The 67,320-nt window shown below is 32.7% G+C and overlaps 1 protein-coding gene and 1 long non-coding RNA gene across 7 annotated transcripts; one reads left to right on the top strand and one right to left on the bottom strand.

Annotated features, from left to right (window-relative positions):
* Positions 1-6,846: 6,846 nt before the first annotated feature.
* On the top strand, positions 6,847-66,516 carry LOC114344088 (uncharacterized). 5 transcript variants are annotated; one of them, XM_028294938.2, is made up of 9 exons: positions 6,847-7,024; positions 7,079-7,196; positions 7,300-7,407; positions 15,707-15,861; positions 36,693-36,941; positions 42,749-42,996; positions 47,276-47,429; positions 55,682-55,918; positions 59,534-66,516. In XM_028294938.2, the coding sequence occupies exons 1-9, from the start codon at positions 6,957-6,959 to the stop codon at positions 59,751-59,753; spliced, it is 1,557 nt and encodes a 518-aa protein (XP_028150739.1). In that variant the 5' UTR covers positions 6,847-6,956; the 3' UTR covers positions 59,754-66,516. The 5 variants fall into 5 exon arrangements, with proteins under 5 accessions (XP_028150739.1, XP_028150740.1, XP_028150742.1 ...); XM_028294939.2 differs by lacking the exon at positions 7,300-7,407 and having other exon boundaries at positions 6,850-7,024; XM_028294941.2 differs by lacking the exon at positions 36,693-36,941 and having other exon boundaries at positions 6,852-7,024.
* LOC126893460 (uncharacterized) lies at positions 23,938-26,770 on the bottom strand. Of its 2 annotated transcripts, XR_007695669.1 has the most exons (4): positions 26,312-26,768; positions 25,961-26,211; positions 24,867-25,195; positions 23,938-24,526 (listed from the first exon to the last, which is right to left on the bottom strand). It is a non-coding gene; the product is annotated as an uncharacterized LOC126893460 (long non-coding RNA). The 2 variants fall into 2 exon arrangements; XR_007701192.1 differs by having other exon boundaries at positions 23,938-25,195; positions 26,312-26,770.
* Positions 66,517-67,320: the final 804 nt, after the last annotated feature.

The raw sequence follows: 67,320 nt of genomic DNA, 5'->3' as shown, positions 1-67,320 counted from the left end.
ATTTGACAACGGTTTGTTATTTTATGAGAAAAAGTTAGCAATAGAGACAGCTTTGTGTGCGTTAAGACTGTTTTGAGTTATCATGACAGTTGGGAATTTTGTGCCTTAAAAGGCACAATAAATTATGGTATTTGTTATGGCAAATACAACTAAATTACCATGCGTAATTACAGTGACGCAGATTGTGCAGGTGATAAAGAAACTCATTGTTCCACCACTGGCTACGTTTTGGACACTGGACAAGCAAGAGACAGATCTCAGTATCTTTATCAACAACCGAATCTGAGTTTGTAGCTGCATAACAAGCAACAAAAGAATTGGTGTGGCTTCAAAACTGTCTATTAGATCTGAAAATGCAAGATTGCCTACCACTCTATATAATAGACAACCAGAGTGCAATAAAGTGGACATTTGTTATATTTTTTTTATTTAAAAGGTTTGTTTATTTATTTATTTATTGTTTATGGGTTGAACAACTTGGAAAACAAAAAAAAAAGGTGGGAGTATTGGAATACAGTTGAGTCCGCGAGTCTTTACCCGTGCGTCATCATTTAAAGCATACGAAATAAGTCGGAAATCTATTTCACGCAACAACAACTGACAGAAAGTGGCTACTGTTCCGATTACGGGTTTTATTATAAAATTTGACTTTATCAAATATATAGAATGTCAAATGTAAGTTTTGCTTCAAAATTTTTGTGCAGAATTACAGCTACATTTGAAGTAGCTTAATAAATTCTTTTATTATTATTGATTTATAAATAAATAAACAATTTATAAAAAAATTCAATAAAATATTTTATTTTTGTTATTTTATTCACTTTGACGGAAATCTAAACACAATCATTTCTTTACTGTGTGAATGACGTTAGCTTTGTATGTTTTAAATATTAATTGCCAAAATATAATTATTTACCTTAAAATTTCAAAGCCCAATATAAAATTAGGTGTGAAAACAACTGTTTGTGTAATATAAAGAAACTTCAAAACGCAAAAATTCGACAAAAACCGCAAAAAATTCAACTGACTGACAGCCACAAAAGTAAACAAAACAGAAACGTCAAACAAATTGTGCTTAAAATATGAAAACATACCGAATCGTCTTTTTTTGTACCTATCTCTTTTCAATGAACTGAGTCTAGATGGTTCATAAAAATAACATGTGTTGTTACTTAATAACAAACGGCAGCTGGTTTGTCATGAGTTTCATGTGTGGAAGAGAATGATGCTAAATAAAAAGTATGTGTTTTATCTCTTCAGGTATTAATGACGCACGGGTAAAGACTCGCGGACTCAACTGTATGTTTTGTAATGTTGTTCATAATAAGCTTTAGGTTCTTATTTGACAGATATAGAAGATAGAAATGAGGTAAAATAAGGTAAAAAATTAATGTTGTTGAATAATAAAAGAAGTTTTTATTTTAAAGTCAAATCCTAGTTCTTTCTTAAATTAAACATATAAACTCTAATAGCAACAGACATAACTAATGTCAGAACGCATCGGGGTGAACTCTGAGAGTACAACTTAGTCCTGGGTCAAATAACAACCCTTCACCAAATAGAACTTACAAGTAGTAATAGTATGATTGTAATGCATACAGCAAAGTTAAATATATCCAGAAAAGAATAATGATATGAGTAATGGAGGATTAATAATATTATTCAGATTAATAATAAGCAGAACTCTAAATAAGTTAAATAGCCACAAGCCTAGCTGACGTGAACCTAGGGCCTACTTGATATAAAAAAATCAGTTGCTTCAGCACGTAGTCACTGAAAGTTAGCATGTAAAATGGGAAACTATTACAAGAGAATAGCGCCTAGGAATATAATTTAATTCTAAGAAAATGATTTAGATCAGCGGTTCTCAATCTGTGGTACATGTACCACTGGTGGTACATTTCATTATTTGAGGTGGTACACAAAACGCAAAACAGTCAAAATAAGCACTACTATTATAGTTAATTACATTACCTATCTAGATAGGTATTTCAGTTAGGTGGTACTAAAAATAATAAAAAGTATTTGGTGGTACATGACTCAAAAAGTTTGAGAACCGCTGATTTAGATAAACTACACTATGTCGACATAGTGTTATTAGTGGATAATAATTATCGTCCTATATCTTTATTAAGCTTGTTTTCTAAAATAATCGAAAAGACTGTAAGTAGTAGAGTTGGAATATTCTTATCAAGTTTCAAACTGATCTGTAATAATCAACATGGTTTTCGTCAAGGACCAAGGATCATCTACTGAAACTAGCTTGGTAGAGTGTACTCAATTTATTAGTGATAGGATGGATGAGGGTCATTTTGTTGTATCCTTGATGTTTGACTTGAGTAAGGCATTCAATACAGTTGATCAGGTATTCGTTAGCAAGCAAAAAATTTGGTATTAGAGGTCCCCTCAATGATTGGTTTGTCTTTTCTTAAAAACAGGAAAATAATAGTGAAAATTAATGATATACTATCCAGCCCATACTACATAGATATGGGCACCCCACAAGGAAGTATTTTGACTATGATTATGTTGTGTATGTTAACACACTATATATTTTATATTATGTAATTGTAATTATTTTTTAGCTTATTACTTATTATTATATAATTATTATACATTTTTTGACACGTCCAATCTGTATCACCTGTATATTGTGTATATTTACATTTGTAAACAGTTTGTTTTGTGACAAATGACAAACTAAAAATACGACATACGTTCCACTATTCAACTAATTTTACTCTTATTTCAATTTAAGCAGCTTTTTTATTGTATTCCATCCATGCAAACATGAGATAAGCTTATTTACTTTCATTATAAATATATTTCAATAGTTAAATCTGAGTTAGTCAACCTAAAAACTCGCAAAGAAAAATATAGGATTTAATTTTGACCCTTATGTTCAGTAACAATACGGACAGCCATAATTTGTGCATAGAATCATTGTCAAATTTCCCGCGTGAAAATTACGTCACGACTTTTTCGGTCCATTATAATATCAACACCCTTTTTAAAGTCGCTATTAATTTCGATAGTCGCTGTTTCATGACGTCACTTCGTTAGTTCAACTAAAATCCACAAGGCTCGCACAATCGCATTTCAACCGTCGCCATATTGAAAGCGACTTGTTTAGTGTCGAAATTTGATTTAGAATCAGGCCCCTGATTTGTCACATTCATTCACCAATATTGAAATATATTACATTTATGAAAATGGAAAATGATTTCAGTTTAATAATTAGTAAAAGTCAGTAAATGTTCAATTTATTTCTTTAATAGTGAAAATAATTCATAATAATATAACAGTACCTACTAATTAAATCTTATTCTAATAATTCAGGGTCAATTCTCAGGTCATACCTTGTGGTATATTATAAATAAATTCTGACCTAATAGATAAAATGACCTTAATCTTAAAAAAAAGATTTCGTGGCACATTTTGGTAGTTGTATTGATTCCAAATAAGTTCATCATGTGTAGCGCCTGGATAACGTGTATTTACATTCATTATCTTATAATTACTACATATATCTAAAAATAACTTATTTACTGTACCAAAGAATACATATCTCCCATGTGAGAGATATGTATTCTTTGACTGTACCAATCAATTTTTGAAGAATGTAAAATTACCAGGAATCTAACCTAAATCTATCATAAAAATGTCTTTCGCGGCCACTAAAACTTTCTTCCACTAAAATTTCAGCTTCCCTCACAACACTCATCATATTTTCTAATATCAAATCTTCCACATTAATTTTCCCAAAATCTTATTTACAACAAAAAACAGAGTTGAGGTTAAGAAGAACGCCGTTACTAGAGAGTTATTGCCCATAGAGGTATATATTAACATAGAGGGAGCCTACCTTCCTCGCTTCCCGACGACAAGATCTCAGGGACTGGTTTGCTGCATCTCCTTCTAACACATTGTATCGAGAATCTATAATGACATTCAGTGTGAATATAGGCACGGAAGAGGAGGACAACTGTAGCAGCTTTACTATGCGTAAGAGTGAAACAGCACTAATCCAAATAAAAAAGATGGTGTCGTCACTTCGCTCTGAATGACACTCTCTCTATGCTAATATTTAACTCTATGTTATTGCCAACGTCTTTTAAGTCGACCTGTAATAAAAGATCCTTTATTTTGACATATAAGCATGCGCAGTATTGCGTCTTTTATTTTTGTCTTTTAATAAAATACAGGCCGCCTGTATTTAAGGAAAATTAGAGGACACCTTTATTTTAATAAAAGTTCCTTTATTTTGACATAACGTGTCAAAAATGTGAAGAAAGGTGTAACTTTACTTGTATTTTGAATTTATCTTGTCGCTTCTTTGGATTGATAATTTATGTATTGTGGGATTGATATTTGATTAAACTTTCATCATTAAAGTTGTATGTTGGGTTTTATTTATTAAAAACAACTCTAAGTAATATTCTGAGATATAGATTATTGATGTTTTGACCCAAACGAATATAGAAAAGAACATTTTATTGAAGCTTGAGTTATTACAAGAAGTTGTAAAAAGGAATATTACGTAAATAATTTTAAATTGTTACTAATTACAATGATAAGACTTAAAATATCAGTAACTCATTTATTAAACTCAATATATTTTACATTTTTCTATAGAAATAAATATTTATTGAAGATATAAGAGATTGAAGATATAAGATCAATACATTTTAATGAAAGTTAGGATTTGTTAAAATTCTAGATTCAAAATAGAGTTCTATTCAAGAGATATATAACAACAGGTTAACAAAATAAAACAAAGGTTCAAGTATTTATTTTTGAAAATTTAATCTTTTATAGATTAGAATCTATAAAGTTTTTAATCAAAAGTATTAATACACTTTCATTTTCATGCCATCTTCTTCTTTTGGTTCTTATCCGTTTCGAATGTTGGAAATCATATAGCAATTGTAATCTTGCTAGCTGCGATTCGAAACAGTTCCATTGATATTCTCCCTCTACCAGGTCTTCGCTTACCTTTGACTGTACCTTGCAATATGTACTGCAGCAGGGAGTAACGGTGCTGATTTATCATATATGTCCCAGATACTGCAGTTTTATGCGTTTAATGGTAAACACAATCTCCAATTCCTTCTTCATTCCTCCTTGTTCGTGATCCATTTCATGCCATCAGTATTTGTTTATTTAAACATTGCCAAAAAAATTAATAAAAACCAGCATAAAGCTTAATTCTTCTATTATCTTTTTGTATATCGGGAAGTTTATCTGACAGATTAGAGGTCTTTTCATTTTCAGATAACTAATTATGTATTGGGAAGTTTATATAACAGTATCCTTAGTATCTGTCTTTTCAGCTCCGGATAACTAGTTAACGGGAAGTTTTTCTCTGTCAGATATCTATTAGTATCTAATCTGTCAGATAAACTTCCTGATAACTAGTTATCCAGAGGTGAAAAGAAAGAAAGAGAGGGCCATAATGGATAAAAGATCAAACGCCAATAGCATGTATGTATATATTTATAAATTTATTATTTAAAACCTGCTAGTGATCATAAAATACTTATAATCAGTCACCAATATAATATTTATATTTATTTATAAATTTATTAACAAACTGCAGTCCAATAAAAATAAAATTAGTTTAAGCGCTAGCTTTAAATGTCGAACAATAATTTTAAACAAACACACACACAATTTAGTCACATTAGATTAGCTCCTGGTTGAAAATGTACTGCCACAGCTTCTATACCAATATCAACAGCACACTCATTTGCCAGTATTTCAACGTTTTCTCCATTATGTACTACTGCAATATGTAAAACTGAACAAGCTGATATTATTCTTTGAATAAAAGGTAACTTGCATCTCATTACATATGGTAAAATGGGAAATCTCTTCACAATACCAAATGTTCTTTCAATAACAATTCTTGAAGGGATTTGTGATGGATTATAAAAACACAACTTCTGTCTGAAAATTCTGGAATGGTGTCATTCGGTAGTTGTAGTTGAGGAATGGATATCCACTATTCCCTAATAATATATTCTCCAGAAATTCCCCATTACATATACCTACCCATAATGCAAAAGTATTTAAAAACTCCTAAAATAGTATTTCCAATTTATTGCACTTCCATATTATTGAACGATGAGTATTATGGGATATATTATGTTGTTCTCTAAACATCTTTAAATGACAAAATAATTAAATTTAACGTTTTACTCTTCAATTATCTTATTTTAATTTATATCGACAAATGGAATTTTATAGGTTATTTTTATATTTACAAAAATATTTCATGTCATTTGTCAAAATAAAAGATTCTTTAACTGCGTTTGCAATACCACTCTTTTAGACCCGTCCTGTATTTATCCTTTATTAAAGTATCCTGTAATAAAGGATCCTTTATTTCCCGGTGGCAATAACTCTCTACTATTATCGAACGTATGATGAAGACCACTCGTTGTCGAACGATCACTTTGAGCTTGAGCGATGATTTCGAACGAATCGTTCAAGATTCATTCCTCCAGAATTGCATTTTTTAGAAACGTTCGCTCATTACGTCACGAACGTATACGTTCAGCGAACGATCGTTCTCGAGAATTGACTCCTCTCTGGTCAGCTAATCGCTGATGGTTTCAAACCGTTTGAAACTGATTCTAGAACAAACCTAATATTAGAAAGGAGCTAACTGTGTATACAAACGACGAATGCGTTTATCCGGGATACGTTTAGACTGGTAATTTGATTTATTTAAGACAAAATAAAACAACAAAAATAAATGTTTATGATTCGTTATCCTTTATAGGATATACACATTAATAAAAATTCCCATCTCTAGCAAAGAGAAGTTTGACTTTGACAGTGATCCTGTTGTCAATTAATCATTTGACATTTCAAAAATCAATAATAAACATAAGATCATTTCAATTTAACTAAACTAGCAGAACGATAATTATCTAATTTAATTATTCACAATGGCAGAGCTGCAAAATCCTTTACCCCCTGGATGGGACAGTAAAAGAGATCCTATATCTGGAAAATAGTAAGAAAAGTACATAAGTTTAGTTGACAGAATGTTTAATTAAATGTTTTATAGCTATTACATCAACCATTATACCAAAACAACTACATGGGAGGATCCTAGAATAAGACATAGGCACTTACATACAACTACAAAACAAGCATATGCTGCAGCTGAGTATATACAACTACAGGTGATTTTTGCATGTTAATCCTTTAGATTCGCTTATTTATATATTTAACCATACTGCCTTTCTCACATGCTGCTGTTGGAATTTGTTTTTGTTGAAATTCTAGCACGGAACCCCAGAGTCACGAAGAAATTATGTGTATCCTCGCCAGACCTCCCCTATACCAGCATTTCAAATGCCAACACATATGAATCCCAAGAGTGTTCCCCTGCAGGTATTGTCCACTTGTACATAAGTGCACCTCCATTCTGAAAGTCTTGGAAAAATGATAAACAAAAACATTGCATTTATATTTAAATTAATAGAGTTGTTAATTTGTTAAAAGATTTACAGTAACCCCCATGAGAGGCTCAAACCAAATAACAATTATTAAAGGGGCAAGTGGAAGAAGGGGTCATTTGCTGGGTTTTGAGATATTGATATACAGTAGAACCCCGCTAATCCGAACGTTCGGCAAATCCGAACCAACAGCAAGTGAAAAAATAAAATATTCAAGACAAAAACTGAAAAAACATGTTTATTATACAGAATAAATCCAGTAAATTGAACAATTTAGGATTAATAGGACTTTGACATTTAAAATTTCTTAAAAATGAATACGTATTTACTTTATATGTAGTGCTTATAAAGGTTAAATATAAACTTACTTCGGTTCTCTTGCCGTTAACTTGAGTCCAACAATATTGTCCACACTCTTGCGAGAACGTTTTGCGACTCAAAATCAACAAAAACGAAAGCTTTGATTATTAATTAGGCTGACTTTAGGATAATTCCGAACTTTTCGGAATCCCAACAGGCTGCCCCCCAATTAGTTCGGATTTACGGGGTTCTACTGTAATACTTACCTACTTAATACATGCTACTGAGAATTAATTTGTTACAACAAATAAAGCAAATACCACAATTTTTTCCAACTCTGACTTCAATTCTGATAGGGCATTTACAAAAAAAATCAGGATACTTTTGTTTTCAAAAATTTAACTTTTTTTTCTAGTATATTCAACAATATCTTTGAGTATCATATGACTTAGTAGATAATTTTCATTCTCTTAAACTTGTATTATGCCAAATCTTTATAATTACTTTGTATTAGTGATTAATTTTATTGACTTCCTGAAATATAGCTTAACATGTTCACTACCAAGGGGGTATTTAAGTTTCGTCCTCATAGACCATGGTTATTTAAATTGCCATTATGTGCAGTGCGATCCCCGGCTCATAGATATGACACTGGTCTATGGGAAAAATCTATGTGGCTCATAATATATGAGTTGCTTGGTGGCGAATGTCTTAAAGACGAAAGAAATATGAAAAAATCTTTTATCAAACATAAAAAATATATTATGTTCTTAGTTATAATCATTTTATTTATAGAATTTAAAAAAATATTGTTACCATTATATCCAAGACTTTTATATTTTTTTTGGATATGCACCATCACGTTTTGTGGGTTTATGAATAACTGTAAATTTTTAGACACACATCTGGTGTACATAAACAATCAAACCGTTAAATTCAAACTGCATTTTTTAAGAGAAGTTGTTACCAATAATACTGGTTTTATAAATATCAAAACCTATTACTTCAATAATAGAGATAAATTATATGACACTCTTACTCAACATTTGGGTAAATAGATGTACCTACCTAATATACAGTTCACCAAAAATAGCTGAAACTGTGAAAATAACTACGCTCATGATGTGCATTTGTCATGTGATGGACCTTGCACTCGCACTGATGGTCCAGACCGTTTGTATGCGCGTTCTCACTTCCTTGTTCACGCAGGCAATGGGAATTTCACACTTTCAGCTATATTTGGCGAACTGTACTTTTAAAATTACCTGCACTGCTTAAAAGTTCCCAGTTATGTGAAATAATTTTCACAATTTCAAATTTCCAACATCCCTAATTAGCTTGAAATATTGTGCAGGAGTTTTATTGGCATAAACTAAACTTAGTGACTTTTGTGGTATACTATTATATGGTAGGTATATGAGCCTTTATCATGCTTCATGTTTTCCTGCAGACATATCATTGCAAATTTGCTTTTTTAGCATTCATATGCTTGTTGTCTTGTTTTCATAGAATATGTTGTTCAGAAACAATACCATTTTAAAAAGGTCAATAAATAAATTAGTCATACAATTTTTTATCTATATAATTTCCTTATATATACCTTTCCTTATATAATATACCTTTGATGAAAATTCACGTTAACAAAAGTATATGATTGTAAACACTTGATCTTTGATTTTCATTTCACATATTACCTTAATATGTTTTGGTAAAATTAACTTCGTTAAAAAGTTTTATACCTTATTTTACTGATATAAGGATAAATATTGTCTTCTCTTGATTTAACAAGAGTGTTGAAAGAATTCCCTTTGTAACTCATATTATGTATATAATCGAAAACTTGTACCTTTCAATTTAGGGTACATATACAATTTCTTTGTATCAGTTGTCAGGAATCGACAGGAGTGGCAACTTCTTTGCAAGCAGGCCAAGATCCACAATGGATTGTCGAGCCACTTATGATGATGATGATGATACAATTTCTTTAATCATATATATATTTGTTTTCTTTCTTTTTCCATGTTTTCTGTCCAGCTATAGAATCTCATGTCTTCTTTGGCCTTCCTTGTTTTTGCTTCTCATTCGAATCTTAGCCTCCCATACCTATTTGGCTGGCATCAGGTGTACAATATTTTCGGTGTCTCCTGCAGTATTCTGCCTGCTTTCACTTTTACAAATGTTCGAGAAAATAAATTCAATCTGTTGAAGTTCTATGTAAGAATTATTCTTCTAATCTATTTCGTCATTATCAAGAACTGGACAGAGGTAAGTTTACATATATATTCAGGGGCGTGCTGGAACTTTTCAAGCGGCCCAGTGATTTTATAGGAAAGCTGCCTCCCATCCTCATGTTACCTTCTATCATCAGAATTTTTTTATTCATTATTTATAATGAAAACTTATTGACCGGCCTCAAGAGGCCGCGGCCTCTCGGTGATTGCACCGATTCATTTATATGGCCAGCACTCCACTGCATATATCCTAATATTTTTATGGAAGCAAACATATAAAATATTTATCAATGAATTGTAACGTTAGTGTATGTAGCACAGAACAGAAAAAGTGTATCTTATATTGTTTAATATAAGATCATTGAATCATCGAAAAAAAAAGAGTTTGGAATATGCCACACTAATTTGTAAATTGTTACTTTACTAATGTGTTAACTTTTTTTCAGTGATCTTTAAAACTAAATGGTTTTACGAGGTGAAGGTATTTATTGAAATTCTTCGACTCTTTAAGTCATTCGAAAAGATGTGCATATTTATTTTTCAAAGTATCTGTTCAGAGCGAATAATCATGCTTTTCTAAAAAATGCAGTTACATGCTGTACAAAAATTATTTCATATTACCTGAGTTCGTTCCATTTTTAGGTCAGATGGTCTACCTATCTGTCTTATTAGTTTTGTGTTCACCTTACCACTATCCAATAAGAAACACTTACCTAAAACTATCACAATGTAACAGTTTGTTTTACAGAAATAGCAATGCATGATGCCTTTTAGATGCGTATTACGCCGCTGTCTATAAATATAATTACTTTACTCTTGAGCGATTCATATTTTACATTTATAATTCATATTTTTTGACATACCTCGTATAAGATTGATAAAATTTGATATCTGATGGTTGCATCTCAGATTTTAGACCATGCAGAGGTTTTTATGAAGAATAACTTTTTTTCCTAAAATTAATAATAAAATATTTATCATATTTTTGTAATAAATAAACATGATGTTGGGTATCAGCAATTTGAGAACAATTTGCAATTTTTTTTTAATTAGAAGAATGAAGATATTGCATAATAAAACATGGTTTTTCATAATAACAATTTTGAATATTGTGTAAAATAAAGGTACCTTATGGTAGGGGAGCCCAAGCAGGGATTTTGCATATTAAAACATGGTTTTTCATAATAACAATTTTGAATATTGTGTAAAATAAAGGTACCTTATGGTAGGGGAGCCCAAGCAGGGATTTTTGCAGTTACTCGAACGCATCAGATTATCACATGGGGAGACCTTGTACCCCGTAAATGCATCTCTACCGTATATTGGCTCTTCTATCCTTATAAAAACTCGAAATCGTGAGATTAAGATAAGGTAAGTACATACATGCAAAAGAGTGTATATTTAAAAAATCTGACGATTTGAGCGGGGCGTAAGGAAATGGGCGAGTCACAAAGTTTCACAAGAAAAGCGAATATTTCGCGAAATGAACGTCAGATCGAAAAACTAAAAAATACCTGTTCAATATTTTTCAAAAATCTATCGAATGATACCAAACACGACCCCCCACGGAGAGGGATGGGGAATAAATTAAAAATTTTAAATACGAACCCCGCGATATTTCGCGAAATGAACATCAGATCGAAAAACTGCAGAATACACGTATTCAATATTTTTGAAAAATCTATCGAATGGAACCAAACACGACCCCCATGGTGGTGGGCTGGGGAGTTACTTTAAAATCTTAAATAGGAGCCCCCAATTTTTATTGCAGATTTCGATTCTTTACGTAACAATAAGCAACTTTTATTCTAGACCCTTTGTCGAATTATGGATAGATGGCACTATAATTGAAAAAAACGATTGTTGGAAATGAAAAATTACATTAAAAATGGAAAGTCCCCCACTTTATGGAAAACTTAACTTAACTTTTTTTGGTTTTAGGACCTACTCTTCACAGCCCAATAGGTCCCCATAACTCTTGAGTAACTGTAAGCATACTTTCCTCCCCTACTATTATATAAGATGGAAATGGAGATTATTCATCGGCTATTTTTATAACATTTGCTGGTAAATCATTTTGGACTGACAGCTTTGTTATTTTTGAGTTTGTCGTTTGTTACATACTTATTAATTTCGTCTTCGTTATCGTTGAATCGGATAGCCCTTCTGTTTCTATTGATTTGATCGCATGTAAGATAGATCCTAGGCTAGATCCAGAGACTAATTTTAAACCGAGTTTACACTATACGATTCTACTTGTGCAGTTAAACTACACGACATTGTTAAAGATATAAAAACAGTTTTTACTACACAACTGTTTAATAGGATGATCAAAAAATAGATCCGGCACACTGAGTTTCTAATATGTATATCAATTAAATAAAAAATTTTATGTACCTACAAATTTATCTGTATAATTTTTATCTTAATATTATTATATCTTGTATAATTTAACGTACTCTCTTAGCCTTAGCTTTATATTTTCGACGTGTTACAGTGATGGAAAACACTGTCTAACAAAGAATTATTTACAAGCGAAAATAACTGTGACCATTGAAACGAACTCAGTTAATATACTATAGCTTTCTGTGTTTCATTCGATATTAATAGTGTTTCAGCTCATTTTTTTTGTTTCAGTAGTTGGTATTATCTTCAGTTTCTTTCATTTTAACAGCAAAAAAGAATAATCATTATAATGTTGTCGTAGTTGACTTCAACAGTGATGTAATAATGTTAAAAAATTGTTGAGATAATTGAAACTTTTTAATAATCATGATATAAATCTTCCTCTACAAATAAGAATGTTAAGATCCTATGTACCTTGTACGGCGTAAAAGCATGGACTTTCAAACACAACAATATAAAAAGCATTGAGAGTTTCGTAATGTGGTGCTATCGAAGAATTTTAAGAATAAGTTGGGTAGACCGATTATCAAATGAAGAAATATTATGTCGAATGAACAAAAGGCCCGAAGTAATAAGTACTTACCATAAAAAAGAGAAGATTCGAATGCTCGGGCTATCTAAGGCGGAGACAAAACATCCATACATGATATGTATAATGCAGGCAAAGATTGAAGGACCAAGTAATCCGGGCTGATGAAGAAGTCCTAGATGAGAAAATCAAGAGTTTGGTTTGGTTGCACCACAAACAAACTGTTTGGAACAGCTGTAAACAATGTTCGAATAGCCTTGATGATATCCAATCTCCAATAGGAGAAGAACAGGAAGCAGAAGATAGGTTTGAAGTAATACCTCTACCAAGATTTTTTTGACTAACTTTAAATATTTCTAGATTCTATTATTCCCATGCTCTTAGAATGTTCTTGGCTTCAAATTAAGTTGGGAATTTTTTCATCTTTTATTTCGTATCATATCATGGTATATCTTAAGGCACGACAATAATTTGGAACCCACAGGCCGATTGTAGTGATTTTACCTGTGTTTTTTTCAGTCGACCATAATGTTATTATCCTTCTTTCCTCACCAAATTTCACACTTTGTGGAAACGTCTTTGTCTCTTTCTTATACTATTCTGCGAATTCGTTGTCCTGGATTCCGCTACGATTCAGGTCCATTCCGAGATAGCTAGACCAGGTTGTTTTTAATTTTTTTTACTTAGTCTTCATCAGAATTCCATTATTGATTTAATATAGGAGTTTATAATATCACCTTAATGGTTGCTTGATTATCTGAAATCATCAAAATCCGTCTCCATATTTTACAAGTTATATTTAGCTTGACGCATATTCCAACAGCTACAACGAAACATGTCACGTTTCTATTTATTGTTTCTGGGATTCTCGCTCTGGGTATTCTATTTCTATTCCAGTTCTTTTTGTGGACTTATACAGCCCGACACACTTCTCGATTTTTGGACACAGCATTTCTCACAATATTAAATATGTTTAGCATGGCATCTCGAAACATGACAACATGTAGTTTTGGCAAGGATGGAATGACATATCTTCTTCTTTACGTATCATCTCCGCGACGAAGGTTGGCAATCATCATCGCTATTCTTACTTTTGACACTACAGCTGCATCCAAACCATTCTCTGAGATTTCTCAGCCAGGACATTTTTCTCCTACCCATGCTGCGCCTTCCTTGAATCTTTCCCTGCATAATTAATTTTAGGAGTTCATATCTGTCACCACGTTTTACATGGCCCAAGTATTAAAGTTTTCTTATTTTGATGTAATCCAGTATCTCCCTGCTGTTCTGTATTCTTGTTAGTACTTCCTCATTGGTTATTCTGTCTGTCCAGGAAATTCTGGTCTGAATGACATATCTGAGCCTAATTCTCGGTTGATTCTGTATCAAGTATTTACCATAATGCTTTTACTGTAACCTTGCGGAGCATGATGTTTATGATTGTTTCCATGCTGCAGTTAGGCATTAGAAAAAATATCGTACATTCTAAAAAGGAATGTACGATATTCATTCGAACTATTGAATGAAAACTGAAGAGATGTGACATTGATGGAAATGGAAATTTATGATAGAATGTATATGCAAAATAATTATTCAACTTCAGAAAATTTCTGGTATCATGCATTTGATAATTCTCTAAATTAATCGACTCGATAAATAAGAAACTGAATACAAAAAGCTTCATACAATTCACTACATTTAACGGCTGTTTGTCTAAAATTCTAAAAGAACTACTCCATGAATTATTTCAAGATATTTCCATTTCTAAATACGATAAGTTCAAAGATACATCCTTAAACCTTAGTTCATTGAAACCTATTCATATATTCATCTAATACTTGTTCTTCCTTTCTTTCTCCCCTTCCTTATACCCTTTCAGGTGTCGGATTTGCGTTTAGTATGCTACATATTCACCCATATCGACTATTCTTTTCTGTACTGTGCTATTATTTTCATTTTTTCAAGAGCTTTCTGTTTAATCTTTCCCGCATCTACTATTTGATGTATCCATTTTTTCCTCGATCTGCCTTTTTTATTTTTTGTGACATTTCTTGTTTCGTCATTTTTTCTCATTAGTTTACTGGGTTTCATTTTCATCAAAAGTCTATACCAGTTTAATTTTCTCATTAATATTTTGTTGAATTTTTGGTTATCCCTCTTATTGTCTCATTTCTTATTCTATCCCATTTGGTCTTTCCGACTATAGTTCTTAGATGTCTCATCTGCATTGCATTTATCCTACTATTATGCTTTTTCTACATCGATATTTCAATCGTATTATATTATTTTCATTTTTGTTTCGTAAGATAATTCTTTTTTCTCAGAACTGGTGCTAGTGCGTAGTACAACTTATTCGTTTTTTTTGTTCTGTTTGTTACTTCGAGATCTATTTTTCCATCATTGATCCTAAATATACTTGCAAGATAATCATATGCGGTAACTATTTCCAGTAGGTACTCAAAAAAGAATAATAAACTTCGCGAAAGAAACTTAAAGTATAAAATGGAATGTATGTTATGAATCACCCATTTTCACTTTTCTGATCCATGTAAAACAAATGTTTATGACGATCCAATATATAATTTAATATGCCTATTTGAAAGAACCGAAAAAAGTGTTAAATGGAATAAAATATCAGTCTTAGTATTTTTGTTTTCAATATTACCATATTACCTGATGGAACAAAAATAAAACGTTTTGCTGTTAAAATTAAGAAACTTTTGCAGTAAATATATATGAATACAACCACTAATCAGTCTGTTTTCTAGGACATGAAACCTAAAGCTAGCCCTTTGACGGTAAGGTCCGCCAAGGTCCAAGACAGTACCTTTATGCCCGCAGATCCAGATGAAGTACTCGTCGGCAAAATATCTGGCATGTTTCCCACTGTGTCAGAAACTCATATCAAAATGTTGATCAAAAAGTAAGCTGCTAACATATTTGGCAATAGATATACTTAAATAATTAAATGATACAAAAGAATCTTTAAAAATACGATGAGATATTCTCTTTTTATTAAGTAGTTACCTAATAGACCAATAAGGATCTGCGAAAAAAGGTCTATTTTTGGATGTGAGAGGTGGCATTCGGATTTTTGCAGATAAAGTTAGGTGACACCTTCAGTAATAATAACTGACTTATGCTCCTTCTCAAATATGCCCGGAACATTAATAAAAAAATTAAAATATTTAAAAATTTCGAAAAACATCGATTTTTTTCTGCTTTCTTTGCTTATAACTTTAAAACGATTCGTTTTGGAACAAAGTCGTAGAGAAATAAAATAAAGATAATTTAATTTTGTATGATATACGACTGGTAAAAAATGTCTTAAGGTATTACCTTTTCTGAAATATAGCAGTAAATACAAAATAAGGGGGCAAAATAAGTCTGTTGTTATTCAATATTTTTTAACCACTTTGGTGGCACTTAGAACCTTAGTAATTCGCTTAGGAAATTCTTTGTAACATACTTAAATCGTGTACTAAATTTAATTAAAATCGACCTAATAAATTTTGCATAATAAATTTGCAATCTAAATGTTTTTAAAAAAGTTCAAATTTTTTAAAATCTTTCTGAACAAAAAGTAGACCATTTAGAAGTTGACTAATTTTTTTACATATAAAGAGGTGCTCTACCTATCTAATACACTTTACAGAATTAAAATCGGATTATTTAAGGGGCCCCAGCAATGTTTTAAATTTATAAACAATTTTTTGGCTTATAAACAAATAGCTTTGTTTAATAATAAAAAAATTAATTTTTAGCAATGCAAATAATTAAAACCGGTATAATTTGACTTAAACTTTCAAATGCTGTCAGCATAATTGCTATTTTATTTTTTAATCAAACTTTATTCGTGTTCAAAAATTGCAATTTCTCGATTTTTTGAAAGTTCCACCGCGTTTCTATCCTACAAAAAAACTTGCAAGAACATTTTTTGCTTAGAATTACCCAAGAAATACAAAAAAAATTTTATTGTAGTTTTATTTTGCGAAAAATCGATTTTATGTAATTCCTCAAGTTCTTTGTTTATAACAATCTTATCGACATCCGGATCAACTGTTACCCAAAAAATTCGTGTTCTACGGGTCAAAATACATAAAAAACTTGGGTAAGTCCATCTAAATAAAGGAGCCCGTAGCACCCCCTCCTGGCCACAGCACTATTTTGTTTATAAGCCAAAAAATTGTTTATAACTTTAAAACATTGCTGAGGCTGCTTAAATAATCCGATTTTAATTCTGTAAAGTGTATTAGATAGGGGGAGTACTTCTTTATATGTAAAAAATTGACAAATATTTGTATGTTCTAGGTTTTGTTGTGCAAGATTTTAAAAAATTTTAATTTTTTAAAAAAAGTTTAGATTGCAAAATTATTATGCAAAATCTAGTAAGTCAATTTTAATGAAATTTGGTGTACAGTTTTAGCACATTACAACAATTTTCTAAGCGAATTAGGAAGGTTCCAAGTGTAACCCAAGTGATGGAAAATCATTGAATAAAGACAGGCTTGTTTTGCCCCCTTATTTTATATTTATTGCTATTTTGAAGCAAGGGTGATAAATTAAGACATTTTTAACCAATCGAATCTGATAGAAAATTTAATTATATTTGTTTTATTCCTATAGGACTTTGTTTTAAAATGAATAGTTTTTAAGTTATAAGCAAAAAAATTAGAAAAAAAAAATCGAAATTTTTTGAAATTTTTAAATATTTTATTTTTTTTATTAATGTTCCGGGCATATTTGAGAAGGAGCATAAATCAATTATTATTAACGAAGTTATCACCTAACTTTATCCGCAAAAATCTGAATGCCACCTCTCATATCCACCTAAAAACAGATCCTTACTGGTCTATAATTGTTTTATATTTATATTTTGATTAGGGTGAACTCAAACGTAATGTTATTGTGTAACATAATAATGTCATGTTTGGATATAGTTCTCCCATTATATCTTTGCACAAGCATGAAATTATTCACGAATTACTTTTTACACTAGGTCTCTTTTTTTACTCACAGAAACTAGTATCGCAAAATTAAACCGTTTGTCCATAGAAACCACAATAAGTTAAACAAGGTTAAACAATACAGCATGTCTTTGATATCTTGTTTACTATGAGTTTTGACGTTTATCATTTTCAGTGACAGTGACATTAGCGTATATGTTGTGCCTATTGGAATTTATAGCTTATATTGTGTTTATTTTATAAAGTTATATTGTTTTAAATATAATATTATAACCCTGTTAAATATAAACGTACAATATAACTTTATAAAATACGTCCGCCGATAACATCCATTTCCTAACTACTAAATTGACAGTACATATCAATGATATTACATATCGACATACGTTTCTTGATTTAACTTGTTTTCAAATGAATGATGACGTTTGTTCAAAGATATAATGGAACAACTATATTAGCGATAATCAACTATTTTAATAGCCCAGTAAATGATCGAGAAATACGGCGATACCGTGTAATTTTAAGGGGCAACTCCGTATTGCATGAAAATTTGGATTTAGGTTCGACTTACCCTCCACTTCAAAGTTGAAATTGTGCCGTTGGTTGCTTTTACTTGCAGGGTGACAGTCACCCCTTCTCGGGGGTGAAAAAACATAGGTTCAAGATAAGACCGGAAATGGATAAATTGACTGATTTTAAGCAACTTTTTTTCTACAGAGTTTTTTAAAGTCCATATTTTTCGAGATATTTGCGATTGAAAATGTTTATTTTTCGACAAAAAAAACTACGTTTTCAGACGGTTTTTCGCAAATAACTCAAAAAGTAAATATTTTATCGAAAAAAATATCCTTAGCAAAAGTGTAGCTTATAAAAAACCAAAAAAAAAAATGGTGTATCAGTAAAGTCTATCAATCGAGTGAAAACAAAGTTGTAGCTCATGAAAAATACGTTCTTATTCGTCTAATTCCAAATCGAATATTTCAAGGTGAATTCATCGAAAAATTAGCACTTTTCGGGAAAAACCCATTCAAACTTTTTTAAAGTGTTTACAAAAATCTTTATTTTAATTGTTTATAAAAGTTTCTAGCATTAAAAATAAGCGAGTTACGCTAAAAATAAAGTTGGTCCTCTTTTTTTATTTGTAAAAAAAATCATGAAAATCTCCCCGTGTTTAGCTCTCCAAATGAAATTAATCGCTACCGCTTTACAAACAATTTACTTATATATTTTTTATATGATCTGTCAGTCTCATCGGTTTAGGGCCGGTTGTTCGAACGCTAATCAACAATGATCACTATCAAATATTTAATTACTGTCACAACTGTCAATGTTAACTTTGGTTGGGTTGCTGAAAACATAATTGATTATGATAAAAAAGATCAAGGCAGGTTTTGTTTATATTTGATTCAGAGTTGGACCACCATCTCCATATAGCTATTTCAGCATCCTTATGCCTCATCGGTGAAGCTCAGAAGTCTCGACTCTGATTTCTCAGAAGTCTCAATTGATTATAATTATGAGATTAGTTAATCAATTAACATAACAATTATTAACATAATTGATTAAATAATTTCATAATTGTAATCAATAAGTATGTTTTCAGCAACCCAATCAAAGTTGACATTGACAGTTATGACAGTAATTAAATATTTGATAATGATCATTTTAGATTAGCGTTCGAACAACCGGCCCTTAAAGTGCTTATTTTTGAAAGGGTTATAGTTGAAAAAACTTGAAGTCACTAATCACGAGTGTATGAAAATTTTGAACAGCCATATCTTAACCAATTTTTGTCTTACGGAAAAACAAAATAAAACTAGCATATTTTTAATAGCAAAACCTACATTTTTTACTCTTTAAATTTTTCTTATCGCTAATATTTTTTAAGTTATTTTGAAAAAAGGAAATTTTTCAAAAATAAGCACTTCAAAGCCATCAAACTTACAGATCATATAAACAATTAATACACATACAGTTAAAATTAATGGTAAAGGTTAACGATTAATTTTATTTAGGATACTAAATAGAGGGAGGTTTTCACGATTTTTTTTAACAAAAAAAGGGGCCAACTTTTTTTTCAGTGTAACTCGTTTATTTTTGATGCTAGAAAGTTTTGTAAAAAACAAATATAAAGCTTTTTTTTAGATACTTTAAAACTGTTAATAAGCTTTTCCCGAAAAGTGCTTAATGTTTCGGTGATTTCGCGTGGAATTATTCGATTTGGAATTAGATGAATAAGAACGTATTTTTCATGAGCTACAACTTTGCTTTTACTCAATTTATAGACTTTACTGATACACCATTTTTTTCGTTTTTTCATAAGCTACACTTTTGCTCAGAATATTTTTTTCGATAAAACATTTACTTTTTTGTTGCTTATAATCAGTCAATTTTTCCATTTCCGGACTTATTTTAAACACGTGTTTTTCAAACCCCGAGAAGGAGTGACTGTCACCCCCTAAGTAAAAGCAACCAACGGCACAAATTCAACTTTGAAGTGGAGGGTAAGTAGAACCTAAATCCAAATTTTCATACAATTCGGAGTTGCCCTTGAAAATTACACTCCAAAACGGTCATTTATTGGGCTATAAATAATAAACTATATTAGCGGTAATGATTCTAAATATGCCATATTATTTAACTATAAGTTTATTCGTTTTTTATATTTCAATTTACTTGGCTTTAGCCACCAAAATATCCATGTGAAGACCCTTTAAATGTTATAAAGTTACATTTTTGTATAAAATAATATGTGTGCTATTTAAACTTTTCCTTGATTTTACATCACGGCAACGTAGAACTTCCCCACACTGTGGGTTGCTGATCCTGATGTTAGAACCTCACAATACGGAGTCTAGATAGGTATCTAGATACTCTGAAAATTTGAAAACCTGGGATTTCGCGAGAAATACCAGATATGCAAAGATGCCTGGGTCAACGAGCACAGAGTACAATCGAAAGATGTATGAATAATCATCAACGAAACAAATGAAAAAGAAAAAAGTCAAAGAAGCAGCTCTTATCCTACTTAGCGAAGAAAATGTGTAGCAAACCCATCAGCAGAATGCAACACAGGCTTTGGTTGCCAATACTTAAAGGAGTCAACAACAAGAACATACCAACAAGAGTGGAGTTTTAAAGGAAGTCGAAGAACAAATCATCGACAATATCATACACAATACATATGCAATACACAAAATAATAATACAAATAAAATAACACAAAAACAGTCAGAATTTGACATAATAAACATTTTTTTCAACCACACATTTCCTGTGGCCTATAAGATTTAGGCCAAGCGTGTCAATTGAAAAGAGGTGCATAACCTAATATCTAGGTTATACAATCTTTTCAGAATTTTTAGAAGAATCTGGTTTTTAAAACGATTTCCATTATTTGTATAGAATTTTTCGAAAAAATGTTATAGCCCCCTAAAAAAGCATCCCTCTAAGTTTGTGGAGTATAGTCCTTTATTCAATATTATATTTAATACAGGATTAGTAGAAAGAGAATATATCATCGTATGTTTACTCACTGTATTATTAGCAAAATAAAGTGAACGGAAGTAAGAATCATTTTTGCTCCATATACCGGTAACTGATAGAATTCTACAGCAGTCTTTGGAACCAAAGATATTGTGGGTCGGTTAAATCTTGTCTATTTTTTTATTACATTACTCTATACTGACTAAAAACTCGGAATCGATCTCTTCAATTTGTATTCACCTCTTAATAATTATGTCGTTAATAGAAATAATCATTTCCACAAATTTTGTTATAATCTTTGTTCAGGCCGCCCTCAAGCCGAACCTACGTTCTTTACCAACATATTTCACCGCGAGAGTGCGCTCTCTCCGTCGACAGAGTGAAGGCATCAAGATCTCGACAACTAACACTTCTTACCATACGCAATTTTGAATTACATGTGGTGTTTTTATATTATATTTTGGTAATAAAACTACAGTGAGAGTTATGCTGGGGCCACAGTAACGTCTAATGCCGTTAATTAACGCATTATTTGCATTACATTAGACGTTACTGTGGCCCCAGCATTATAAATTCATTACCAGAGTACAATATTTACTACATCAAAATATCTTCTTCTCTACACTTTTCCTATAAAATGAATTGTTATAGAACTAGAATTCTACGTTTCTCATTATTCGTGTCAAACATTTTGGAGTGATAATAGCTTTCTGAGCTTTATTCATTATACCTATACTTACTCGGCCAAGCGTACAATTAGGGTCATCTCCATCAGAATCTTCTTCTTATGGTGTCTATCCGTTCCGGATGTTGGCGACCAGCATGGCTATCCTAACTTTGCTGGCTGCTATTCGGAATAGTCCGGTTGTCGATGTATTGAACCAGTTTCTCAGGTTTTGAATCCAAGATATTTTTCTTCTCCCTGGTCCTCTCTTTCCAAATACCTTGCCCTGAAGAATGAGTTGCAACAAGCCATATCTCTGTTCATTCCTGATAACATGGCCAAGATATTCTAGTTTGCGTTCTTTGATGGTGTTAATAATCTTGCATCCTTTGCCTTTTCTACGTAGGACCTCAACATCAGTCACACGATCCACACACGAAATTCTTAAAATGCGTCTGTAACAAGTGAGTGGTTCCATTGTCACTGGTTAACCAAAAGCGGTGTATTTAATATTTCGCGCTTACTGACTACCATGTACATACTTTGTTGTTTCGAAGTCATCTTCATAAGAGATATTCGTCATCTCCATAATTTGAAGTTATTTTTATAAATTTAATTTTTTTTGTTGTAGATTGCTTTCTTGGTCTCCCAATACATCTCTTCCCGTGCATTCTTGCAATCAACAGTTTTTTGTGAAAGCCTGTTCTCTTCCATCCTAAATACATGGCCTGCCCTGCCCATTGAAGACGCTGTAGGCGGATATATTGAGATAACGGTGCTTCTGTAGTTCTATGTCCAAGAGTTCTAATCTTAGGCTTTATACACACTTCTCCAAGAAATTAACGTTCCATCTTAAAAATTGGTAATTTTTAATGTCTCGAAGTTCCTAAACCTGTTGTCAGAGTTAAGTGATTTTTTTTATAGCATTATGCTTTAACATTATCGCTATAATAATATTGTTGCTAGACAGGTAAATTGTTATTGTATACAGGGTGTATCAATCAAACTGTAATTTTTCTCAAAGTTCGCGTCACCCTGTGGAATATTCTAGCATTTATAAAATACTGAAATTAAAACCCAACTATAGCCTCATGTTTTCTTAACATTCTGTTTTTGAAGTTATACTTCTTTACGCGCGATATGAGGGTGAATTTTTATATGTTAAAACCTACGATTCCGGCGCATGCGCATTATAACTTTGTTCTGATTGGATGTTCAAATGACATGTCAAAAATTATCCAATCCCAGGCAACCAAATAACGTTTAAAAAACGTTGAAAAAACGTCATTATTATCACCAAACGACGTCAGTTTATCACGTTTTTTCGACGTCGAAGATCACGTGAATATGTCCCACCATAAATCACGTCATTTTTATCACGTTTTAAATACGTGATATGAAAAACGTAGTTTTTACGTCGATTTTGCGTCGTTTTTAGATTTAATTTTCATTTTATGGTTTTAGAAATACACAATAATTGAATGGGTCCACCACATGGTTTGTTTTTGAGAAGTCAAAGAAAAAGTTTTATATTGTGATAATGGTGAGTTATACGTTTTAAAGGTGAGTAATACAGTTTGTATTTTGTATTTAAAAACTGTATTACTAACCCTTAAAATGTATAAACTCACCATCATCACAATATTAAAACTCTTTCTTTGACTTCTCAAAAACAAACCATGTGACAACGTTATTCGGCAGGCCCATTCAATTATTCGTATGGGCATTGTTAGTACTGCAATTTTTCCATTTAAGTAAAACCAAATGGAAGGTTTGTTAAAATGCATAGAATTATAATATCCTCAATGCAACATATATAACATACATAGAATTTTCACTTTTTATATTATACGTATTTACTGTGTCAAAAGTGAAACAACATATAAACTAATAAATCATTTATTAACAAATTAAACATTTAAGTCACAATGTAATAACAAACTTAAGTTTAAACCATTTAAGTTATATAATATATATATAATTATTATAATTATACCACACACTTTAAAGGTACGATTCCGACAACGACTGCAGATGGCAGTTACAGTTGTCACCATGACAGACGTCATTATTTTGCACTAATAATTTGCATAATTATTAGCAACTGACGTTCTGCCAGACAGCAGTTGCAGTCAGATGTCGGAATAAGTCTCATACAGATAAATAGTGCAAAGTAGTAACATCCATAACGCCGAGAACTGCAACTGATGTTTGCAGTTGCTGTCTGCAGTCGTTATCGGAATCGTACCTTTAGTCAAAAATGAATACATACAAATAAGACCCAATATATTGAATTTCAATGAAAACTATCTGCTTTATATTTATAAATTTTAAGAAGACTATTGAATGATAAAAAATAGGACAAAACTATAATAGTATGTGTTCTCACATATATTTCCATACTCTAATAATCCTCAAAATGATTTCAAATAATTATTACAAATTTTTGCATACAAAAAGATCCACAGACACCTGAAAAATATATTTTTTTATTAAGGGACTGTAATGACCAAATTAACATGATAAAAACAATTTACATGTGATATCTGATAATACACACTTAAAAGACTAATAGGGCTTTTTATCGACTGTCATTTGTTTCGAGCATCTGTCATGTGTCACATAATATTAATATATCTATGCCATATGTCTTTGGTGTGTATCATTGATATATACCAATAACGTATGACGTAGATATAATATTAATATTATGTGACACATGACAGAAGCTCGAAACAAATGACTGTGAATGAAAAGTCCTATACATAAATACTCATGATGAAGAAGTACATTATAATTAAAAATGACTAACCATTTTCATATCACTGCAACATGAAGCCAAAGCCGTCTTATATTTCAGTTCGTTTAGAGAGCGCAACAAGCACTCTGACCGAACAGCTTGAAAACTCATTAGTTTTTCACCAGAGAATGTACATAGCTGTAACATCTGTACATGCATTGGGTTCTTCTTCTTCTGTCTTGCTGTGGGCATACTCAGCTGCAAATAAGATTGCTGCAATATGGCTGCAAATTTCACTATTACTGGCCATACACATACAATGTGCATTTGCTATGCCATTGGAACTGGCTATTCACCGAAGCATCTAGCGGTTTAGCATTAGCTTTTTGGGAATTTTTCACCTAAAAAAATATTTTATCTTTGTGGGAATGCTTCAAGTACAAAAATTTATTTTCATTCGAGTATTTGCGTTTTTTACAATGATTGAGAATATTTTAAAATCAGACATTCATATAATATAATTTTAGAACAAACGATCATGACTGTTTATTATTCTCTTTTCTATCATAGCAATTACATGTCGTCGACCTAATCTGTAAACTGTGTAACTCCATTTATCCAAATTTTACAGAGGCACAAAAAATTATTTCTCTAAATATGACTAATGCGAATACTATGTATCTCCCATTTTAAAAGATAGAATGCTAAAATGGAATATTTTATAGATAGGTACTAACATTTGTACCTATATTGTTTAATGAGTGTATTAATATTATTTACCACCAACTCTTTCTTGAAAATATCACTTTCTAAACAGTGAGGTCAATCGTGTGGTATGACAAACTGGGGAGATACATATTTTTCGTACTAAATTTGCTGCAAGGGAGATACAGTGTATACGAAGATGTCACTATTTACTCTTCTGGTAAAAATATGCATGTGCATCCTTTTTTAAACGAGTAGGGATTTTTTCGAATAAATGGCAGTAATAACTCATTTTCAGAGAAATATGGAGTTACACAGTTTACAAATTAGGACAATATGTCTGGTTTCATACAGATATATAAACGTAAATAAATCTAATATTTAAAACCCATTTATCCGAAAGACACTAATACTGTTATCCATATATTTCTTAATGGTGAATAAATAAAATAAAGACTTACCTTTCCAACAATAATATAGAAATCATCAAAACATCAATGTTTCAAAACAAATCCAGTTGTGAAGGCTTTTATGTGCCTGAAGGCTTTTGTATGCTTTCATCTGCTGCTTAAAGCAGTAACTGTGAGACTCTACCAGTCTATCTATAATAGCATTATAACAGTAATTGATGGAATGCACTGTAAAATCCAATTCTGATGACTGAATTGTATATGGATCTAAATCTCCAATTATTTTCAGCTTCAATGAATATCTAAAACAAGAAAAGAAATAATGTTATTGCTTGCAAAATTCATCATTATTGATAAATATCAGGGAAAAATGAATAGTAAATAAAAAATTGTTTGGCCTACCTTTCTAAAACATCTGCGGAGTTTCCATTAATAATTTCCTTAACTAATCACTTTGCATTGTGGTAAATTTATAAAATTTACAAATGACAAACAGAAGTTTTAAAAAATACACACAAAACAGCCAACAAAATCCAAATGAATCCAAAAAAGGCAAAATACTAGGACAAACAAACAATGAAATGAAACGACAAACGACAACGATGATACAAACATAACCCTAGTTTTGTAACTTTTAAGCTCCAAGCTCCTCCCAATTTCGTGACGTCAGACTTAGGCTGGCTGAAATGAAAACGTCTTTTAAACGTATTTTAACGTCATTAATCTTACGTATTTAAAATCACCTACAAAAGACGTCGATATGACGTAATGTTCAACTACGTGTATATATTCCACCAAATACTGACGTTTCCTCGACGTTGTTGACGTCACTTGGTTGCCTGGGATATGGCAGCTGTAGCGCAGCTGTGATTTGGACGGTTGACGGTTTGGTTATGTATGGTTGTTGCGTTTTAAAATTTGTGGGAAGAGAAACAACAAAGGTTAGTTAATAGTTATACTGCCTTTTTAAATAGTTTTCATATTATATTTTTGAAGTTATACTTCAAAATGTTTTAATTTATGTATGTATCAGTCCAGAAAAGGTGTGGAAAGAATATATTAGTGTTTTTAAATATATTTTTCTACAAACTTGTTAAAAATGCAATTTTTAGGACTCCATAGGAGCGTTAAAAAATGCTACTTTAAGGCACTAGTGCTTTAAAAATTTTAAGGCATTGCAGTTAAAAGTGAATTGTCAAATTGTGAAACGTCAAAATATTTATATTTCATTTATTAACATTAATATTAATAATACAACTTGCGCAATTTGAAAAAGGTGGTTTAAAAGGTTTTTTATTATAATTTTGTGTCTTTGGATTTGTCTTGGGCGTAAAATAATAAAACATCTATTTTTATATTTCACTTGTCACCGTGATGTATAATTATGTCTGAAAGGTAACTAGCATGCGGCTTGATGGCCTTGTTGGTAGAGCATTGGACCAGAGATCAAAAAATCGCGAGATTGCTGGCTCGAATCCCGGACGATTCATATTTTTTCTTTTTTTTTTTTAATATTTGGCATTGTTAAGTTTTGGTTCATTTTTGGTAATTACTGTTAATTTTTTGTATTGTAACTGTTAAGTAGGTATATTTATTTCGTTGAAATTATATTATAATAGAAGTATAACTTCTTACGTGCGTACAAAGTACACACACATTCTTTTTTGAGTCATAGGCTTATGTTAGATAATGAAAGAATTAGGTACTTTAACAACTAGCATTGTTTTTCATGTCCGCAAATGCTTCGTTTCCGAGGTAGGGGGTGTTGAAATTTTTCTTACTAACTGACGATTTATTTATTGCTCTAAAACCGGTTGAGATATGCAAATGGAATTTGGTGGGTTTTAAGTTATTGTGCACTTTTTTGATATACAATTAAGAATAATTGTAGACAACAACTATCCCTTAAAACTCACCAAACTTGTATATCTTAACCGGTTTTAGAGCAATAAATAAATCGTCGGTTTGTAAGAAAAATTTCAACGTCACTTATTTCGGAAACGAAGCATTTTCGGACATAATATGTTTATCAAGCAAACTGTCATTATTTTTTCATGCAGAATTACCTACCCCTTAAAGTTTACCATACTTATTTGAAAACACCCTGTTTCAACGAAAAACAAGGCTAGTTGTTAAAGTAACTTTTTTATTATCCAACATAAGCGAATGAATCAAAAAACAGAATGTTAAGAAAACATGAGGCTATAGTTGGGTTTTAATTTCAGTATTTTATAAATGCTAGAATATTCCACAGGTCACTCGAACTTTGAGAAAAAATCACAGTTTGATTGGTACACCCGGTATACAATGATAATTTACCTGTCTAGCAAAAATATTATGACAGCTATATTGTCAAAGAATAAGGCTATAACGTATTAAAAAATTACTTAAATCGGACAACAGGTTTAGGAAATTCGAGACATCAAATAGACCAGGCTTTATCGTCGCTCCCGTTAGGTAAATTATTCCGATTCGATTTTTTTGCACAAACTTACTCAAAAAGACCATTTGTTATAAGGACCATAACGAATCCACAGGGTGCCGGGAGGTGCCGTGGTCGGAAAATTGTTTAAACAGTTTTTTTAAACAAATTCAAAAAATCAATTTTTTCACTTCGCACATTTTTTTTTAGATTCTTTGAGTTATTCTGAGCAAAAAGGTCTATTGTGGTGATCTTTCTCTAAATTTGATTGTTGTCGAGTTATATGTGATTTAAAATTTAAAAAACACGAAAATAACTATTTTCAAGGCTGAATTACTTGGATAACAATAATTATTATGAAAGTCAGAAACTGACCAAATCAAAGTTTAAAGTCCCCCCCCCCTACATGATCCTGAAGAAATTTGTGTCATTACTTTATTACTAAGCTGTTATTTTTAATTATTCTCAATGATCGCTAAGAGCGTATAGGGCTTTTCATTCACAGTCATTTGTTTCGAGCTTCTGTCATATGTCGTATAATCCGTGTATATTAATATTACACACAGATTATACAACTTATGAAAGAAGCTCGAAACAAATGAGAATCGATGAAAAGCCCTATTGGACTGCCGGAATGGTACATCTCTTTCGCACTCACAATTGACGGCCTCCTAATAAGTACGTGCATAGCGCTGACTGTTAATTATTAAAAATAACAGCTTAGTAATAAAATAATGATAAAAATTTCTTTAGGATCTTGTGGGGGGCTTTAAACTTTGATTTAGTCACTTTCTGACTTTCATAATAATAATTTTTAACCGCCATTCTTGAAAATTGCCATTTTCGCGTTTTCAAATTTTAATTCGCATATAATTCGCCAACTATCAATTTTAGAGAAAAATTACAAGAGACGTTTTTTGCTCAGAATGACCCAAAGAATATAAAAAAAATTGTCCGAAGTGAAAATATTGATTTTTTGAATTTGTTTAAAAAAATTGTTAAACAATTTTCCTACCGCGGCACCTCCAGGCACCCTGTGAATTTGTTATAATGACCTCTTTTTGAGTAAGTTTGAGCGAAAAAAAAAAACGAATCGGAATAATTTAACGGGGGCGACGACCTGGTCTACAAAATGATCCATTTTAAGGTGGTGCGTTAATTTCTTAGAGAAGTATATTTAGTTTTTAAATTATTGTAAAAAATCTTCAGATGGTCTCTGGTTCTAACTTTTTCGGGTACAAGATTTTTCTATTCCTAGAAATGCTTGTGACCTTGGGTTGATACTTCTTGCTAAACCCGCTAAGTACATTAACACACTATCCAAAAAACACAAATTCCGAAGTTCAAAACAGATAGAGAATTTATTTTGGTCAATACTTTTTTTATATTATATCTGTCTTCATGTCAAATTTTATTAAATGATTCTTAATTTTCGTTTTCTATAAAATCCAGCAATTTTTCAGTAAACATGGCATATTTTACTAAATTATCAAATTTTAATTTAAAAATTAGCAGTATTGTTTTAACTCTTGTTGAAAATGGTGTTAATAAGCATTGCACTATAATGCTTTGTAAATTAGCATATTTGGGCTTTTCATTTTACTAAAAAATAACTTTCAAGCTTTTAACCATTTAACACGATTCTAGGCATTTTCCACAATAAATTATTATCAATTAATTAAAAGTTATACGCAATTTTCGGACCTCTAATGACAGCCAATATGTACAATACACAGTAAGAGCCACCGTACTAGACACATGGGTAGGCACCTAATTGCTATACTTATGGGCTAATCCGGTCCGTTCTCAGATGTGACTTTCATTCCTGCCAAGTTACTGTCAAGAAACTGTTCAAAATCATTGTTTTTCGATACAAAAAATACATTAGTTAAGAGTATTATTACTCTGTTTTAAAATAACTTTATTCAAAGACCAAGAATATTACAATACATTAAAACTTTTACAACTTTAACAAAATTACAACTACTATAAACGTCAAAATTAGATCAGTTGGATTTAATACAGCTGATCTATTATCTGTCAACTTTCTATGGTAATGTTCAGTTTCTATACATTTTCTGACGTTCTAAACGTCACTTGACATAATAATAAACATTGCAACAAGTGAAGGGTCCAGGACTGTAATAGCCCAATGTTCCTGTGTCTAGTATGGTGGCTCTTACTGTATAAACTAGACGTACATAAGTCAACCGAATCTTTCAAAATAATCATTAATTTGTTATACTTAATCAATATGCTATATTTCATCAAGTTTCATAAAATTTTAAAAATCGTACATAATTATATATAAAGAGGTTTTGAAATTGTTTTCTTGTGGTATGTTTAAACTAAATATTATACTTGTATACTATTAAACCACAATTGATTGTAATGAGAAACCTTTATGTGGCAGAAACCTCAAGACTTTTACATAGAAATAAATGAGCCACCGCGCATCGCCTAAGAACGTTCGACGTTCTACGTTCTTAGGCGATGCGCGGTGGCTCATTTATTTCTATGTATAGCACAATCTGCCGATTGCTCTTAGTCGAGCCGATCGCTCTATGCCGATTCAGTGCGCGGCCTGCTTACCAGTACCGAAAGAAGAAGTCAGCAATGTGAATATACCAATATTATTGGGCCAAAGCACACAAAAATCAGAATTTAATATCAATCGAAGGATAAATTATTATCATCAGAATTTCAGTTAAAAAAATGGCTGTTTGCCTACAAGATCGAGACCAAGTAAGTCAACTGTCAAATTGGCTGCCACAAATCGCCAATGATACATATAGATGTTAACAATTCCAAGTTTATATTTTTTTGAAAACGATTTTCGGGCTGGAAGTCGAAACGTTCAAAACAAATGTAAAATGCAATTTTCATTACAATCAATTATTGTGGTTTAATCTCACATAAATACGATATTACATATAATGAAATTATTGACAACATTGTACGCAATTTTCTTTGGTTTGAGCATCTAATTTTCCAATTTCGTCTGTAATATAATATATTATAACATATTATACGTTGGATAGCCAAACATATAATGTGATGTTACTAACAAATAATCTCAGAGGGTTTAGGGTTTTTTACAATGAAAATTACGATATTGGATGGAGCTGTGTATTTCTTGTTTACCATACAAAAGTCGATCGTTAACTAAATAAAAGCAAACACTAACATACTGTCTGTGTGTTCTATTCACATCTGCAAAACATTAAAATATAAACAAAACATTCGGACCACACAAAATTGGGGCATTGGACCATGAAGGTACCGGGCTCTGAGAGGCCATATGTGTTGGTGGTTGACAATACGCATCTGTAAGGCGCAGAGTAAGGGCGCAGTGTAAGGGTTTGGTTTGTTACAATATCTAAAAATATAATTTTAAAGATATAACTTATAGGTACATTTTCTTTACAAGGTACAAAAATACATCTACAAAAAATACAAAGAGAAAATTTGTTTTCTCCATAAGTTTTGGAAGAAAATATAAGGAAGATCTTTGTATGTATAGTACCATGAATTGTACAAAGACACACCTACATCAGAATTTGCTACATTTAAGAGACTTTAATAGGCTGGTCTATCGTAACGACAGTTTACTAAGACCAGCTCTAGACAAAAAATGCAGTGCAGAAGACCAAAACTATGACCATGGCAAACGGCTGGAAGCCGGCACGGCCACGTTGAAGGTAGATATTACAGAAGGTCTAGTCTCAATTTGGGAAGCGCAATTGGAAGGAGAAGAAATTGTAGCTAAGGGAAGGAAGAATTGTTTAGAAAAATCAAACTTCTATCTTTAAATGTATCCCAAACTATTACTTCTAATTAATGGTATTGCAAAGAAATTGTAATAATAATTATCAAAATTTGTGATTTGACAAAGAAGTTGTAATAAAACAAGTCTGCAATTTTTTTTTTGGAAAGGCGGTTTTGATGTTTTTAACTGCATTGTCCTTAATAATTTCTTTCACAAAAGACAATGTCAAAATAGGATTTTAAATTTAATAATACCTTTCAACGCTCTAAAGATTTTAAAGACGTTTAAATATTACCCAGCTACAAACAGTTTGTTCCATACATTTTTAAGAAAACTTTCGGTATTGACAATAATTTCAGTACTATCGTATTAATAATATTTCATGAATTCACTAATAATTATGTAGAACATGCCTAAAATAGTCTTTCGAGCAAACTATGTATGTAATTACCGATCTTTCGATATCTTCCGGATTAAAAAGATGCTTTTTAACGAATATCCAACAATGAGAGAATTCTGTTTTAGGGGGAATAGGTTTTGCGAATCATACTAAATGCTGTATTCGATTCTTATTCAATTTTATCTCGTTTATAATGAAAAGATGCTTGAAAAATAGGTTCCAAAGTGCATAAATAAATTTAAAAAATTTAACAATATATTAAGTAGTTATACTGATGAAAAGTATTTGGAAAAATAAAATCTATTTTTAATGTTAAAAATTTTATTTCGATATTTATCAAATGATAAATTCTTTGTAACAGTTACGGTCATTGAATAGTTTACAGGCTTACGTATCTAGGAGCCGCTTTTTTAAATTTTTACCTCGTTTAAACGCACCTTTTACGTCAAAGTGACGTTGCCAGTGGTGTACCTAGCTAGAATGGGTTGATTAAAATTAAAAAATCTAAATATTTAAAAAAATTTAACAAAATGGAAAGTATAGAAAGAAGTTTTTTGAATAAAATGGATTATGGTTAAATAACGAAAATAAAGAAGTCTGGTTTTAAAATATGCATTTTATTTTAAATCTATTTTATATTAAATAATGATAAACAATGATGAATAATAAAAAAATAATTCAAAGATTCATTAAAAAATTCAACTGGTCTCCTCTTGTGATCCTCACTTAAAAAAGGTTTCCTTGCAGCTGCACAATTTAGCAGTCCACTTGCTTTAATTCTTCTACGTGCAGTGCAAATACTGCCTGGAAACGCTGTCTCTTCTCTTGCTTTTTGAGCTGTGGCAAAAGGAGATTCTCTCAAATAATCTACTAACATCTCATCCTGTTGATCTGTGGAGATCTTCTGCCCTCTGAACCGCCCAACCGTGCTATAGAGTGAAAATTATCTCATCTTTGTTTGATCTTCCATAAGCACATACGGCTCACGTTCAAATCAGCAGCAACTTGCCTTAGTCACCAACCTTCTTCGAGTTTGGCAATTGCTCTTGCGCTTCATTCAAATGTATTATAACCATTTTTGAGGAGTTTGATATACTTTTATTTTATTTTTGAACACTCGCGAAAGTTTTGACAAGCATTGACTTTTTGAAATTTTTTGACTTTGACATTTGTCAAATCCGTACGACACTGCAATTTTACAGTATTACAATATAAAAAGTAAGGTGTAAACTATTCAGTGATCGTAACTGAAGCTATTTAGACTGATCGTCACGATCGTAACTGATCGTGATAAGCTAATTAAAGAAAAGACGGACAATTAGTTGACACCAGTTTTGGGCTCTTCAACTTTCAGTGCATCGGCAGGTCTCCGATTAAGGTTACTTGACCATAGAAAAATGTTACAATTGTTTTAGGTTAAAAATTAAAAATTATGCCAGTACTATTTTATATACTATTGTATTTTACAAGTGTACCTGTGATACACTCAGACCATTTAACTATATTCAATATAAACTTAATATTGGCATAATTTATAACCTATAGTAACTGTAACATTTATCATTTTGAGCGGTTAAATAAAATTAACAGTGGACCTGACGATGGTTTGAAAACTGAAGAGCTCGAAACCTCTTCAAGGTACTTAATAAATAATAAATAATTAATAAATAATAAAACCAAATGGAATAAGTCTTTCCTGTTCTTAGTTATTCAGATATTGGTCAATTATAAAATACGCGTTTTAAAGCATCTTTTTAAATGGTAATTTTGCTGATTTTTTTTAGAAACATATTTATATTTAGACCTATATCCGATTTAATATTACCAAGAAAAGGAATAATCTACCAAATATTAAGGCTAAAGATATCAGAGTCGGCAAAATATCCAATAAAAAAAAAATAAAAAATAAATCAAAATATCCTTGGGAAAAAGTTTTAATACGCAATTACTTTAGCACGTATCCTAGACAATTTAGGGTTTAATAATAAATCAAGGAGATTTATATTAAGGGGTTTAAAACACATACAGTTGGAAAAATGAAAGATTACCCATGAACGATCATATAAATCACATGTTATTCAGATTATTAATAATCTCTCCCTCTCGTTTTGATATTTATGGAAAAAGATAGCAAATACAAAATATGTGATTGATGTGATCGTTCATGGGTAATCTTTCATTTTTCCGACTGTATCTAAGTCGAAAACACATTCAATAAAGTAGCTAATTAGGCCACGTTTTTAACTTTGGGTTTCCTTACGGTTTTCTAGCACATTATTGATGGCTAATTTCCTATTGACCTTTAATCAGTCAATAAGGGATATATTATTGAAGAATCTGATAGTGATAGTTCTTGGATATAGTTATGATAGGTCGGTGCAGGGCTCATTTGTGAACCTTTCAGACACTTAGACCTCCTAAGACGGGTCCATTGTATCATCCCTGTCATACGTACTAAGTCCATAAGGTCTTCGGCTTTTTTGGGGTCCATGCTATATCTATTGGAATCGACGCCGACGGTGGCTCATAATCTGAGCTATTCCTGCCGTTCCGAACGTATAATCCTTTAGAAATCCTGTGGACTCACATAAAGCCACAAGCCTCTTTAGGGGCAATTCCCTCATTTGCCTCGGTTGCATCAAGACCGGACCCAGGATCTGCCACCTCTGGTAGGCCAGTGCCGGGCATTTCCAAAGAACATGTAAGGAAGTTTCCACCCTCTTATCACATAGTCGGCACCTTGGGACAACCGCCAATCCAAGCAGATGTAGGTGCCGCCTGATCTCAAAGGTAGGTAAGCATACTGACCACCAAAGAGCATCTTCTATAGCAGGGGTGGCCAACTTAATCGGACTCGAGATCTATTGTCTACCTTTCTAATTCTTTGCGATCTACCGACTAGGAATTTTCGTAATATTTAGGACGGGAATAGGTAGGTAGGTAGATCATTTTTCCTTGCCAGCGATCGACTGACCTAGGGGCTGTGATCGACTGGTCGATCGCGATCGACGTGTTGGCCTCCCCTGTTCTATAGTCTAGAAGGAGAAATTGGGCTGTAGGACTTTGGCCCAGGATTCCTAGCACTCTTGCAAAAGAAGCTCCTTGAGACTATCCCGACCAGTACTGAAAGGCAGTCCAATCACAGCTTCGGGTCTGTGGGATGAGCGGGGATGTAGAGGGGATGAGCCTCGTCTTGCCAGGGCGTCAGCTCGTTCGTTCCCTTCCACACCTGTGTCCCTGTACCCATTTTAAGTTAACCCTATTGCCCAGCGCCACGTCAATCAGTGCTTTCTCGCATCCAAGAACCAGGTTAGAGCTGACTTTGGGCACCTCCAACGCCCGTAGCGCTGCTCGACTGTCAGAGCAGTTAGAGATGGTCTTGTCTGAGCAAGCTCGTGAGAACATACCAGGATCTCAAAGATCTCAACCTGAAAGACTGATGCATAGGAGCTGAAAGCATGACTATAGTCAAAACCGATTCCGTTACCATCGTTTAATAAATATACTGGTAGTCTTAAATCGCAGTCATGCTTTAAAGCATTTTCCACCCGTTCACTTTTTCTTTTAAATTAATTATTAATAAATAACAAAGCCCGAGAGATTGATAAATATAAAGAGCTTCAATTTTTTGTTCTACAAAACTGATTGGTTTTAAGGGACAGTATAAATGTTTAACTCTCTAACGCGCCTTCCTAAAAGTGCTTCAGCGAATGTTGCTATTGCAGACATCCTCATCTGAAAGATGGTAGCTACTGTTCCTAATGCTTTTGAAGAGAGCAAGTTAATGTTCCTTCACCCAATGAGCTTCTGTCACACTGTAGGTTCTTGTAAGCTCATTAAAATCTGATATTCAAGTTCAGGATTCTCTTATACTCCATAGTCTTAAAAGGGCAGTTTTCCTTTTCATGTGTAATGATAACGTCTCATAAATTTTCCATTCATTATTAAATCAAGAGCAAATACATACCATTAATAATAATTCTATAGATACTATTAGTGGGATAGAATATACTCTAGTAATTTATATGCATGATATACATTTTATCAAGCATGTGAATTTAAGAATGAATTTATTCATGGGTAATTTGTTGTGAAAATATAATATCGTACCAAACACACTCATTTTTTTCATTTTTACAAATTTGCTCGAAAGCTGTACTAACTATCATGGCTTTTATTTTCCCATTTCTAGGTATCACAGTCGCGAGGCCCTCGTAATAAGCGCCTTGCAGGTTGAAAAGAATCCCATTACAACACCGGGGCCATTTGCGACTCCGCCTGCCCAACGCAACATCATCGCGACCCCTCCACTGGGGTTCCGCGTTAATTCAAGAGGGGGCAGCCCCATATGTCGAGCCGGGACCGGGCCGGGGGGCTCCCCTGCGGGTGCGGGCTTTCGTAGTTCGCCTAGGCCGCATTCATCGCCCAAATTAAAATTAAGGTCCTTAAGTTCTATGGCCCAGAAATTATTCAAGAATTTTTTAGCGTGGATTAGAAAATATTCCATCTATTGTGTTTTTGTTACATAAATTTGATATATTTTAATAAATAAATCGATAAATTTATATAGATGAATACAGGTAGTCTATTATAAACAATTCAAGAACTGAGGAACTAAGATGGGATTTCTAACGAATTGCTAAAAAATGTATGCCCGATACGTCAAAGAGAACCAATAATTAAAGAGATATTCAAGAGATTAAAAAATCTCTTGAATATAATCTATGATGATTGGGGTACTAATACTGCAAAATGTTTAAATGTGAAACAAAAATATAGTTAGAACGCACTAAACCCAGTGCTCATGGTATGGATGAATTACTGGCTTTATTAATAAGTTTAAAGAAAAATCCTTAGACAGGTTGATTTTTATTTCTGAAATAACACTTTTTGAAAAACATTGTTCATCTACCTGTTCAGCATCTTTGATGTGAAAATTATCCATTTAGTGCCCACGCCGACAGTGTGTCGGTATGGCGGTTTAATCAAGGATGCCGACGACGCACGAGTGTCGGTGGTGGTATTTCGTTACAAAATGAACCATTTAAGTACTTGGTACTATCCATGTGATGTTTGTTCAAGAAACTTCGTTAGAAACTTCTAACCATAAAAATGTGTCAGTTGTATTATAGGAATACCAAATACTCGCACATTAAGAAATCACTCAGATATTAATATTAAACTTACCATTGCAATACTCAAAAACTTATAAAGTAACTAAAATTTTAAATTACTGCAGAAAGAAAGAAGGTGTGCCCAATGAAAAGATGAAGTGAAGTTTGATGGTAGAGTAAGTAAAAAATGTCTAAGAAGGACTAAAAAAAGCGTCGAATATTAACATTAAACTGTCTAAATTATTAAAAATATTATGAAAAGATCTTAAAATAAATTGAAAAGAAAGTGATCCCGAAATAAGCCTATTGACAAGAAGATTGTATTAACTGAAGCATAAAATACTTGGTTAGAAAATATTGCACTCAAGTTTGTTTTGGAAGTGATAGAAGATATACGAAGTACAGTGCACGTGACTCAAACAATTATCTAACCATCTAGCACATTCTAATGTTCAAATAAAATTCTTGAATAATTTCTAAAGTAGTTTAGACGACATCTATGATCATAGTAGTCCCCAAAATCCTGCATGTTGCTTATTGCATTGTATGCTTGCTTTTACTTATTTGTTTTATAAATTTTAATAAAATAGAAGAAATGAACAACAATTGTTATACCAAACAGCATGTATGTTTTATTCGATTAAAATTAGCAAATCTCAAAATTTTTGTGATTAAATAAAGGATTAACTGATAAACTAAACAAAAAATATTCACAAGTGATGCTCAAAAAACCCGCTCTCCTGAGCCTGAGCAAGTAATCCATACGATAAAAAAACCTGGTGTTCAATCTTTAATTATAAGTTCTTCCTAATTAGTAGCCCCATCGTGAACATCGATGGATGATTTGGCATGTCTCCATAAGAAAAAAAAAAAACAATTGGTGACCGATTCGGTGATCTCGCTGGCCACAAGATAGTTCCTTGTTTTCCGCGTATTAAACGACAGTACGCGGTATGAATTGTCAGGATTTAGTACTAGAAACGTTGATTTATCCACAAAGACAATATTGTTGAGATAATTAAAACGTTAGCGTTTTCCATTATCGCTTTACACAACTGAATGCGTTGAATATTATAATTATTTTATATTATTATAAGTTTTTATTGTATTTTTAACGATCGATAATAATTTTTCTTCAGAATTGTTCTAACTATAGTCGCACTTGTATAACAACTTTTCGTTGATACACGCACAAATTATCACTTCTTGTTTTTGCTCCCAAGATTCATCAAAAAAGGTCTCACATTTGTGACTGAGGATTAACGCATGATCATGCATTTAGTTTTCTTCAAATTCATATTCAACCCGTCTTCCTGACAGCATTCATTAATGCGTTGCATTATGTTGTATAAATATTTTTTGTTATCTGTCATATTACTGTATTGTCTGTAAAACATTCAAAATTTCTCCATTGATAAATATATCCTCTATTGAATCTGAGAGCGCTTATTTAAATACCGATTTACTGTAGACATTGAAGAGTAGTGGGAACAGCATGCAATTATAGCGGACTCCTCTCTGTATTTGATATCTCGGGTATTCTCGTTTTCAACTCTTACCTTGGCAGTTTGATTCCAATATAGATTAAATATCATTTTCATATCACGACTGTCAATGTTTTTGCATTTTAATATATTCTACTAGCTTTTTATATTGAACCTTATCACATTCCGTTTCAATGTCTATAAAACGTAAGTATATGTTGTTCAACAGTAAATGGTTGAGTTCAATTAGTGCGATCGTAAATATTATTAAATTTATCTGACCTGGCCCATTGTTAAGACCCACCCGGAGCGATAAGCAACCGAGGTAGACAGAGTTGGTCTTTTGACAATTAACACTGACTAGACGGTACTCCCATAATAAAGCCTGAAATAAATTTTACCTGAAACCGGGCCTTTTTTACTATTATCGGTTAATCCAGGATGTTTATAGTGGTAACTAATTGAACTCAACCATTTACTGTTAAACATACCATACATCTCCTGACTCATGTCCATGCATCTCTGAGCCAGCGCATTTAAGCCGAAAAAAGCATCTCTTGTGGCCATACTATTTCTAACCTCAAATTGTGTGTCACTAATTTCATATTAAGTTATGTACACAGCGTGCTTTACTATGGAGCTGAATCATGGAAATTAAACCGAAATGCAATAAATCGACTTAAAAGTGGAAATTTAGAAGACTATCAAGGATTTCATAGGTAGATAGAGTCACGGATATAGAAGTGTTAAGGAGAATAGGCAGACAGAGGGAAATGGAAAACACAATAAAAGAAAGGAAATAGCAATATCTCGAACATGTGTTTGGAGGCGAAAGATATATCTTGAGACTCATAATTCAAGGAAAAATAGAGGGTAGGCCAAGAGTAGGAAGGAGACACGTTTCCTGGTTGAAGGACCTGAGAGAATGGTTTGGTTGCAGCTCAAGGCAATTGTTGAGAGCAGCTGCCTCGAAGGTCAGAATAGCCATGATGATTGCCAACCTTCATCGCGGACATGGCACTTAAATAAGAATTTCATATTCAAGACTTTTAACAATTATGCTGTGAACTATTTTCAAAAATTTGTGTCATTACGGCTATTGTTCTGGGATCAGAGTAAGTTGTTGCACTTGACTTTTTGGGAATTGCTGCAAAGGTCGATTACAGCGTTTGTCTGGGGATTGTGGCATTCTAATATACCGGGTATCCACTTGTATTTTCCCCCATTTTGACGGTCTATAACTTCTAAACGGCTAAAGATAAAAATTGCGGTTTCCGCTGAAATGTTTTATTTTAGTAAAAGTTTTGTTTGAATGGATTGAATTTTTTATATCGCTTCTAAATAAAAAATGGCGGATTTTTGAAAAAAAACGTTGTTGACTTTTTTGAATGAAACACCCAGTATAAATTTAAAGAACGGTCATTCACCTATCCAGCGATATAAAGTTTTTAAAAATCGGTTGTCAAATGACTGAGCAATGAATTTTTAAAATGAGGGATGCAATGTGGAAATCACATAACATAATATCAATTTGCTTAGTTATTTTAATCATATTTATTTTAGTTATGTAATATCCACGTTGCACCTCTTATTTTAAAAACTAATTACATACTTAGTCATTTGAGAAGCGATTTTAAAAAACTTTATATCGTTGGATAGGTGAATAACCGTTTTTTCTGCTAAAATAAAACATTTCAGCGAAAACCGCATATTTCTATTTTGAGCCGTTTAGAAGTTATAGGCAGTTAAAATGGGGGAAAATGTAAGTGGACACCCGTTATTAGAATAAGGAGTTCAACCATTACATAAATAACATCTTCCAGTAATGAGTTTTAATAATTCGATAGGCACATAATATGCTCCAGTACATTTGCTATCTTTAGTGTTTTTAATGACATAGATCACTTCTTCTTCTTCTGTGCATGGTTGCTAATGACACTTCTTTTTCATCATTAAATAGTTGGATGTAATTGGTTCAGTGACACAATCTCTTCTTCACATCAGTAATCATATTTTTTCATCTTGTTTAAAGATATTTGTGCTATTTGTGAAACCGGTCATTTCTTTTTTTTGTGTAAATTAAAGTTAATACTTTTTATCCAGATCTATTTTCTTGTATCTATTAGAGAGCCACCTCTTTTTTGTCTCTCGAGTTTTCTTTCTGATGTTTCCCTGAATTTCTTTATATTTATTCAGGTCTTTTGCTTTATGTTTTCTTTGTTCTTCCATAAGTGTAAGATTTCTATTACCATCCAAGGTTTCGTCTTTTCTCCAAGTGGTTTGAGAGATTTTTTTCCAACTGACACAAGGGCATATTGAATTTTCTTCATTTATAGCACCATAAGCAGTCAATTTAAAATGAAACGCTTCACAAGCTGTGAACCACGGGTGGTGTCCTCACGTGAGAACGGGCCTAACTAACTCAGTGCGTGAAATAGTTCTAGCGGCGCATTTACGTTTTTGCTTGCCTAATCGTAAAACAAGACCATTTACACAAAAGAAAACATGAAAAAAGAATGAACGCACAAATCTCGATGGAAAGACACTATCAAATTAGTGTACCTACCAGAAAAAAATTGGTAATAAAGAATATTCTGATAAATGAAAATTGTTCAAAACAGACAGAAATTCGTGAAAGAAGAGAGACATCTGCATAACGAGAGATGTTTATGGTAGGTTCATGGATATGTATAATATCATACAAATCACATACCTTCTTCTTCTTATAGTGCCTATCCGTTTCGGATGTTGGCGACCATCATGGCAATCTGTACCTTGCACACTGCTGCTCTGAAAAGATTTGTGGTTGTTGTGTTGAACCACGTACGTAGATTTTTCAGCCAGGAAATCCTTCGTCTTCCTGCTCCTCGTTTTCCTCATCATAGACCAATCATCTGAATTTAATGAGTTGATTAGTAGCGCCACAACACTATAATTTCGAGAGAATAGTTTGAATGTAACATGTTTCGCTGAAACATCAGTTTCTTCAGATAAAAACTAATTTAACCACATATTTGCGAACAATTTGTGTCCTAGAACATTTAATACTCTATTTATTACATCTTAAAGGATCATTTATTACATCTTAAAGGATACTCCCAGTAAAGTATACTCTGGCTTATCACTGAGCAGTATTAGGAGGTTTTCTTTATGTCTAATGCAAATTTAGTAAGGTAAAAAAAGTAATACATTTTGAGTTAAGTAGGTAGGCTGTTTGCGCACGGAAGTAATTAGTTAAAATAAATTTCTTCTGAAGAAGCTGACATTTTAGCTCAACAAATTAAGTTGACTATATTTTGGTTGGAATAAAAAACAATTTTGTGTTTTTATTTTTTGTTATTGAATAGAATCATCTAAGTAAACTTAACTTTCGGTAATGTATTGTAGGTAACTTAGATTTTAGTTTATAGTTTAAATGTAGTTTCTTTAGATTATATGATATATTTATAGTTTTATATTCATTTGGATATGTACTCTGTTTAATATTGTTAGTGAAAATAAGAATAATATTAAAGCAACATAAGGGCTGTGTGGATTTCTTCTATTTTTATGCTTTATTTTTTTACACCTTAGATTTGATGTTTTTTACCGTATTAGTAAAAATCCACTTATCTTCTTTACAACCCCGATCTAATTGTAAATAGTTGCAGGTATATGAAATCGATTTTTCCTCGTGCGGACGAGATGATCATTCTGGACGTGCTGCAAGGCAACGAAAACAATATTCAAAAAACTTCAGAAGTCCTCAAAGACATGGGTTTCGAGCGAAAAGATACTGTAAAGGTTGCACAGCAGAAATTGGACGCCAAAAGGGAACAAGAGAGGAGGGAAGAGGAACAAGAAGTTACGGTGGCCGTTGTCCAACCACGTGTAAAGACAAGCGAAGAAAAGCAACGAGGTAGTTTGATTAATCTTTTCTGTATAGTATTGATACAGGGTGTTTTAATTAAAATATTAAGATTTAACCCAAATCACTTAAATAAAATGTGGCTCCTTACTGAGTTACAGGTTGTTTTATTTAAAAATTGAAAAACTATTTGCACCCAGTACTTTAAAACCATTTGACATAAATATCCTTGTCATACTTATCAGCAAGTGTAGGTACTGCACACCCTACTAAATTATGTTAAACAAATGTTTCTGGCTACTACCAGAGGTGTAAGACGGGGAAAAGTCATTGGTTGACCTTTCCCAAATTCTACGCCACTGGCGGAATTGCCATTTTAGTGCAATTTTTCGATTCTCCAATACTTTGTATGCAAGTAATAGGTACATTCGTAACGATAAAGTCATTAATTTTCGAGATATCTGAAGTTAAAAATGAAACGGCACAGTTATTTTGATTAATGTATTATGCCCCTTCGTTTTTAACTTCAAATACAACTAAAACTAATGATTTTATCGTTACGAATGAAGAGTATATTATTTACATAGAAGTATTGGAGAATCTAAAAATTGTGCTAAAATAACAGTTCCTTCAGTGGCGTAGAATTTAGGAAGGGTCAACCATTCACTACCCCGTGTTGTACGCCTCTGGTAGTAGCCAGAAACGATTATTTAACATAATTTAGTAGGATGTAGAGTACCTACGCTTTCTGCCAAGTTTATTTATTTGGCGTATGGCTTAAGTATATCACAGAATATATTTAGATTTATGCATTATACAATGCATCACAAACAGATGTCCAATTTTTTTATATATTCGATTGACCCTTCGGTTGCCATTACAAAGTCTATAGGGTCGCCTGTGTATGCTCTGCGTGGGCAGTCCTGAACAATGTGACTGATCGTCTGTCTTGCAGCGCCGCAGTCACAAGAAGGCGAGGGGAGTTTACCCCATCTGTGGAGGGAGTCGGCGCATCTTCCACAGTTTGTTCGAATTCGATTAAGGGCTGCCCAAATCTTACGGGGACGTTCAAATTCGCCAGGTTTCCCTATGATGTCCGGTAGACTATGGTAATGCGGATCTGTCCTACTTTCCCAATCTTCTCTCCATCGGGTATTTAAGTCAAAGTTGGATTGCTGCAGCGCTTGAGCAGATTGTAGAGGGGGTAACCTGGATCGGAGACGGTTTAGAAGAATATCGGGGATGTCGTTGTGGACTAGAAGCTGGCGACTGTCCATTATTTTGTTATATTCTTTAACCAATGCATGTTCGCGGCGTAGGTTGGGTGGTGTTATATTACTAAGGGTAGGTAGCCACATTGTAGGGGTGGGCTTAATTGTGCCTGTTATCATACGCATAGTACGGTTTAGTTGGGTGTCGACCAGGTGGGTATGCCTGCTATTTAGCCACACTGGAGCACAGTATTCTGCCACCGGATATATCAGGCCAAGAGCAGAGGATCTTAATGTTGATGCTGTGGACCCCCATGTAGTGCCGCAGAGTTTCTGTATTATATTGTTGCGTGTTTTCAATTTTGCTGCTGTTTTCGTCAGGTGTTCTCTGAATGTGAGCGTTCTGTCTAGAGTAACCCCAAGGTATTTCGGGTATTTATTGTGTTTTAACAGCTTGTTATTAAAATACACTCGTAATTCTCTGTTTGCCAACTTGTTGTTTAGATGAAAAGCTGATACTTCAGTTTTTGTAGTACTTGGCTGTAGTCTCCATTTCTTAAGGTATTCGCTGAGGATGGATAAGTCATTCGTTAGAGTGATTTCTGTAGTTTCTAAAGATTGGTGGCTTGTTGCAAGGGTCCAGTCGTCAGCATATCCAAACTTCCGAGATTCGGTTTCAGGCATGTCAGCAATATAGAGGCTGAAAAGTAAAGGGGCAAGGACAGAACCCTGTGGAAGACCATTGTTAAGTTTCATCTGTCTACTCGTCTCCTTTCCCATTATAACCTGGAAGGCTCTGTTGGTCAGCATGTTGTCAATGAGGTTAATTATCTTTCTGCAGGGGATAATGCGGGCCAGTTTATATATTAATCCCTGTCTCCAAACAGTATCATATGCTGCTGTTAGATCTATAAATACTGTTGCTGTCTTTTGTTTCTTTTGAAAACTAGCTTCTATAAAAGTTGTTAATGACAGCACTTGGTCCGTACAGCTTCGATGAGGGCGGAAGCCAGCTTGTTCAATGGGGACAGTTTCTAGTATTCTGTGACTAATTCTGTTGAGGAGAAGCTTTTCTAATAGTTTATATACCATGCTGAGTAGAGCTATGGGGCGGTAGTTTTCTGGCTTATCGTTTGATTTGCCCGGTTTCGGAATTGCAATTATCTTTGTTCGCTTAAGTGAGAAAGGAATGTTACCTGACTGAAGTATATCATTAAAGAACATAGCAAGCCACTATTTCGTGTATGCACCACTGTGTATCAAGAACTCTGGATGGATACCATCAAAGCCAGGTGCTTTACCTGATTTCATTTCTTTCAGCGCATGTGTGATTTCAGAAATAAGTATTCTTGCTGAATATTCGGAGTTCGTTCTGTTCATTTGTTTTAATGCCCTTAAGTCTCTTTTCACGTTGGTAGTATGTGTTCGATCTCGTGGAGCTCTGGATAGAGATACTATATGGGAGGCAACCTTGTTAGGAGACATTTTAGACTCTCTGGATTCCAGCTGGTTAGCTCCTCCAATTTTCCGCAACAAGGACCATGCTTGCCGGCTTGATTTTTTGAAGTCAAGGTTTTCGACAGTCTTTATCCATTTTTGGCGTCTAGCTGTATCGATGTTGTGTAAAAGCTCATCGGCTATTTCTCGGTCACCACTTTCGAGAAACTTCGTGTATAAGTCTTCACATGTTTCAGTCCATCCAGGCACATATTCTTTGCGATACCCCCTAGGGATGGTTTTCTTGGCAGTGCTTATTACTGCGCCCACAAACCTCTCATAATGTTTGCTGGTTGGAGGGACCCAGCTCAAGGTCCGGTCTAGTTGTTCAGAGAACTTCTTCCAGTTTGCTTTTCTAAGATTCCACCTGGGTCGAGGATATGATCTAATTATTGGAATTGATATTCCGATGGTGATAAGCACCGGACGATGTTGAGTATGTGGGAATTCTGCAAGGACACTTCTTGCAGTTGTTAGTGGTCTGTCATTGGTATCTTTTGAGACAAAAAAAGCCAAGTATTATAAGGATAAGTCAAATAGTTTTAAAGTACCGGGTACAAATAGTTGACTAAGGGCCGGTTGTTCGAACGCTAATCAACAATGATCACTATCAAATATTTAATTACTGTCACAACTGTCAATGTCAACTTTGTTTGGGTTGCTGAAAACATAATTGATTATAATTATGAGATTGGTTAATCAATTAACATAACAATTATTAACATGATTTATTAAATAATTTCATAATTGTAATCAATAATTATGATTACAGCAACCCAATCAAAGTTGACATTGACAGTTAGTGACAGTAATTAAATATTTGATAATGATCATTGTTGATTAGCGTTCGAACAACCGGCCCTTAAAATTTTAAATAAAGAATAAATTATTAAAAAAAAAAATATTTATGTTACGTTGTCCGCAACGTACGATAGTAAAACATGTAAACTTGTAAAAAAAAATAAAAACCTTATCTTGTAAGCGGTATATTTAAAATCACTAAAAAGTGTTATATCACAAACAGAACGTTTTCGGAATCAATATTCCATCATCAGTGTTATCACAAGTTTACATGTTTTAAGATAGTACGTATACCGTTATAGTAAAGTATACGAGTTGATGCTGGCGGATCATCTTCTTTAAATTTTTATCTCGAGTATCTCGTGTAAACGTTGAAATGAAAACAAATATTTCTCGGGAATTAAATTTCCACATCTTAACGCAACGCAAGTAAAATAAAATTAAAAGTGAATGTTGGAATGGGAACTTGGAAAGTTGGAAGTTGGGAAGTTGGAGTTGGAATGGGAACTTTTTTACCTATTTTTGGATTTTCTTGTGTTTATGACGAAATGTTATCCATCAAAGGAAATGTTCGATAATCACCATCATCGGCTCTACAACTCTTTGTAACCATTTTCCTCCATTGTTGCTCTTACAGTTACAGTGTATTTATATTTACTCTTTATTAGACGATTAGTAAATTGATTCAAAACCTATCTTAAACAGTCCTAATCCATATAATTTGGATGATATATTTCACTGGTAGTGATTATTGAATCATTGATAAATTATTATTTTTATAAAGCTGTGTTGAATGATATATGTTAACTCATATGTTTTAGTAAAAGTATCGTTACAAGAAAAGTACAAGGATGTTGCTGAACACCTAATATGCATAGCTCTAGAGAGTGTAAATTTCGACGAAGAAAGAGCCAATCAAATTTTACAAATTATGATTCAGGAAGATAGCAAATCCTCCAATGCTGATAAGAAAGGGTAAGTTTTTTTTTGTAAATAATGAGAATGAAAATAGTTAAAACCTCTCATGCAAAGCTCAATTTGTATTAAGTCCGTCTCCTTAACCTAGACTTAGATGTACGTCATAGATTTAATGACATCATAACCCACCGGTACAAACTTGACGACAAACAAATTCAACAAATTTTTCCTCATATATGTATTAGTTTTTTCGCTACCGTTAAGTTTAACAGGAAAGCGCTGTTGCCAAATAAAAAACATGTATGTATTTACCAAAACAACTACCGGCTACTCTGTTTCTCTTTGTCTTTAAGAGTGTGAAACAAAGATAACTATCTGTACTATAAGTGTCAAACTGACATTGTTCTATAGAAGGTTATGTAAAATTTTTGTTTGATTCTTTTTTTCTTCTTCTTTTATGGCCTTTGGGAGCTGTGCCCATTTAGCCAGCAACATTTCTTAAAATTAATCTACCTAACTAATCCTATCATACAACAAGACTTATACAAAACTAATCGACCAATCAAGGATATGGAAGGGAAAGTGAAGTTGGTTTAAAAATAAACTGTCGTTACAATATAAACTAAATAAATAAAATATAATTTGAAAACAATAATTTGACATATTATGTAACTTCCAATATTATGACCATTTACAATCTCTCAAATATAATAATGACGTCATATAAACTCGTCACTAATTCTAGCCAATGAAATCCTCACTGTAATAGGAATGGCATGTCAAAAAATCTGATTATTCCCTATATACATATTTTTTCAAATTTACAATATGGCAACAAGGGGAAAATTATGTGCATTTATTGTTTGACTTTTTATATAGGTACACTTCGCGTCAAAAAAAAACTGGTACAGCTCTTATAACCGAAATTCGTGTTTTTCAAGTTGTGTAAGTTGATCTTGTCACAAGTGTCATTCTAATTTCTAGGGCAACGTTGCCAGTTTCTCGGAAATCAAAAATGCACGTATTGCAGTGCTTAAGGAATCGAATTAGACCTACCTGATGTTCTCTTCCTTCAGAATGGTTTCAGGAATCGTTACGGCGCATCTAGATGGTGCTTTGAAAATAGGTATCGTATCATTACGGTGTGAACTTGATAACTACACAAAATGTACCTACAACAACGCCACAATATGCCAAGTTCATTTAGCATAAGTTCAGGCCGATATCTCCAATGAGGGTGATTTATCCAAGATCAATTGCCTGAAAACTTATGTTGCAAGAAGCACCCCAATTTTAGAATTCGACGACTGTCAAAGTGACGTACCGTAACGTATCCATGACAACCCATGCCAAATTCAAAGTCTGCTATCTATTCGATTATTTATATAAGAAAATAGGAGAAATGTGGGAAACGATATGAAAGAGTGGAATAATCTTATTAATAAAAATAATACAGTGATGAGCGCGCTAATAACCGGCAAAATAGCGCAAGAGATGGAAAACATATTAAATTTTGAGATAAAAAGAAATAAAACTAGTAGAGGTGTATCAGAAGAGTATGTCAACTAATACTGTCACTGTGACAGTGGCATTTCTCAAACTCGTCCGATACGTCTAAAGGTGGGAAACAATCAATATAATGTCAATTTTTAAGTTACTATCGCTAAATTTAACACCTCTACTAGGTTCATCCCTTTTTATCTTATAACTTAATATGTTTTCCATCTTTTGCGTTATTTTGCCGGTTATTAGTGCGCTCATCACTGTATATAGATGATTGAATTTTTAAAACGTAACAGTATAACCATTCCAAAGATACAAGAGAGGGAGGGGATTTATCGCTAGCACTATACAGTGGTGAGCGCGCTAATAACCCATACATTTAAGAAGCCCATAGATTTAAGAAGGGGTTTTCATTAATCTAAGTAATAACCGGCAAAATAGCGCAAAAGATGGAAAACATAATACATTGCGAAACAAAAAGAGGTGGAACTAGTGGAGATGGAAATGGTCGTTATAAACATATAAATTAACATTACATTACATAGTTTCCCACCTTTAGACGTGTCAAAGGAGTATGACAACTGTCACTGTGACAGTAGAATCTTCTAAAATATTCCTGTCACAGACGTCTAAAGGTGGGAAACTATGTAATGTAATGTTAATATACAGGGTGGTTCATCTTATTCGCCTCGGTCTTTGTACAGAAAACCACTTGATATTTTAAAAAAATTTCTTCACAAAAATATACAGGGCCTTTAATACTACAACCTAAAAATAATGTGAATTATACAGGGTGTTCCAAAAAAGAGTGGTATATCAAAGTTATATTTTTTTTATGGAATGCCCTATATCTGATGACATTATTAAATTGACCTTAAAAAATAAGCTATACTTTCATAAGGGTTCCCTATACCTAAATACAGGAAGTTTTGATTTATTTCGATTTTTATAAAAATGTAAGGTTTTAGAAAAAAATAAATATCTACGAATATAAGAAGCAGTAACAAATTCTTTCTTGTATCTTAATAATAGACTATTCAGCATACTTAAACAGATGCTTATTGCAACAAAATTTCTTACAGGGTGGTCAAAATATGAGATTGTTCTATTAACAAATTCAAGCTGTAATAACTTACTTATTTTAAATGGAATACCCTGTATCTTACTAGTCTATCGCGTAGAAAATTTACTTAGCTTTCAATTTGTACTAGGGTTTCCTATACCTATCTTTTTACAGGGTGGTCAAAATATTAGATTGATCTATTAACAAATTCAAGCTGTAATAACTTACTTATTTTAAATAGAACACCCTGTATCTTACTAGTCTGTCGAGAAGAAAATTTACTTAGCTTTCAATTCTTATTAGGGTTTCCTATACCTATCTTCCTTCATTTTTTAAATATTTAAAGATTTCCTAATTTGTAAGCTTTAAAAATTAGAATTAAGTACCTATGTCGTGGTTATGTACAACACATCACCAACACCGGCAATATACTTAAATATCTTGGTCAAGATAGTTTCATTAATAAAATTCACATTTTTATCATTTAATCACACAGAGTTTTCTTATTTTAAATGACAAACTCGATATTCTATTCTTTATAATGGAAGATATTTAAAATCTCTTCAATTCCATGTTAACATTCTCAATACACATGTTATTCTGTAGATATAAATTCCCATGTTATTCTGTAAATACCCATTTTTACATATTTTTGTACAATAGGCTCGTTTTCGTCAAAGTAGCCATTGCATTTAATTGTTTGTAATTGCGATTTAAAGATTCAAACAAAAAGTGGCGTTCTTAAATTTACTTAATAACCGTTGGGTTAAGATATGGAAAATACTTATACGGAATGAAATATAATTTAAATATCTTCCAGAATACGGCATCTAATATAGGGTATGAAGTTTAAAATAAACGTAATATTCAATTTCACATGTAGGCCAAAATCAACTAAAATAATACAACACTCTGTGTGACTACATGATAACACTGAAAATTTCATTAATGACAGTATCTTGTCTAAGTATATTGCCGGTGTTGGTGATGTGTTGTACATAAACACGACATAGGTACTTGTGTAATTCTAATTTTTAAAGCTTACAAATTAGGAAATCTTTAAATATTTAAAAAATAAAGGGAGATAGGTATAGGAAACCCTAATAAGAATTGAAAGCTAAGTAAATTTTCTACTCGATAGACTAGTAAGATACAGGGTGTTCTATTTAAAATAAGTAAGTTATTACAGCTTGAATTTGTTAATAGATCAATCTAATATTTTGACCGCCCTGTAAAAAGATAGGTATAGGAAACCCTAGCACAAATTAAAAGCTAAGTAAATTTTCTACGCAATAGACTAGTAAGATACAGGGTGTTCCATTTAAAATAAGTAAGTTATTACAGCTTGAATTTGTTAATAGAACAATCTCATATTTTGTCCACCCTGTAAGAAATTTTGTTGCAATAAGCATCTGTTTAAGTATCCTAAATAGTTTTTTATTACGATCCAAGAAAGAATTTGTTACTGCTTCTTAGATTGGTAGATATTTATTTTTTTCTAAAACCTTACATTTTTATAAAAATCGAAATAAATCAAAACACCCTGTATTTAGGTATAGGGAACTCTTATGAAAGTATAGCTTATTTTTTAAGGTCAATTCAATAATGTCATCAGATATAGGGCATTCCATAAGAAAAAATATAACTTTGATATACCACTCTTTTTTGGAACACCCTGTATAATTCACATTATTTTTAGGTTGTAGTATTAAAGACCCTGTATATTTCTGTGAAGAAATTTTTTTAAAATATCAAGTGGTTTTCCGTACAGAGACCGAGGCGAATAAGATGAACCACCCTGTATACGTTTATAACGACCATTTCCACCTCCACTAGTTTCATCTCTTTTTGTTCCGCAATCTATTATGTTTTCCATCTTTTGTGCTATTTTGCAGTGATCTGCATCACTGTATATCATACCTGGCACTGTTTTTGGTCGTTGTACCTGTTACGCTAGCACTGTTTTTGGTCATTGTTGTGGCTAGACGAGCTACAAATTTCGTTCAGTACACTGCATACTAGGTATCTTGGTGTTTTTTTTTGTTTCGTGCACTACGCTATGGCTAATAAAATGAATTCCTTCCTTCATTTGCGACACGACGCCAAAGATGGGCCCGTTCGATGTTGCTGCGCGATATTTTACAACTCAGTCTGGCCATCTACTACTCTCACCGTGGGACCCATTTTCGCGCTTCATTTTACTAGTCGAGGCATTGAAGCACAAATAAAGGCCTTACTGTCGATTTTTGGCGCAGTAAGACGGATTGTAATGCAGTTTGGTACGTTGGATTCGTGAGAATGTCAGAAAATTTTGTGAACTAATGTAATGAATAAGAAATTGCATTTGTGCATAGGAAAAATGCATTTCAAAAGTGCATTTTGAAATAGGCAATTATTATAAATTTGCAACTCGGTAAATAGTGGGAAAAATTGACTCAATTTTCTTACTCGGGGGTTTTTGGGGTCGCTGAAAACGAATATGAGGTCGGCGAGAGTGTGCAAACTACCAGGTGCCTGCAGCGGGTGTAATAAACGTCTTGCTCTAGAGTATTGTGGTAATTTATCATATAATTGGCTTAAACTCATTACTCGGGGGTTTTTGGGGTCGCTGAAAATGAATATGAGGTCGGAGAGAGTGTGCAAACTACCTGGTGCCTGAAGCGGGTGTAATAAACGTCTTCCTCTGGAGTATTGTGGTAATTTATCATATAATTGGCTTAAACTCATTACTAGGGGGGTTTTTGGGGTCGCTGAAAATGAATATGAGGTCGGCGAGAGTGTGCAAACTACCTGGTGCCTGCAGCAGGTGTAATAAACGTCTTCCTCTGAACTATTATGGTAATTTGTCAAATAATTGGCCCAAACTTGTTACTCGGGGGTATAATATTTTGTAGTTGTAAGTCGGGCTGCGGAAACTCATGCGGGTGCAGGAAGCATGGGTTAGTTTGTAATTTAGCCTGCAAAAATTGTGCAGGCTGATTGCACAAATATTGCATTGGACTCGAAAGAGGAAGGAAATAATGAAGAAGAAGATGATAATGATGAAGAAAATGAATTTTAAAGATAAATTACGATACATTTTGTATAATGAACTTTTTTAACCATAAATATATTATAATAATAAAAATTTATGTTTATTTATAATAAAAACACCACCCTTTTCGATCACTATAGTTACATCGAAGAAAATAGGTTACCCCAAAAACCCCCGACTAACGAGTTTAAACTAATTATATGATAAATTACCATAATACTCCAGAGGAAGACGTTTATTACACCCGCTGCAGGCACCAGGTACTTTGCACACTCTCGCCGACCTCATATTCATTTTCAGCGACCCCAAAAACATCCGAGTTACAAGTTTGGGCCAATTATTTAACAAATTACCATAATACTTCAAAGGAAGACGTTTTTACACCCACTGCAGGCACCAGGTAGTTTGCACACTTTCGCCGACCTCATATTCGTTTTCAGCGACCCCAAAAACTACCGAGTAAAAAACTTGAGTCAATTTTTCCCACTATTTACCGAGTTCACTTTTGAAATGCATTTTTCTTATGCACAAATGCAATTTGAGATTTCTTATTCATTACATTAGTTCACAAATTTTCCTGACATTCTCACGAATCCAACGCACCAATCCGCATTAAAATCCGTCTTACTGCAAAAAAAATCGACACTTCAATCCTTCAATCACGCCTATTCTGTAACTCATTTCGATGATAGAAGTCAGTAAAATCGAATAGAAGTGGCCAAGTCGAATAGAAATAGTCCAAATCCGTATTCCATAACTACTTCGGAATCTCTAAAATCGTAATAGTGAATAGAAATCACTTCGACAGCATTTATCCTGTCGAAATGAGATTTCGATTATCGGAATTGTGGTTGACGCAGGCGCATTTTGTTTTGTTTTGACGTTTATATTTTATATATAAAAATAATTTATTACTACTTATTTTATAATTATTTATAGTGTTTGTACCTTTTTTAGCTGCGTAATTTTTAGTCTGTGGTGTTATTTGTAATTATATATTTAATTTAGACATGTTGTACGAGTATGAATTGGACCTTGGACCTAACCTTATTTATTTGCTTTGCTATTTGGCTGTGGCTGTTGGCTTGGCACATGAATGAACGTTTGCCCCTCGCAGTGTTGCCATAATTTTGTTAGTTATTTCTTGTACAATTTCAATCAACGGTATAATGTACAAGAATAGCATACGATAGACTTCTGATGCGTTGATGGATAAATATATTATACCAGTATCATTGTATAACTAGACTCCTTTCTTAAACAATAAAACAATGCCAGTATACTTGTATATTTATCAGTCAACGCTCATAGTCTGAACAAATTATAGAAAAGATGCCATTTTTGGGAAAAGTTGTTTAGCAGTTATTTCAGCTCTAATCGAATCTTAAAGATTGCATATTATTAGTAATATCGATTTTAAATTATAGATTAATAATAATGCATTAATAACATCAATTTAAATATCTTTGATTTAAAACCATTTATACTTCTTATCTTCACTTATCTTTTTTATTTATCAGTTTATCTTTTTTTATATCAATTTTAATTAACTTTAATTTAAAACCATTTATCCTCTTTTGAGCTTTTTGCATCCAGTATTTACACTAATACTTTATTTACTTTTCAAAACTTGAGGATAGTATGAAGAAAGTATGAAAACATTGAGGATATGGCAACGGTGTCAAATTTTAAATTTAGATCCAGTCACAGAACAATAATTTCTCTGGTTAATGCGAGGTTGCCACCACCTCAGAACCGCGTGAAATAGAAGTCAGAGGTTTCGATTACGATATGAGTTACAGAATACCAATCCAAACACAAAAATGACGCGATAGATATCAAACATTCCGATTTTGGGTAATTACGATTCGACTTGGTCATTTCTATTCGATTTGTTAAAAGTTACAGAATAGGGCTGAATGCCTCGACTATACGGCTCTTGTAAATTATCGCGTGCCCGCCCTTAGGCTTTTAGGATTATGCTGGTATTGTACGATTTTGGCACTGCGCCGTCGGCGTCGTCGACGGTTACAATGCCGAAGGAAATGGTGGATTCACCCAATAATTAGTAAGAGAAGTAGATGTTGAAAGTTTGCCACTTTACATAACAAATTGAGAAATTAGAACAGAACAAGATTACCTACTGATAATTATGTATAAGTAAAATTTTAAAATTTGAAAACAAAATAATTCCGGCGAAATGGGTTTAGTTAATTTTTTAACGAAAATGTAGCTCGCAGTCAAACACGCTTGTCTGGCCACGCACTACGCGACGGCCAATAAAATGAATTCGTCCCTTCGTTTGTGACACTACGCCAAAGATGGGCCCGTTCGATGTTGCTGCGCGATATTTTACAGCTCAGTCTGGCCATCTACTATTCTCAGCGTGGGACCCATTTTTGCGCTTATTTTTACGGCTCTTACGGCGCCGTAAAAAATCGCCCGTGTGGCCAAAGCCTTAGGATTATGCTGGTATTGTACAATTTTTATGAATTTTATGCAGTGTTTTTAATGTTGACAATGTTTTAATATTAACGTCCATATAATATTACTCATAGCAATTGTAAAATATTAGGATTTCCTAGTTCAATAAAGATTTCAATTATTCAATACCCTTCCAAAACTTCTTTCTTCAGAATGATTCACTAAAATGATGTAATGTAATGAATATGCAAAGTAATGAATATTAAATTATTGTTTTTTTTTTAGCGAAGATACAGTAGATCTTCTTAGTCAACCTTCCACTTCCAGTGCTACTCTTAATATTCCAGTCTCACAAAGCAGGCAATCTTTGAAGTCATTACTGAAAAGCGAGAAAGAGCTGGATAAGAGCAGCTATTCCCGAGTTGTAGAAGAAGATGAAGCCACATATAAGTCTACCAACTTGTGTAACACCAGAGGCCCCAACCCTGAATATGTAAAAGGAGCAAACGAGCAACTATTGTTGTAAGTATTTGTATGTAAATTATTGAACGGTGACTTTTAATTGTAGGTATGGATGTTGGTGGATATCATTTTGAACATTTAATTAAATCATTATTAGTGTAGGAAACAGAGGTTGAACCTTGCAAAATGGACACAAGTCCGGTTTTATTTTTTTTTCTGGTATATCAAGGGGTGCTTATTATGAGACTAATTTTTTCTTAAAAAAATTCGCCACGGAACCCCCCTTTTTTCCCTTTAAAGGGGGTAATTTGTGGTTTTTACGAAACGTATCCCTTCCTGTACGTTTTGCAAAAAATTTACTTAATAGTAAAATGAAGAGGACTATATTTCCTACTATTTATTTCCCGACAGCATATGTCTATCACTCACCGTTTAGCGGGGGTGGCGCCATAAAGTTGACAAATTTTTAAAAAACGAGTTTTAAAAAAATCAATTTTCCCTAACTGTAATGAAAATTAGGAAGAAACCACGCGGCAATTAATCACAAATAGGGTTTTTTTTTAAATGTAACATCCTGTAGTTAAAAAATGGGCAATTGCCCTTATATGAAACCTATATCAAAAAATCAGCCACTTATTTGTGATTAATGTTCCCAGAGTTTCTTCTTAATTTTCATTACAGTTAGGGAAAAACATATTTTTTTTAAAACATCTTTTATAAAAATTTGTCAACTTTGGGGCGCCACCCCCGCTAAACGGTGGGTGATAGACATATGCTGTCGGGAAATAAATAGTAGGAAATATAGTGCTCTTCAATTTATTATTAAGTAAATTTTTTGCAAAAGGTACAGGAAGGGCTTTCATCCCTTTACCCCCTGTAAAGGGATGAAAAGGGGGGTTCCGGGGCGAAATTTTTTAAGAAAAAGTTAGTCTCATAATAAACACCCCTTGATATACCAAAAAAAAAAAATAAGCCGGACTTGTGTCCATTTTGCGAGGTTCAACCTCTGTTTCCTACACTATAGGGTGAGGCAGATAACTGGCCTATTAGAAATATCTCGAGAACTAAAGGCAACAGAATCATGAAAATTGGAATAAAGGGGTTTTGAAGGATGATCTATTAAATGAACATATTTTCATCTCTTTGCAACTTCCGGTTATACTGGAAGTTGCTTATAACTTCGTTTTTTTAAATGGGACACCCTGTATATTTTTACATTTTTAGATCTCTTCGATGTCTTCTTTCTTAAAATATGAGGTTTTGTAATATTATACAGGGTATTTTAAAAGATAATTACGTTTTTTTATTAATTTCGTAGCAAAATTAACACCCTGTAGAATTGTAGTAGTTTGACATCTAAAACTCTACTTACGTTCAAATGATTTTTAATATACTCTACTATTGTTAAGAATCATTAGTCTAGCTAAATTTTTAATTTTAGTATACAGGGTTGGTCGACACTCAGAATGAGTATTTTTTGAGTTTTCTTAAATGGAACACCCTGTATTTTAGTATTGTAGTGAAATCATATTTTATGGTAATTTTTTATTTCTTAAGCATTCCCTGTACCTAACTGCTTTAATTTGTGAGTTATTGGTGATTCAAGCTAAACATTAATTGCACCAAAAAATACGTAAAATTTTATTAGGTTGGCCGTGAAAATACTCAATCCCAAATAATTTTTCAGAAATATATACATATTAATCCAGACTGGTCCTTAAAGTTACCAATAATGGTTTATCTATCAAAATACCTACGTAGTTAAGATTGTTGGTGCGATTAACAATTAGGCACAAATTAAAGCAGTTGGGTATAGGGAATGCTTAAGAAATAAAAAAGTACCATAAAATATCATTTCATTACAATACTAAAATACAGGGTGTTCCATTTAAGAAAACTCAGAAAATACTCATTCCGAGTTTCGACCAACCCTGTATACTAAAATTAAAAATTTAGCTATACTAATGATTCTTAACAATAGTAGAGTATATTAAAAATCATTTGAACGTAAGTAGAGTTTTAGATGTCAAACTACTACAATTCTACAGGGTGTTAATTTTGCTACGAAATTAATAAAAAAACGTAATTATCTTTTAAAATACCCTGTATAATATTACAAAACCTCATACTTTAAGAAATAAGACATCGAATAGAATCCAAAAATGTAAAAATATACAGGGTGTCCCATTTAAAAAAACGAAGTTATAAGCAACTTCCGGTATAACCGGAAGTTGCAGAGAGATGAAAATATTTTCATTTAATAGATCATCCTTCAAAACCCCTTTATCCCAATTTTCATGATTCTGTTGCCTTTAGTTCTCGAGATATTTCTAATAGGCCCTTTATTTGCCTCACCCTGTATAGCTGATGAGTAAACTGTATAGAGCAGTGGTTTTCAATCTTTTTGAGTCATGTACCACAAAATAATTTTTATTATTTTTGGTACCACCTAACTGAAATACCTATCTAGTAGGTACTCTAATTAACTATAATATGGTGCTGATTATGGCTGTTTTTGCGTTTCTTGTACCACCGCGAATAAATATGTACCACCAGTGGTACAACAAATCTCTAATGATGCTGGCCATCTTCCTTAAAATTTGATAAGGTTTTCCTTTCATCTTCCAACACATTTTTTCACTATTTTTGCCCTTTACTATAATATACAGTGATGAGCGCACTAATAACCGGCAAAATAGCGCAAAAGATGGAAAACATAATACATTGCGAAACAAAAAGAGATGAAACTAGTGGAGGTGGAAATTATCGGTAGATATAAATGTATAAATTAACATTACATTACATAGTTTCCCACCTTTAGACGTATCTGAGGAGTATGACAACTGTCACTGTGACAGTAGAATTTTATAAAATACTCCTGTCGCAGACGTCTAAAAGTGGGAAACTATGTAATGTAATGTTAATTTATACGTTTATAGCAATAATTTCCACCTCCGCTAGTTTCATCTCTTTTTGTTTTGCAATGTATTATAGGTCTGGATCCCGCGTAGCAAAAAAAAGTTGATTAATAGCAAGCTGAAAATTTGTTAATAGCTTAAGGGTGTCTAGTCGGACAAACTTTGATATATTGGAACACTGGAACAGGGGAAGTTTTAATTGTGGAACAGATTAAAAATTTGAACAGAACAGAATTTCCAATTGATTTGTTATCCTTTCATTAAACTCTCATGCAAAAATAAGACTGCTATTACTAACCAACATTGACATGTTCTTCGTGTTCCACTCATTAAAATGCCCAGTTGGTGATACACACCAGTCTGAATTTTGCATGAGAGTTTAATGAAAGGGCAAGAAATCAATTGGAAGTTCTGTACGACAAAACACATCTGACGTTTTCGTAGTCTGACGTTCTAAATTTTGAACCTGTTCCACCATTAAAACTTCCCCTGTTCCAGTGTTCCCATATATCAAAGTTTGTCCGACTAGACACCGTTAAGCTATTAACACATTTTCAGCTTGCTATTAATCAAATTTTTTTTTCTTATGCGGCATCCAGACCTATTATGTTTTCCATCTTTTGCGTTATTTTGCCGGTTATTAACGCGCTCATCACTGTATATATCAACATATATATTTATTTATTTGAATAGGATTTAACAAAACAAAATCAAAATAATTAAGTTTTACTTATTTTTAACGATTTTTCCATTTTAGGGAAGATTACGTTAAGTGGCAAGGTCCAAATTCCACATATAATAAAGGATCGCAGAAACTAGCCCAAGGACCAAATTCGTCCTTATTGACAGAAAGAAGTTACAAGGCTTGCGGACCCAATCGAAACCTTATAAAAGGCCCTCAGTGCGGACTAGCCAAAGGAAGTATATTTTCGCAATTTCAAACTGCAGTCGTCGTTGGAGAATCCCGCGGCGAATAGCATTACAGATGTTGCATTTTGTAAATCTTTAATCATTTCAGGATTTTACTAGTCACTTTATTTTTGTGTTCACTTAACCCTTAGGGGCCAAGTAATCTTAGTCCCTCAGATTAAATGCAAAATACATTTTTTAATTAATTAAGGTCTCAATAATAATATAATAATACAAGCATTTTAATTTTGAAACTGATCGAAAATATTTGAATAAACATTTTTTTGTTAGACGAACAATATATTTATATTTTTAAATTAACCAAAGATAGATCGAATATTTTTTAATGTTTTCGACATATTTTGAATATTTTCAATGTTGTCACTAAAGGTTGTCAAAGGAAAACAATGGATATTGACAGGTGTTATTAAATCTACGTTTATAAATTAATGTCTAGAACAAAACTTAATAAGTGTAATTAACCTACTAAATGTTATTTGTTGTTAATGTTACATAAGACGCACGAAGCATGATAAATCAAATATCCATAATTTTCCGTCCCTCCCATATTCGTGTTAATATTATATTGTATACAACAATTATTTAAAAGACAATCTTTAATTTTTTGTTATAAGCTATGTATGGCACAATAAAAGCTAAAAATATTTTTAAGTGTATCGTAAAATAATAGTAGATATAATATGGAATCCACTACAGTTTTGGGAACAACATACATAAAGTTTGTTTAGCAGTAAGTGGCTGACTTCAATTAGTGCGGTCGTAAATATTATTAAATTTATCTGACTTGGCCCATTGTTAAGTAGGACCGGTCCGGAGCGATAAGCAAACGAGGTAGACAGAGTTGGTCTTTTGACAATTAACACTGACTAGACGGTACTCCTATAATAAAACAAAGGATCCACAGAATTTACAATAATTACAACGACAAAAACAAAAAATCGGATGTAAAATATATTGCTTTGCCTTATATACCTGAAATTAATGTTTTGAAATGAGTTTTAAAATAAATTAGATATATTTTAATTGTTAAGATTATAGAAAAACAAACATTCAAACATATTTAAGTTATACCTAAAACCGGACCTTTTATACTATTATCGGTTAACCCAGAATGTTTACAGTCGGTACTATTTGAAGTCAACCATTTACTGCTAAATAAACTTTACAATTATTTTATTATACATTTAACCATTTCTAGAATATACAGCAAATGTCATTTATCTGTCTCCTTGTGAAACTCACTACTACTTCTGTACTAGATTTTGACACTATGCCTAGTTCCTATTTATCTAATGATCTATTTAGATATATCTTAAAAATAAGGTGAAATAAAGTAACAAGGCAAACAAATCAGACAAATGTACTGTTAACCTTAATACGATATTGGCGGATACAATTAACAGAAGAAAATATGATAAAGAACGCACATAGTCAATCCCTGCTCGTCTATGGTTTGTTTTTAAACGAGGAGGAGTACACTAAAAAGACAGATTCACACCCAAGAAAGTCACTAGAAAAATCACCAAATACATCTTTTTTGGTTGAACATATTGGCCTTCTACGCTAATCCATTCATATTATATTATACTAATACGTCGCTAAACAGTTCTAAAAACAACTGTTTTTATATAAAAGTATACAGAAAATAAAACCAGAACAAAACAAAATATATGCAGGTAAGTAAAACGCAGAAATAAGGCAGCCACAAAATATAACAAGAGGAGAATACAACATTGAGGGGGTAAAAAACTTTACATACTTGGGATCCCTAGTCACGTCTGATAATAACGTAGCGGAGGAAGTGAAGAGGCGAATATTTATTGCCAATAAAAGTTACCATGGCTTAATTCGGCAACTAAGATCAGATAACGTCGCAAATAAAAACAAAATGCCAAATATACAAAACCTTAATAAGACCGGTACTCACATACGGCTCAGAAACCTGGACACTCACTAAAAGATAGGAAACATTGCTAGCCACCTTTGAAAGAAAAATCTTGCGACACATATAGAAGGGCACAAAAGAAAACGGAATTTGGCGAAGAAGGTACAACTTTGAACTATACAAAATATACCAGGATCCGGATATCATAACATTCAATAGAACGGCTACGTTGGATGGGACATGTAGAAAGAATAGAAGAAGGCGAAATACCAAACAAAATATTCAAACAGATATAGTTTGGAAAATAATAAGCCAGTAGGAAAAAGAACAAGAGGAAGACCGAAGCTGAGAAATTTAGAACAAATAGAAAATGATATAATAGCCTTAAAAATAAAAAACTGAAGAAAAAAAGCACGAAACAGATCAGAATGGAGAAGAATCCTGGAACAGGTCAAGACCCAGAAAGGGTTGTCGAGCCAGTGATGATGATGATGATACAGAAAATAAATAACGCAGAAAACACAAAAAATCGTCGATATAACTTAATTAACGTATGAAATGCCAATAGTGTCAAAATTTCATAAATGTCATTAGTGTCAAAATTTTATAACAGTGGAGTAAGCTTGCCTGAGGTTGGACCAGTTACAAACAAGCATTACGGCGCGGTAAATTTGAATTACTCCTCCTGGTTTAAAAACAGACCATAGGTGCTCATCAACAAATATTTGGCAGACACAAAATAGTGGACTGTAGAGAAGGTATTGTCAAATTTAGGACAAAGAACGATAGCAAACTTATCTTAAAATGTATTATTCTTAATGAAGCGGCAGTATGTTACATATTTTCTTAATGACCAATGTTACAAAAATATTTTGTTGTTAATTATCTAATCGTTAGTTAATATATAAAAGATGGAAAACAATACCTTGCGAGGTAAAAATGGATGAACCTAGTAGAGGTGTAAAATTATCGATAGGAACCTATGAATTTACAGATCATTACATAGTTTCCCACCTTTAGACGTCTCAGCATTTTCTAAAATTCTCCTGTCACCGTGACAGCTGCCATACTCCTCCGATCATAGAGGTAAAAGTATATTAACATAGAGTGAGCGTACCCTCCGCGCTTCCTGACGACAAGATCTCAAGGACAGGTTTGCAGTATTTCTTTCTAGCACATTAGGTTTGTTCCAAGACGACACATTTGTACAATCCCTTGAACCGTCATGAAATCGATTGGACTGTTTTAATGCGCAGAATCGCCCTTAAACGGTTTTCTTTCGATCGCGAACCGATTACCGGTACGTAACCCTCTTGGAACGTATTTGTGTACCATTTCAATTTCGAGTTGCGCCTGAGCCATTTTCAGTACGAGTACCACTATGGTCTGTTTTTAAACCAAGAGGAGTAATTCAAATTTACCGCGCTGTAATGCTTGTTTGTAATTGGTTCAACCTCAGGCAAGTTTACTCCACTCTTATGAAATTTTGACACTAGTGACATTTATACAATTTTGACACTTTTGGCATTTCATAGGTTAATTAAGTTATATTGGTGATTTTTTGTGTTTTCTGTATTATTTCTTTAATTTTTAGATTTTTAGTCGGCCTTTATATAAAAAATAGTTGTTTTTAGAACTCTTTTGCGACGTATTAATATAATATAATATTTATGGATTACCGTCGAAGGCTGACATGGTCAACCAAAAAAGAAGATGTATTTGGTGACTTTTCTAGTGACTTTCTTGGGAGTGAAGCTGTCTTTTTAGTTTACTCCTCTTGGTTTAAAAACAAACCATAGTAGTTTGCTAGATTGTTATGCCTGCGTTCACCAGATGCAAACACGTCCACAACTGTTTGCGCTTTGATTCTTAAACTTGTTGACAGCGAGCTGAACGGTTGATTGTTTAGGTTAAAATTTGACATTTTGCTTGTTTGGTTTGAACGTAACCTAAAATAAATTTTCTCAATAAATAAGTTTTTGAAATTATTTTTTTATTAAAAGAAAAAAGAAAATGGATTTAATAGGTAATAACGTAGCTGAATGTCTTCAGTACCCGTTATATTATACATAAAATCATTATAAAATATTCTATAATATATACAATTTAAATTCCCGCCATATTTTTTCAATAGTCAACATGTTTAAAAAGTTTAGCATAAATATTTTATGCTTGCAAAAATAGCGATCGCTTTCCAAACATCTTTGCTGTCAAACGCAAATTGATTGCCAACGTTTGCGTCTGGTGAACGCGACCATGTCATTTCTAACATGTGCATTAAACATCACTTCAACTTCAAAATCTTCCTCAGAATCGATACCTGACAAATCGCTATCTTTTATGAAAAAAAATAATAATAAATTATCCATATTTTTAAGATTAATTTGAAAAAAAAAAGAACTAATAATTATTTAAACGAAAATCATGATCACAGGTACTAATAGCGTGGATTTTGGATTATTTAGATTGAATCATCAGCTGATCTCATAGCAGTGACCAGTAAAAATGAAAACAATTCTAACTGCGCAAGTCAGTACAAATAGTTTCTGCTTGAAGGCATGTATCGAAAGGACCGTTCAGTTACCGATTTCGAAACGGTACATGGATCGCTTGGAACAACATAGTGTACGATACGAATCATCGTTCATGTTCGCTTGGAACGCATTTTTTATAATGCGCATGACGAGGACAGTACGAAGGACGGTTTTCATGTCATTTGGAACGCGCCTATTGTATCGAGAAACTAAGATGACATTAAGTGGGAGTACAGGCACGGAAGGGGAGAACTACTGTTGCAGCTTTACTATGCTTAAGAGTGAAACAGCACTGAACCAAAACACAAAAGATGGTGTCGTCACTTCGCTGAACAGGACACTCTATGATAATATATGTCTATGCCTCTGATACGTCTAGTGCTCGGGCCACAGTAACGTCTAATGTCGTTAATTAACGCATTACTTGCCATCTCTGTAATGCAAATAATGCTTTAATTAACGGCATTAGACGTTACTGTGGCCCCAGCATAAAGGTGGGAAACTATGTAATGTAAACTAAATTTATAGGTTCGTATCGATAATTTTACATCTCTACAGTTTCATCTCTTTTTATTTAATAACGTATTATGTTTTCCATCTTTTGCTTGATTTTGCCGGTTATTAGCGCGCCCATCACTGTATAGTGGTAAAAACCTTCAAATATAATAATATGATTTGAAAAATGTGCTCTGCTATATAAATTTTACGGAAATTTATAATCCATGTTTTGTTTATAGATATGATGAAGCTATCCACGTTGATATTGTGCCATATCATTAACGTTATTACTCTTTAATATTGCTTTTTCTAGCTTGTAAAACAAATGTGCAATGTAGTGTTCATATTTAGTTAATATTTGTTCTGTTGGCGTTATTAGTTGTAGTGTTATTAGCAGATTAATCAAAGATTAACAATATTTTTTATCGATATTGTATGTTTATGTCATTGTCAGATAAATTTTGTAATGCTAGTAATTTGCTATTTTGATTCTAAATTTAACATTAAGATGTATGAAGGCCTAGAAGTATGGATCGAAATGATAAAACTTGATATGTAATCGCATGGGTAAGTTGGACAAGACAAATTCGACATACTTTATTTATTTACTTCATATTGAAATAATATACTATGTTTTTTATACTTTTGTCAAATTGATCCCAAGTTCTTTCTGACTTTCTGGGTCCAAGGGGAACTTAGGATCTGTTTTTCAAAAGTTATCACACAGAAAAGCAGATAACAACACAATTTCAATAAGAACTTGGTTCAGGTTCTTGATAATCTTGAAATATCTAAAAAAAATAATAATATGAAAATAATTATTTGTCTCCGCTCTCCATATGGGATTAAGATACGGTGATTTTATGATTCAGTTGTTTCGATATTTCGTCTTTTAATTTGTCCAACCATAAATGCTTTCATAGAATTAGTCCCTCGTTTGGTTAGCATTCATCTGATACTTTTACCAATCACTTTTTTCGTTCATCTTTTGATTTTGATTCTTAAAATTTGGCAGTTTATGTGGCGATAGATTATATCAGCGTTTACACAACGTCGTCCTAATCTGTAAACTGAGTAACTCCATAATTCTCTGAAAATGAGATATTACTGCCATCTGTTTTAAGCCCCTACTTATCGTTTAAAAAAACGTGCATATTTTTACCAGATGAGTAATAGCAACCTCCGTGTTTCCCTTGCCGCTAAATTTAATACGAAAAATACGTAACTCTCTAGTTTGTCATACCACATGACTGACCTGACACTGTTTAGAAAGTGATATTTTCAATAAAAAGTTGGTGTTAAGTAATATTAAATCCTTATTAAACAATATACAAATGTTAGTGATATGTGTATCTATAAAATATTTCCGTTTTACCATCTTTTCTTTGAAAATGGGAGATACGTAGTATTCGCATTAGTCATATTTAGAGAGATAGTTTTTGTGTCGCCTGTAAAATTTGCATAAATGGAGTTACGCAGTTTACAGATTAGGTCAACGATACGTTTTTTTCTTCTGCTTTTTTTGCCTTTATCTCATAAAACATTGACAACCAATTGCATGATCTTCATTTTAATTACTGCTGCTCGGAATAGTGATCTGGTGAGCCATCAATTCCTTCTTGTACCTCGTCTACATTTACCTTCAATTTTGCCTTCGATAATCAACTTCAGCAAGATATATTTGTCATTTTTCACAACTTATCCAAACTTGTTCTTTTCTTGATTGTGTTAACAATTTCAGTTCGTTTATGCAATTGGCTCAATAATTTCTTCTTTCTTCAAAGATTTTACTAAACATAAATTTGAAATATATACTGAACAGTAAGGGCGACAGTACACAACCCTGTTGTACTCTCCTTAAGATAAGTATCTCTTCTAATGTATTTCCATAAATTCGAACTGAAGCGACCTTGTTCCAATATATACACCGTTATTAGGCGTCAACGCTCTTCCGGTAGGGATCTATGGAGGAGTATTACTAAGCCGCTTATCCCTTGCCGTACCGCTTCTACATAGGCCGATCAGACACCAGCTTATTACAGACCAAGCCCTAGATTCTGTAGAATTTTATACTACGACGTTGGCCTTTTTATTTTCAATGACCAGGCCGGGGATCGAACCTCGATCGTAAATCCGCTAGATTTGTCGATCGGACGCCTTAGCCCGCTAAGCCATTATTCGAATCCGTTTTTCGTTTATACCGATTTTCTTGAGTATTTCCATAAGCTTGTCATGTACTACATACAGGGTGATTGATTAGTGGGATAAAGCTCGATAGATAGCAATAAAAGTCAATAACAAAAATTGTAGCCAACTTTAAGCTTCACATTTTAAAATTAATTAGAATGTTACAGGGTGTTCGATAACATCGTGGCAGACACCACTTATGTTTTTTTAAATCGAACACTCTATATTTTGTCTTATATTGGAAATCTTCTTAACTTCCCCATTACAAAAATATAAAAGTCTGTTATGTTATACAGGGTATTTACAAAGTTATAATCAATTTTCTATGAAAATCGTAACAAGTTCAGCTCCCTGTATAAATAAAAATAAGCACAATAGCAATGGTTTATTGGTGCCATATTTTTTTGTTGATTATGAAAATTTTTAAGAATGGTTGATATTGCTAATTTTCTGTATATCGAATACAGGGTGAGTCGCAAGTACATTATTCTCTCAGTAATTTTAAATGGA

This window comes from Diabrotica virgifera, chromosome 1, assembly GCF_917563875.1.
Source record: "Diabrotica virgifera virgifera chromosome 1, PGI_DIABVI_V3a".
Taxonomy (NCBI): Eukaryota; Metazoa; Arthropoda; class Insecta; order Coleoptera; family Chrysomelidae; genus Diabrotica; species Diabrotica virgifera.
Note: the sequence above shows the minus strand (reverse complement) of the source record. Positions and strands in the feature narration are given on the sequence as shown.

Coding starts and splice junctions, on each gene's coding strand:
- LOC114344088 (XM_028294938.2), top strand. CDS start 6,957: ATGGCAGAGCTGCAAAATCCTTTACCCCCTGGATGGGACAGTAAAAGA. Junction 7,197..7,299: donor CTGAGTATATACAACTACAG/GTGATTTTTGCA, acceptor TTGAAATTCTAG/CACGGAACCCCAGAGTCACG. Junction 36,942..42,748: donor TCGCCCAAATTAAAATTAAG/GTCCTTAAGTTC, acceptor AAATAGTTGCAG/GTATATGAAATCGATTTTTC.